The 71,559-nt window shown below is 44.2% G+C and overlaps 2 protein-coding genes across 2 annotated transcripts in view; one reads left to right on the forward strand and one right to left on the reverse strand.

Moving 5' to 3' along the window:
* C7 (complement C7) overlaps window positions 1-1,692 on the forward strand; it is a gene marked incomplete at both ends in the record, with an annotated part of 22,866 nt that extends 21,174 nt beyond the window's left edge. Inside the window, one exon of the mRNA XM_082013759.1 lies at window positions 1,505-1,692. Within this exon, the coding sequence (XP_081869885.1) occupies window positions 1,505-1,692 (188 nt within the window). The remainder of the gene's footprint in view (window positions 1-1,504) is intronic.
* A 14,680-nt stretch (window positions 1,693-16,372) lies between these two features.
* C6 (complement C6) lies at window positions 16,373-53,516 on the reverse strand (the record flags this gene model as incomplete). Its single annotated transcript, XM_082013529.1, has 17 exons — window positions 16,373-16,651; window positions 18,580-18,821; window positions 27,032-27,122; window positions 27,646-27,837; window positions 28,821-28,953; window positions 29,363-29,474; window positions 30,566-30,737; window positions 33,152-33,377; window positions 34,315-34,481; window positions 35,430-35,552; window positions 36,258-36,498; window positions 45,789-45,989; window positions 47,970-48,108; window positions 48,837-48,978; window positions 49,906-50,050; window positions 52,418-52,574; window positions 53,359-53,516. 17 exons carry the CDS (start codon window positions 53,514-53,516, stop codon window positions 16,470-16,472), a joined length of 2,823 nt encoding a protein of 940 aa, XP_081869655.1. The 3' UTR covers window positions 16,373-16,469.
* Window positions 53,517-71,559: the final 18,043 nt, after the last annotated feature.

Consider the following 71,559-nt stretch of genomic DNA (forward strand, 5'->3'; position numbering starts at 1 on the left):
GAAATTTGCTGAGCAATCTCCCCAGTAGTATCTTGTGGCAAGGAATTGAACGTCTTTTTCTATACTGTCTAGGAAAGCCACTTACTTTTATTTGTACTTCACTGCCTATCCCCAGTTTCTCATATTATGATCAAAGGTAACTGTCTCTTCCCTCAGATGAAATAGTCCCAGTCTTTTGTGATCTGTCTGCGGTGGAAGTTTTCAAATCCCCTGATCTAATTTCCCTGAGTGTCCTACACTACATTGCATTTAATGGGGGGTTGCCAGAAATGGGAAGATAAAGAAGTAAATTAGGTTTTTGGAAGTGCAACAGATAGAGGCACAGTTATTGTCATATTTGGAAAATAAAAAAGATTACTTGATAGGATTTAATCTGTTTCATATAACAGGATTGAACAGACAAAAATAATAACAAAAAAGATAATAAAAACTGTCTGGAGCTTCAGCAGGCACAAACACAGGCAAAAAAAATAAACATGTAACACCAAAACAAGGACACATTTACGAAAAATAAATCTCAGATGGGACCTTCTTATCTGATTATTAGCTGTTGTCACTGACAGAATTGTGTACATTTGTTTTTAGTAGATCCTTGGATCTTGGGGAAACTGCCTGTATGTAAATAAAGACACCAGCTTTAAGTGTCTGCATGACCACTTTGTTACTGTCCAAGGACAGATCTCTCATATGTTATCTGTACAGTGGAGCAGTAGATACACGAACCAGTTCAAGCAGCAACATCAGAGAAGTCTTTGAAAACAGTCTCTCAGGCACCTTGAGCAAGCTTTTCCCACAAGCACAACCAACATGTCTGAGCAGGGAAAGCCCTAGCAGTATACTGAATCCAGTATTTTCCACTGATATCTGCTAATGTTACTTCTGGTTAGGAAAAGAATCATAGAATTGTAGAATCATAGAATAGTTTAGGTTGGAAGGGACCTTTAAAGGTCATCTAGCCCAACTCCCCTGCAATCAGCAGGGACATCTTCCACTAGATCAGGTTGCTCAGAGCCCTAACCAACCTGACCTGGAATGCTTTCAGGAATGGGGCATCTACCACCTCTCTGGGCAACCTGTGCCAGTGCTTCACCATCCTCAGTGAAAAATATTTCTTCCTTAGATCTCATCTGAATCTGCCCTCTTTTAGTTTAAAACCATTCCCTCTTTTCCTATCACAACAGGCCCTGCTAAAAAGTCTGTCCCCATCTTTCTTCTAAGCCCCCTTTAAGTACTAGAAGGCTGCAATAAGGTCTCCCCGGAGCCTTCTCTTCTCCAGGATCAACAACCCCAACTCTCTCAGCCTGTCCTCACAGGAGAGGTGTTCCATCCCTCTGATCATTGTTGTGGCCTCCTCTGGACCCACTCCAACAGATCCATGTCTTTCCTATGCTGAGCACCCTCCAGAAAATTGCTGTCAATCCTATGGTTTTGCTGGAAACCTTTTAATCTGGTTCTCATTGAGTTGGATGCCATCCTGACTGTTTTTCCTCTGTGCTTTTCTTAGCGCAATCCAACAGCTGTGTTTGTGACGAAGACAGGCCGTGTGAGGAGGGAGGCATCCAGATCTGTGCTGAAGTGAGTGGCTCTGCTGCCCGTCGGACCATGACCGAGTGTGAGGCTGGGCGGCTCAGATGCCGGGGGGAGACTGTCACCCTTCTCAGCATAAGGCCCTGCGATGTACAAAGCAAATAAGATACGTTACGGTTCATTTTGCTTATTGCCATGGGGTATGTCAAAATGCGTCAACTCTTGGGCAGGACATACTTCGAACCTTGCTCTACCAAGTATGAGCTCTGCTGCGAAGCCATCCACAGCTGATGAGACTGTGCCTCGGCTCTGGTCGGCTCTGAATCAGGGCCCAAGGCTCTTCATTAGGCAGAGCTGCGCTCGCCACTACTGCTTATGACAGGGCTCTTGCTTAGGCCCCAGACTTAGCACTGGCAACTTTACTTCACATTTCCATCAGAATTAAAAAATATTGCTGAAGTGCAATTGCAAAAGTAGCATTTATAGTGATGGATTACAGTGTCTGACATTGTAAATACATTTTTCTTAAAGCCACACAAACGTATGCATGCACTGAGTAGGTTTAGATTGAAAAAAAAATAGTATTTACAGAGTAAGAGGTATGATTCTTCTCTTTTAATAAAGTAGCTTCTTCCTACTGTGCCTTATTCATTTGAGCAAACAGTATGCACAGCTTTGAACCTGTTGTTGGGCCTGAAGCTCTTAAAGGTCAAAACAATGTGCATTAATAGTAAAGCCAGCTTAAAGTAATGAGACAACTTTTATGCTTGCAGCTTCTCATACACAGAACCTCTTCATGAGAAATCCCCATTTTACATTGTCATAACTATCATTATGGGCTACGTTTGTAAACACAGGTAACTCAGTTACATTTGTCACATGCTTTTATGTTTGTACCGAGACCAGTTTGCTTACAGACCATCGCACAATGGAGGCCCTCCACCACAGCAAAACTTTCTCAAAGGGAAAGTGTATCTTCCCAGAAATGGAGACACTCCACCTGCAGTCCCCCTGGAGATGCCTTTGGGCAATCTCCTAAGACTGTTCCTGAATAAAAGAAGGCACTCTTTTCTTACACAGATAAGCATGCTGTCTAGTGTGGTCAGACAGTGACATTTTTGCTCACATGTGGTATACCTGGCAAGTCCATTCAGGTACCCATCCTGGCAGCCTGATCCCTTCTGACTATTCTCAGATGCAAACAAGGACAAAGGACTGGATATCAAGTAATATCAGCAGGAAGCCTGTATGCTTTTTGTGCAACAGATTTTATTTCTTACTATCAATAAATACCTACCCAATAAAACATGTCTTTATTGTCATGTTTGTATCTGTAGCTTTCTCATAAAAACCCTACCCTCAGCTGGAAAAACTTTGCTTTCCATGGTGCTGTCAATGAGGATTAAGACAGAACAGGACTGGCTTTCCCTTGGGGGCTCCCTCTCCTGGGGGCAGCTATGTTGGAGTGGAAGGTTGCCACCACACCAACCTTTTGAACCGACCTTCTAACCTTTATGTTTTCTGGAACTTAATGGCACTTTTTTGAGGAATCATCAAAAAATTTTTTGAATAGCTTATAGATGAAAACAAGTAGAATAAAAACCAAATGAATTTAATCAGTTATTTGCTCTATATTATTTGCTCAGGAGTAGCATGTTTCCAGAGCAGATGGATGTTTGCCCATTGGTTACTCCCAACTCTCTTGTCCACAATTTCTAGCCTTTTTCTTGGTGCAGCTGGCACAATACCATGAGCACACTGGGTAGCAATAGCTTCCATAGCTGCTGGAGACAAGAGAAAATCTGGAAATTTCCTGATAGATAGCACAGAAATAATAGTGACTTGGTGATTCATGTCTTCAGACATAGGGAAATGTAGAAAACCAGCACAGTGCCTCAAGAAGTGTTGAGAATACATGCTTAAGGAGCAGTTCAAAAAACCAATAAGGTTGCCTGATAATCATCTCGATACATCAGCAGGAACAGACTTCCACATCCGTAAAATAAATTAGTCTGAGATAAGACAGACAAAATATTAATTAAGGCTGCATTTCAAATGCTTCATCCAGCCCCTGACATCTCACTGTTTATCTGACCCATCTAAATCTTCTCAGGGATAATTTTTCTCTCCTTTTTCTTTCTAATTACCCACTCCATCTTTTTCCCTCCTACTTCTCAGCCCAGCCAGCTCCTTCCTTGTAGACACCTCATAGACCCTTTTCCTCCTGCCTGCAGGTGTCCAGCAAGGGTCTGCTCCCCTTCATGCTGTGACATGGCAGTCCTTTCCCTGCCTGATTTGTGCCACATGCTGTTTTCAGTCCTGTATTTTCCCAGGTCAGAAAGCACTTCAGTTCCATCATCTCTCCTGAAAATCTGAGGGTGTCTTACAGCATTTTAGAACAGAAATTATGCTTTTTTTTTTTTTTTTAAACAACCAACTGACTGTCTAATGCTGCTTGGGAGAGAGGAAGAAGTAAGGTGAGTAGGTAGAAGTTTTCTTCAGAACAATGCAACTATTTAATGAAGGAAAACCAGGTTCATGTATGACCAGTGGCTGGGACAACAATCTGTCAAATCATACATTCATGTCTATGGTGCACACATCTGCTGGCCACACTTTGTCCCTTTCAGTACAGAAGCATCCCCAGTCACCGTGGTCCACCGCTTCTCCATACTGTTGTTAAACTAAGAAGGAACTGCAGGACATTTTTTCTTAGTGAGAAAGCAAAGTCAAGTGAATTAGCATCAGATAAGAACAAGGAGGGGACCATGGTTCCGTGGAATCAATCACCTTAGCAAAATTATATGGCAGAGAGTGGTAAACCCCTTTGTTTTACCTGAATTAAATGTCCATGTGCTTCTTTTGGGTGAGTGTTTGCTCCATCACCATGTGTCAGGATACTTGGGAGGAATTTGATATTAGGTGACCTGAGCTTTGGGCAGCTGAACTGTGAAGAGCAGAAATAGAGAGCTGCAGCACATTTCTGTAGCAGACAACAGGTTTTTATGGGAACCGGGCTTTTTAGGCTACTGAGAGCATCACTCAGATCCAATGAGACCTGCAATGCATACATGTCACAGGGAAGAGTACCTTAACATTAATGTTCATGCAGTATCATAAATATCTGCCCCTATTATCAATGAAATGAGATCCTCCCAGGAATGTTAGAGGGACCAACAGTTTCATATATTGTATGAAGAAAGAAGGAGAAAGAATGAAAGAGAAAACTGACAGCAAGCTGGTAAATTTTTGCAAATGACATTCAACCAAAAAAAAAAAACCCTATAAGAAGCTGCTGAGAGACAGAAACCAAGTCAGAAATTGAGCAATGCTGTGGCAGATGAAATTTAACTCAGATTGAGGTAAGGTAATCTTGTTATCCATACTGGTGTGCCAGACTCATGGGATCATCTGAGGCCAGTGTCTTAGAAGATATCATCAGAAACTGCGCGGTAAAAAGGCTTACCTGGTGCAGAGCAGCAGGTACAAGGACAGAGTGAAGGGACCTTTATGAAACAACAACAATGAAAAAAATTCCTACTATTTGGTAAACAATACCAGCATGTGGTGTGAAATTCAGCCTTGTTTTCTTCCTTGCAAAAAAGTGGTCCCCTGAGCAGCAACACTATCAAGACCTTTTTTCCTAGGATTTTTTTTTTTTTATAGATTCTCTGATGTGATGAATAAGAATAAGTGGCATGGAACACCTGTCCTATGAAGAACGTCTGAGAGAGTTGGGGTTGTTGACCCTGGAGAAGAGAAGGCTCCAGGAAGACCTTATTGCAGCCTTCCAGTCCTTAAAGAGGGCCTATAGGAAAGACAGGGACAGATTTTTTAGCAAGGCCTGTTGCGATAGGACAAGGCATAATGGTTTTAAGCTAAAAGAGGGTAGATTCAGACTAGATATCAGGAAGAGATTTTTCACACTGAGGGTGGTGAAGCACTGGAACAAGTTGCCCAGAGAGGTGGTAGATGCCCCATCCCTGGAAGCATTCCAGGTCAGGTTGCACGGGGCTCTGAGCAACCTGCTCTAGTGGAAGATGTCCCTGCTGATTGCAGGGGGGTTGGGCTAGATGACCTTTAAAGGTCCCTTCCAACCCAAAGATTCTATGGTTCTATGATTCCAAGTCTGCACTGTTTCCTTTCCCTTGGGGAAGACACAGGAGAGATCTTTCTATACTCAGCTGCCTATTTTCATGATGCAAATGTGGGAAGAATACAGTGGGACTGGCACAGAACAGAAGTGTCCCCAGGTTAAGTATAAGACATGGAGTATTTCCAAGCAGAACAAACAAGTAGTTACCAGAAATTTAGGAAAGAATAAAACTCTTCTGATGCACTTTTCCTACTTAGGGAGTAAGAAATTAACACCAGAAGAATAACAGACACTTTGTCTTCCTAAATAGTGACATGGGAGAAGCTTCCTAACTCCCAGGAGGGAGCCTGCCTGCATGGAAAAGATTTGGGACCAATGCGCATCTGGAGACTAACTGAAGGAGAGCAAGTAATGTCCACCAACCTGCCGTTAAACTAATAACAGTAGCACTAATCATGTGAGCTACCATTTGCAAATCTCTTTTTCACTGGAGACTGTACACTGGAGACTGTGCTTCTCATGTGTCCTTGAGCTCAGCCCCTCATACTGTTAGTTCTTCTCCACCTTTCAGTCCCGAAGCACTCCCTGATCTGCAGCACTGGCTAGGAACCTCTGAGGTGATCAGCAGTTTAGTGCCCTGCCTGAGACAAAACATCACTAACCAAAACAAAAGTTTCGAAGAAAAACATAACTTGAAAACATGGTGTAAATAACATTTACAAGGTATATTATTCCCCGCCACTGAGCAGTCCCTTTTCTCTCCTGTTCTGTTAATGTCTTCCTTAGACAGCGTTGGTCAAGTGCACTTCCACTATTCCACCCCTTTTCTCACAGGGCTTAACTTGCCGTTCTCTTGCTTGCCAGTTCATAACCTGATGAAACATGCTTGCAATTTCTTTGGGGACAGATCTTTATACCTGATGATTTTGCCCACTGCTTTCCAACCTGGGATCTGTTGCACCACTTCTTCGCTCATTCTCTCTCCAGCCCCAATAGAAGCTTAACCAATAACCTCCTGCCCTGTTCTGGTCACCACCTCAGGCCATTGCATCACCATAATCAGCTCCATTTCCACCACACTGTGGCTCTGATGCACTGCTTACTGTGATGAGCCACCACTGTAACCGCAGAGCCATTACTGCGTGTGACAGGAGGCACAGGAATATAAACGGCTATTGATTTCTTTCTCTCTCTTCTGCAAAACACAGAAGAGTTGTCTCAGACCAGCAGAAGGTCAGTGCTGGCACCCTGGCCCTTCCAGCCAAACAGGAGACATGTTAACTGCTCAGGGCTCAGCCTCCAGGTCCCGCTCTCCTGTGCATGTTCCTCAGGCAGTTGTTTTAATTTCTTGTGGTCAGGGGCCAGTGGGGAGAGTCCTGCCCCACAGCAGACAAGAGAAAAAACTATCAATTCACTTTAGCACTCCTGTAGGTGGCTTTTTATTATATTCAAGCCTCTAAGAACTGTATTAAATGTGAATATACAGAGTAAAATTTAGCAAGAGGGAAGGTGTGACAAACAGCTGCAAATAATGCTTTTGAGCAGAGTGATAGTTTAAACAGACTAGACCACTAGCTTCTGGTAAAGCAAAGTCATGGTTTTATATTTTACTGTTGACAGTAATTACACTGAGAGTTTTACAGTGATTGTAGTATTCATTTCCTGAATAATTACACAATGTATGATAATAACTGAACTTGCTTGTACTACAGGTCTTATTGATCTGAAGACAACCAACAAACACAAACAATATTCTCGTATTTTGAGAACTGTTACTCAGATGATCAAATCTTATGATGAGGAGAGGTATACCAGTGCTGTCACATGCATAAAGCAGGTTATAGCATTCAACTTGTGCAATTAGTAGCAGCAAAGGCTGCTGCAAATCCTCTCCAAATAGAAAAAGATGCCAACGCTGGCATTTCTCAAGTGAGAATGAATTTATTTGCATCATCTGCCAAGACATGTACATGCTGATATCTCCCTGAAAGCAGGATCGCATGCTTTGTTTCAGTACATACCATTGCTCCAAGCACACGAATACTGGATATTGCCTTTCTGTATGAAGCTCTCACCAAGATGCAGCCAGACTGCTTCTAATCCTTGGAACACTGGCTGAAGCAAGAGGAAAAGGTATTGTGACTCTCAGTGGGAAAATTTGGGAGCACTATCTAAAGAATAGTTGGGGTTTTATTCTTTTTTTCTATCTACATTGCTTCCTCTGCCAGATTTTATGGAAGCTCAACAATAAAATCCCTTTTGAAGAAAGCCAAATCCCCGTAAGTCCCAAAGATGGCTATGCATATCTACTCTCCCTGCTCTTTAAGCTGTCTAGACACAAGATAGCCTGATCTGGGGACCATGTAGCTATGGTAATACAGTGGCTGAGCTAACAAGCCCTGAGGAGGTCAGGATGGATTAATTTGAGCATAGGGCAGTGCTTTGAGACTTCAGCCAGCTTTGAGGCCCAGAAGAGGTAGCATAAATACAGAGCCAGGGCCAGCAGCACCAGTCACAATTACATCCAGCAAGGATTGACTGCTCATGCTGTTTTGCTGCAGCACTCAAGATGTTTCTCACTATTTACAAGTCTTGTTGAGTTTAGAAAAAGCAGACATATATCATAGGGCTAAAAAATAAGCCAAAGTCCGGACACCGAGTTTGTACCTACAGGGACAAGAGTGATTAACTCTTTGGTGAAGTCTCTGTGTCATGCGCGCTCATATACGCAAACTAGCAGCAGCCTAAACGTGATCAGTGATGGGAGCCTGTGGTGGTGTTGGCCAGTGCTAAAGCATTTTCAGACACATACCTACACACATACCCAAGCACACTCATCAAGCCAGTAAGGAATGCAGCCACTACCCAGCTTTTTCTTGGCACGGCTCTGCACACTGTGTCAGTGCAGAAAAATTCCACATTTACAGGAAAACCCATTGCTCTTCTCACCCTGTTACACAGTAAATAAAAGTGTTGCACAACAAATGCTGACACAGTAACCCTTAGAGGAATTTCACAGACAAAACAACCATGTATTCACAGATGCTAACAAAATAAGCTAGGATTTCACATGTACTTTTTCAGAAATTAGTCCCCAGTGAACGAAGCCAAGGATATGGGATGATTATCATAAATCACCTGATACCATCGTGTATTGTACTGTGCAGGCTTAACGTAAAAGAGTTTGAAGGAAAATACAGAGTATTGCTTGAGGTTTCAGCCAATACTGAAAAAATACCTTCGTTTCTTAAAATTTCCCAGCTGCATTTAGAGATCACGGATGCCTGAAACACTACTGTCAAGTTTCATTTGTACTTCAAAAAGTGGAACATTTTTCTGGCCCTGAACATTGACCCTTTGGACTGTTGTCTGTCCCTAGTGCATGCTAGAGAGTTTCAAAACAGATACGGGCATGCAAATAAAGTAAATCAAGTCTAGGAATTCCTGGGAAAGTGCAAATAACCAGCGCTTATAACAGTAAATTAAACCAGACAGGCCTCATTTTACAGTCCCAGAGGCAAAGGGGTATAGGTCAGTTCTCATCCAGCCAGCTAACCCCTTGCCACAAAAACAGTTGTCTTGCTGGAAACAGTCCTTGGCCCATGTGAGTGGTCAAACTGGGCCCAAACACTCTTTGGGGGAGGACTAGCTAACACAGAACAAACTCCCACTAAATAATTAAACAGGAAGGGTAATCATTGCCCTTTCCTCAAGCCCATGACCTGGTCATCTTTTGTTTAAGCAGCACAGACACAACCAGGCTGCTCAACAGAGGACAGAAGTGGCTGCATTGTTACAGTGACCCCACTCTGCTGCTTCTGGGGACACGGGGCTAAAAATGCTCCACTCACAAAATATCCTGAACTTACACAAGCAACAAAATTTTAAGCACAACTGCTTTATAAAGTAATAGTTCTGAAATGCTTCCAAAAAATTAGCCCATTGCTAAGGTCCAACTCTGAAGTGGAGTTTTAGAGTTAAGGTAGCATTTATTTGCTAGATCATTTTTATTTCCTGGATGATCAGTGTTAATAAAAGTAGCTCCCAAACTGGTTTCATAAGAGAAGTACTTACTTGCATGACTCATATCTACGTTTCAAACCGCTGCAAATGAAATCAGACAGTCATTACATGCAGTACAAAGCTTTGTAACCAGCAGTCACAGAACTTCTGTGAATCCAAGGACTGACCATCAAATTTAACTCTGGAAATATACGACCTAAATCAAGGCGTTTGAAAGTTATACTTAATGCATTTCCCACTGGTAGCAGGTGTCATATCTGCAGGGCTGTTTCCTTCCAATCCTCACTGAAGACTTTATCTTTTCAATAGCCCAATTCATGTCAATGTCACAATTACAGGGACCAGGACACAGAAAGAAAGAAGGATTACTGGTCGTCTAGACAATTTCAACCAAGTACTGGCAACGTGGCTTCATTCTCTTCTATTCTGTAACTTTGACAAGGACATAGATGTCTCCAGAGCTGTCACTATCGAAAGAGAAGAACTTAAAATGAAGTGGAAAAAATCCTTAACCCCCAAACTTGATAAAAAGACAGTTCACTTCTGCCTCCGGAAATCTAAAGCATGCTCGTTGAATCCGGCAGTCTGACTTGTGTGTGTCATGGTTCTGTGTCCCTGCTCCCATTCAAGTCCTTGGATACATTTATTTTGCCTGGATATTTTTCCTGGTGCGTGGCCCTGGTGAACTAAGACCACCATTTTTCTGTAATGCAATCCAGCACTACCTGGCACATGTTCAGGTTTGAAATCATATCACCCTGGCTGTAAGTATGGTTCACTTTTAATGGGTTATTTTAGAACGGCAGTTTCAGGGTGTCTGGATTTAGCTCATGCCCTAATAATCTCAGGGAGTGGAAACACCAAACTTCCCTACATATTCCTACACACCATCTTCAGCTGTAGTCATACAGATGTGTTGCGATCCAATCTGTCTTGTCCAAAATTACAATTATCCCTCGGGGTCCCCTGAAAGGCAGCAGGAGGTGGCAGGCAGCAAACACTGCAGCTCCTGGGGGAGCATCGAAGGGCTTCAATGCAGTCAGGGCCTTCCTCAGCCTTGCACCCCCAGGAGTGGCTGGCACTATATTCAGTGATTTATTTCTGGAGAGATACTGTGGCAATGGCACCTATGCCACCTGCTTACTGTAATCTGCATTACATGTGCTTTGTAAACAATAATTGTGAAAATTAGGAAGAAAATAATCAAGTATTTTCAGCCAGTCATGGTTTATTCTGCTGTAATTTTCAATTGTCTTTAGCCAAGCTGATTCCTGGAAGAGATCTTCTAATTTCTGCTCTGTTGTTAATTGCAGCTCTCTCTCCGGATTGGTAATCTGAAGCTACAGGTCGGCTGCTTTGCAGCGCCATGTCAGAAGGCCTTCCTGGGAGACAAGTAAACAGCTGGAGAGCTGAGGAAATAGCAGATAATCAGCTTTATTTTCTCCCTGAGTGGGTTTTAACACACAGGTCACATTGACCTGGGCCTGAAGTCTCTCAGACACCACTTGACAAGACCTACTTGTTCATCAGGGGCCTGACATTCCCAGTTGGTGCCCAGTTACCCGCAGTCACTCGATGTGATAGCTTTTGGAGTTGATTTGTCTGAAAAGTAAGATATCGCCATGGGAAAACTAAGTCTCTCCTTCCAGCTGCTCTATTTACACTATGCTCACAGAAAGTTCTAATAAAAGGAGAAGACTGTTATTACTATTTTGGCAAGGTCTCAGCAGCAGAGAGTGTTACAGGAAGAAAGTACACAGTAACCAGGTTTTATGCCCGATAAAGAAAGTACCATTAGAAGTTTGCACTTGCTGACAGGTTTATGTCTTCCAGCTCAACGTGCACTTCTTTACCTTCCTGTCGGGGTGCCGCAGGGGCCGGGGCTCCCTGGGCCCCCCAGGGCAGCAGGCAGTGCCTGCAGCCCAGGCCTGTCCCACCCCACATCCAGGGATCTGGGCAGCCCCAGCCCTCAGCACATCCCTGGGGACGGGGACAGGCCAAGGCCAGGACGGGACATGGGCCCATGGGCAGGGATCCCAACCACCGAGGTCCATGGCCAGGCAGGACCTGATGGCCTTGGGGGGCTGAAATGGGGTCCTGGGCCATGGGCCTGGTCGGGGAGGCCCATGGGAAGCTGGTCTGGGCCATAAGCGTGGCTGGTGCCCCCAGGCCCTAATGCTTGAGGTACCTTATGTGCTCTAGGTGAACGATGTAGTCACCTAACGATGATGCTGGGTGAAGGGCTTTGCTGCTCTGCAAGTTATGGGAGCTACAGCTTCCAGAAAGCTTGCTTGTGTCAGGCTGAAGACCCCTGACTCTTGACGTAACACATAACAGCGCATAACAGCAAGGGGTGGGGGTGAAGGCAATCAGGCTTCATCTAAAATGCGACATGTTAGAATCAAGTCCCTTCTGCTTTGGGTTTGGTTATTGCAGGTCCTGGAACAACTGGGCCCCAAACCCCATCAGGTAATGAGTGGGCACAACGCACTAAAATCATCCCATCCCCATTTTGCTGGTGGCCGGCTGTGCCTCATACAGACATGCTGTATGAGACATGTCTCTTCCACCAGTTTCTGGTTCACAGAGCATGCGATAGGAAGGAGCATGCACCTTCTTTGGTGCTCAGTACCGTTTTAGGAGCCAGTTCCTTACCTTGAGCTATCACAGTGCCCAGCCCCACAACAGCTTTGGTCCATTGTGGATGGAGCCAGTTATTCCTGAAAAGTGTCAATATAAATGGTTCTGATCTAGAAGACAAACAATCCAGTGCTGGAAATTAAATGTTAGGAGTATATATATATATTCATATCTTTTAATTATACACACACACACACAATTTTAAAAATAGAAAAGTTAGGATTCATTTCATCCAGTTTTAGACATCTATAGCTTAAATAATTGTATCTGACCTAGTCACTGCTCAGGTCCCAGTCAACAGAGGAAGGCAGGCACCTCCAGGGCATGACTCATCTGGCCTGTTTTCAGATGTCTACCTAAGATGACAGAGATCCTGTCCTCTGAAGGACTGTTTCTCTCCCACACTGACTAGAAGGACAGCCAAAGATGATGAGCTTGGATGCAGACATAGACTCTTAGGGGCATCTCACTCCCAGTAACCAAGGAAGGAAGATCAACTTACCCAAATCCCTCTGCATCAGAAATATTCACACCTACCCACACATGAACACACAGAGCCCTGGGAGCCAGTTGAAAGACCTGTTATAGTAAAATTGACACCTGTGAGCAGAGAGTTTATTAAATCAACTTAAGTTGTCACTTATAAACAATGTTATTTTTAACATCTTTATCCCATAACATTCCACCAGCACAGTTGAGTCAGTTCTGTTACAGATATAGCTGAAGCCTTTGTTTTCTGAAGCATCTAGCCAAAGTCTACTGCTCAGGGATCTCTGGGTGAGGAGAAACATGACGGACCTCCTCTCCTAAATACATAAACTGAATACATTGAGCTGGAGATGTCATGAATACCACAAATTATGCTGCTGCTGGAGTTGCATCCCTGTACTCCCTGGAGTACAAGCCCAGGAGTGTGTTGCACAGCAGGGAGCGCTGCAGGAACCCAGTGGGAAAAACTGGCCAAGATTGCCTCTGGTCTGTCGCTCACTGGGAAAGTGGCACTAGCAAAGGCTCTGGTACCCATCTTCTGCTGTGCCCATTGCATCTAGCAACTTTGCATTTAACTGTCACAGTGATATTTTGCGCCAAATTCTTAAATTAGGAGATGTTTACCTCTGAGGTAGCAGCTGAAATAAAGACATCAGGACTCAAACATTTAATACATGATGTTTTTGCTCACAGCTGTAACAGGAAACAGTAATTGCTATGGCCCGTTGGCAAAAGTTTGGTGGTTGCTGTTTAAACCTACGTACCTGCCTTATCTTCAAACCCTTGAAGCAAACTCTGGATTACCCCTTTCTGCGGTTACGTAAGGATAAACGTTATAACAAGTACTTTATATATATTCAGTTCTCTTTTATATTTGGTCAAATGTTATATTCTGTGTTACAATTGCAATAACTATTTATACAGATGCTGCAACAGCAGCTGCTAATTGTCCAGCCATTGACTCATGCCTCAGCTGTCTCACTGTGGTAAGTATATTCTGCATACACTTCACATACATACTCTTGTGCTAGTGAAAAATTGGGTATGCTGGGATGTTATATGGAACTTTGCATCAGTGGAAAGGCTCATTATATTCATTTTGGATAATACCTCGTCTCTGACGTTAAGAACAAATAGATGGGATTTTTCTGTGCAGTAGAGAAGCTGCATTACCGAGAAAGCTGTCCTTTGAGAATCAGTAAGGTCTCTGTGACCCTGGTTACCCTGACAGATTTGGCTCAGGTTTGCTTCATCTTCCCCAATTGTAATTCATGACCCAAGGCAATGATCCATCAAGCCAGATAACATTACTTGGAGCTTACAATGGCAAAGGAGGGACAGCATTTCCTGTCACCAGTGAACAAGAAAACTCTATCATTACTTAATATAAGTTATCACAGTAGAAGAGGAGAGCTTACACAAGAAAAAGATAGATGTTGCAGGAAATATTAAAGAGCTGCAGTCTTTGATGTCTCACAGGGTTTGGGGACCCCTGTGACAGAGCATAGCAACAAATCTGAAATCCTTGTGAGTGCAGTCCTGACCCTACTGAAGCCATAAGCAAAGCTCTGGATTCAGTTTATGGTTGAATCACCACCTTATTAGTGAGTGGCAGATGATGTTGTCACTCTATGCCGTAATGGTCAATTGTAAAACAGACACTATGGGAGTTATCTCCATCAGCAAGAGAGAACAACGCAAGTCTTTACACGAGCGCTCGTATAGCACACTACTTTGAGACCAGTGGTGCTGGAGAAATGGGGGCAGCCACGGAGGCCTCAGCTGCCTTCTGTTTACCAGGAAATAAATTCATCTGGCAATTTATCATGTTGAGAAGTGTCAGGGGGAAAAAATTCCTCCTATCAGAAACATTGCTAGACAGTCACACCGGAATCAGAGTCCTGTAATGAAAAGCTAGTATTGAAGTTAGAGGGTCAGGAGGAAGAAATCTTCATTGCTTGTTGAGGGCAGAGGGCATACATAGCCATTCTGAGTGATTATTCCCCCCCAGAATGCAACCAGCGAGAAGAAATAAGGGCACTAAAAACAGTCTGGGGACAATCAAATTTGCAACCTTCTCCCAGACCATCACCAGTATATTAGTATGTATCTTCAGTTGGAGGAAAGAGCTATAGAATTATGAAGGCAAACCTATCTCATTTTTTTACAATAATTCATACTACATATTTTAAGCAAGAAAACATAATGCTTTATTGTATTTAGTAGAAGGATTAATTGCTTCTTTTCCTTGAGCTCCATCCATTTGAGACTAACTGCTGATTTAGGGAGCTTGGCAACATTCCAAATAAAGGGATCTGATACCTCCTTGGAAGAAAAATAACCATTTCATCTCCAGCTCACTCCCAGCTCCCAAGTGACTCTGCTCAGTCCCTGGTGAGGTGTGACACTTACATACAGGGCAGGTTATTCATCAATGGGCACTTCCCATGCTTTTTTCCTAATTGTCATTGTTCTGCTGACTACTGGTGAAAGAGACTTTCAGCTTTCCCACTCTTGGAAGGCAGGTTTCTAATCCTCAGTTTTGCAGAATTCCGAGTGTTGAAGGGGAAATTCTAACTGTAACTGCTCAGCAGTGGTAATTTGTGACCAAGGAGTGATCTGGCATGGAGGACAAGAAGGCCCAGCTACAAGAAGGGGTTAAATTGTCTGGAAGTAGAAATTCCAGAGAAAGAACAGCTCCTTGCAAGGGAGTGAAGTTTCGCTTAGTGATAAGAAACAGCTTCAACATTGTCTTGTAGCCATCTTGGAATGGGAGTGCACAGAGCCCAAGGGCTATCTTTGGGCAGCAGAGCTGGGCTGAGGGATGGACCCACAGCTGCGCTGAGGTGCCCCATGCAATTGCTCTCAGGATAGGGGCTGGTGCAAGTGTATTTAAGGAATCTGCTTGTTACGAATCTTTGCAGACTCCACAAAGAACCACATAATGGGGGTAGGACTCTCCCCCGTGCATTGTTCATTCATTTTTTTCTTTTATATTTAAGAACAAATGTGTTTAACTCACCTCAAAAGGTACCATAAAAATTCCCCAACGGTGTCTAAGGCTCAAAACCAGCAAACCAACACAGAAAGCAAATATTTACTCCCTTCAATTACTCTGATTTAAAACCTCATGGTTTTGAAGACTTCACTCAACCGTTGCATATTTGTACTTTTCAGTATTTTTATTTCTCCCTGAATTTATACCCTGAGGACTTAGACAGGTAGCCTCCTTCATGACCCCAGTAGGTGTCAGAGGGAACGTGCAATGCTGTTGAAGTCTGCCTGCCTGGATGATACAGCCGGTACTCAGCCAGCAAGGCACCCAGGGTGCACAGCAGGCACAAGTGCAGAAACAGAGCAACAAGTGTCTGGGGACAGAAGTCTCATCCAGCACCAGGGGAGACCAGAGGCAATGCTCCCCTTTCTCCCTTCCCACCCACTCCGCTCCTCCCTCTGTACATCCACAGAGTTACCAGCAGTGAAAGCAGTCCCTATACCCCACGCCCCAGTTCATTTTCAGACCAAAAAAAGCACAGTGCCACCCTTCTCTGAAAAATCTGTTAAGTGAGCTCTATTTTTTTTTATCCTTTGTTTTTGATCTACTTGTCCGTTCATAACCAGCCGAGTTTTCCCCAGGATGGCTCAGCCTGTGCAAGGTGGGATGGTCGTGGTGGCTGCCAGGAGATCTGACTGGTTACACCCGGCAGCTCCCTGGCTCCAGCACCTCCAGTTTGATGCCAGCGCACTTCATTGCTGCCAGAGTGCAATGACTGACTGTCCTCCTCCTCCCTGTTGACTCCATATGGATGCAGTGAAGGTGGCTGTCTCCTTTGGGGCACTGGTAAGGCATCAGACAGGAGCACTGGGTCTGTGTTTCTGTGAATGAACATGTTGAAGTTTTAGCTGCAAATGTCATGACTACAAACATCTGTTATAGTTTGAGAACATTTCAAAGTCCAACAGGGAAAAACACTATTGGAGGTTCGTGATACGTTGGTTACAAAAAGCCTATAGCACATATGCTAGATAGTACAGTATTAAGAATAGAGATAAAACCAGCTTTAAATATCTTTTTTTTTGCAGCAGTGGCCCATGCAGAAGCAAAATGAAGTATCATCTAACTATTTTTATCCACTGGCTTTCCCTGACCTTTCTTCTAAACAAAAAGATATTAAGTTGACTTTCTGTTCCCAATTATCCTTGCACACAGTGATGCTGTGAAATGGAGGCTTAAGGTCCATATTGTGTCAGCTCCTATTTCATTAAAGCTCCCTTTATGAATGCTAAGCTACCTGCTGCTGGCCTGTGGTAAAGCTCAGTCCTGCCAGTTATTTCATTACCTATTTCTGATCTAATCAGATTCTGAGTCTCTGTATCCTTTCCCAGCAATTCCCTAGGTAGAAAACTAAGTTTCTGCCTTCACTTTCTTAAAACATATGAAAAAATTGTCTTTTCCTCCATTTAGCTGCTTTCACCTGGTACTGCAGTATCTTCTGCCTCTGTGTTGATACCAACTACTAATTCTCAGGAAAACCAAAACTTTCATTTCCTAAATGTTTGTGCATACTCATGAGAAAGAGGACTTTTGTGGAGATAGAGAGGAGGAAAGTCCGATTCAAACCTCTTGAGCACAAAATGAAAACTTATTTAATGTATTTTTCTCCTCTTTCTCTCATTTTTCCTCACTGAACAGGGCTGCTCTGTAGGCTTTTGAGAGGAAAACACCGAAATGCTGGCACAGGATCCAGCTTTAAGACAATACCACAGTGGGAGCAGATGTAGGTTTCTTAGAGACTCTGGAATAAATAAATCAAATTTATTTGGGGTTTTTTTTAGTTATAACCACCTGCCCAGCAGCCCAAGGTGTCTAGAGGCTCCAACACAGCATGTCCCTCAAAGGGCACACCTGGTCGTGCCCTCTGCTTCAGCCCCACAAGGAACAACATCTCAGGTGGTAATTTTACAGCCACCTGCTTGAAATCCTGTGCTGCAGAAATCTTGCATCTTCAAAACAGGGTTTTAGGACTGCTGCACTCTGCTGTTGCTTTATTTATCATAAGTAGACAAGGTGTGATAAGGATCATATTTGTCTCTGGAAGCAAGTGGAGGAATGAGCGTGGCTGCCACTCAGCCTTTTCCTGGCAAGCACTTGATGTGCGCAGAGCCAGCCAGGACCTCAGACATTTACAGGAAAACCGACTGCTCTTATCACCAAGTTACACAGTAAGTAGCCAAGTTGCACAAGTGTTCATAAAATAATCCTTTTAGGGATTTCACCAGTTTAGTTTAGCTAATTCATTAAAACTCTTAATAAACACAGTTTTCACATGTGAGTGTTTACAGATTTTACCATTAAAATCCCATTAAACGTGATGACCCCAGTCTTGCTTTTTAAGTACTATCATGATTTAATAATTTAATTATATGCTATAGAGGGTGTGGCTCAAATTATCTTCTGAAGTACAAACTAGTGGTTATAGTAACCTCACAGGGAGTGGGCGATAACATTGCAAACTACGTTTCTGTGATTAAAGATTCAAATGCTAATTCTCCTGGAAAAGTTCCCTTAATCTCCAAGTTTCATTTGTGGGAAGTGGCAATGATACACCACTTGTGCCTGAAGGAAAAGACACATATCTAAGTGTAACACTTGGTAGCAGGGACACAGGACCGACCACACTTCCACACTCTCTCACCAAGTTGCTCAGATGGACCACAATGCCCATGCTCAGAGCAGTGAAGGAGTCAGCACATTTTATTTTTATATCCAATGGTGGATAAATCACACCATTCAGAAGTCATACCTGGACACTCCTCCCAGTCATAGCAAGTGTCATAGCCACAAGGCACTTTCTTCAAGCTATTTGTAGAGAGCTTTGCCCTTTCAATAGCCCAGTCTAGGTTGGAATCACCATGGCAAGGGCCAGCATGCAAGAAATGAAATGACTGCTCTCCAAGGCACATTTCAGCTGAGTACTGACAGCTGGCCTTGGTCACATTCTTTTCAGAAACAGCATGTAGCACACAGATGTCTTCTGAGTAGTGGCTGCCCCAAGGAAAAAAGAAAAATTATTTTAGCAGGCTGTGGAATAAGAAGTCCATGCTTCTAAATGCTCCACCGGCATTGGATGAAACACAACAAAACAATGGCCAGGCTGGATATCTATTTAAAGACCTAAGGCTGTCCCAGCTACTGCAGGACCTGGGCCTGATACAGCATAGTGCTACAAGATGAGGAAGCTTGTGTCCTGTCCAACAGATGGGAGGTGAAGGACGTGTGCCTGCACAAGAAAACAGGAGGTGCTGTTACCTCCTCAAGGCATGGGAAATTTCCACAGGCCCTGAGCTGGCTTGACAGAGTTAATGCAGCCCTGCGGCTCTGTGTGTGCAAGACTGCCTCTGGTGCACGATTAGCGTGGGACCAATGGCAGGCAAACCCAGCCATGCTGCCTGTAGTTTCTTTCTGTATTGCTTTTCGTTCCTGAGTGAATTTGTTCTCAGCAAGTGTAGGCATTTCCAAGCAGCATAATTTTGTGGAGCTTAGTTATTTCCCAAAGAGACATAGCAATACAGCTCACTTTGTCTAGCCTCCTGAGTTAAGCTTATAGCTTTAGTCAACAAAACCTCTCTAGTTTTCAGAGGATTTGTCCTGTTGTCCTGGTTTCAGCCAGGATAGAGCTGGTTTTCCTCACAGAAGCTAGTGTGAGACTGTGTTTTGGATTTGGGATGAGGAACTGTTGATAATGTGCTGATGTTTTGGGTTGTTGCTGAGCCGTCAAGGACAGTCCAGCTTCTTGTGCTGGCCTGCCAGCGAGCAGGCTGGGGGTGCACGGGGAGCTGGGAGGGGACACAGCCGGGACAGCTGACCCAGACTGGCCAAAGAGATATTCCCTACCATACGACGTCATGCCCAGTACATAAACTGGAGTTGGCCAGGGGGGCGGAAATCGCTGCTCGGGGACGGGCTGTCGATCACGGGGTGGTGAGCAATTTCTGTATTGGGCATCACTTGTTCTTATACATTCCTTTGTTGGTATTATCATTATTGTTCCCTTCTTTCTTTCTGTCCTATTAAACCGTGTTTATCTCAACCCACGAGGTTTTTCCTAATTCTCTCCCCCGTCCCGCTGTGGGAGGGAGAGTGAGCGAGCGGCTGCGTGGTGCTTAGTTGCCGGCTGGGGCTAAACCACGACAGTCCTTTTTGGCGCCCAACGTGGGGCCCGAGGCTTGAGATAATAACGGTTGCAGGTCACAATATCAGTTTGATTTGCATCATGCTCTCGTCTTTGCTGTACATGTTAAGGATCGGTGTTGGTTTCTGCGGGCTGCTGTACTCTGCAGTGATTAGTAATGTCTCGCCTGTGAATTTTGTTTTTAGAGCACTGACCTTGAGCTTAATGTGGTATCATCTGAGCTCTGTACTAAAGCCGTTACTGTATTTTGGCTACAGTCTTGTGGAGACGATTAGCAATTATACTTCTGCCTCTGAAAGGTTTTTTATGGAGGAAATGCAGAATGGTACCTTTGATACCCTCTATCATAACATTTCCTCGTTCATCACAATAATTTTTCAGTATTTTGAACACCCTTGGCTGGTTAAAATACCTCTATTGCTACTTCTGGGGAACATGGTTTCAGTTTTGTCTAAGGTTGGCAAGCAATTTAAGAATATCACCCGGAGATCTGCCCCAAGGCTGGATAGTTATGAATGGCAGGGTGTGTGGAACAGCATGGGCAAATGCCTGGGGCGGTGGGCACCTCCGGTGTTTTGGAGCTTCACTCCCGAACAAGTGCAGAATCCTGATAAACTAGCAGAATATCTGGAAGAAGTATGTTGTCAGCCTGGCAGCTCCAAGGAGACACAAATCATTGCCATGTGCTGGGGCCTGGCCCATGCCTACCGAACCCTATTTAACACTATGCAAAGGGGAGAGGGGCTCTCTGGGTCTGATGGCAATGTGGCAGGCACTGTGACTACTCCAACGTCTGTAGCAGGCACTGTCACTACTCCAACCCCCACGGTGGGCACTGCCACTACTCCAACCCCCACGGCGGGCACTGTAGCTACTCAGACTGTTGCAGCTGAACCAGAGGACCAGCCCATCCCGGTATCAGTTGCCCCTGTACAAAAGAAGAAATCTTGGAAGCGGAAGTCAGCTTGTTTAGTAAGGGAGGAGGAAGATCCTGCTAAGAAGGAGCCAGAGGAAGAGAGTGAGGAGGCAGAGTGCTCTGAAGCAGGGCCATCACAAGCACGGAAGAGGGAAGAGAGCGAGTCATCGCTTGAAGAGGAGGAAGAGGAAGAACTTATAAAAGAGACGGTAACTACCCGATCTCTATCCCTGAGTGAATTGCGAGATATGCGAAAGGATTTCAGCCGTCGTCCAGGTGAGCACATTGTCACCTGGCTGCTCCGATGCTGGGATAATGGGGCCAGTAGCCTGGAATTAGAGGGTAGGGAAGCCAAGCAGCTGGGATCCCTTTCTAGGGAAGGGGGCATTGACAAAGCAATTGGAAAAGGTGCACAAGTCCTCAGCCTCTGGAGACGACTCCTGTCGGGTGTGAAGGAAAGGTATCCCTTCAAGGAAGATGTTCTATGTCACCCAGGCAAGTGGACCACCATGGAGAAAGGTATCCAGTACCTGAGGGAGCTAGCGGTGCTGGAAGTGATTTATGGTGACTTGGACAATGGACAATCATCCAAAGATCCAGATGAAGTCAATTGCACGCAACCTATGTGGCGGAAGTTTGTACGGAGTGCACCATCATCATATGCCAACTCATTAGCAGTAATGGCCTGGAAGGACGGAGAGAGACCAACGGTGGATGAATTGGCTGGCCAACTCCGGCAATACGAAGAAAGTCTCTCTTCCTCCCTACGGGCCTGCGTCTCTGCTATAGAGAAACTGTCCCGAGAGTTCCGGCAATTCAAAGAGGATATGCCCTACCCTCCACCCATACGGACCAGTGTCTCAGCCATTAGGAGTAAGCGCTCTTCTGTTCAAGAGAGAAGATATAGAGGATACACACCACGAGCCACCCTGTGGTTTCAATTGCGTGACTACGGAGAGGACATGAGGAGGTGGGATGGAAAACCTACCTCGACCCTAGAGGCACGAATAAGCGAGCTGCAAGGAAAAACAATTACAAAAGGGGGTTCAGGTTCCTCGAGGAAAATCGTCGCTCCACTTTCCAGTGGGCAGCTTCCCAGAAAGAATAGAAGAGCTGATCTCACCTCTGATCCTCTTGAAGGGACTTCTGATTCCTATTTACAAGAAGTGGGTAACGAGTACTATGAGCAGGATTAGAGGGGCCCTGCCTCCAGCCAGGCGGAGGAGAGGGACAACCGAGTTTATTGGACTGTGTGGATTAGATGGCCTGGCACGTCAGACCCACAGGAATATAAGGCTTTAGTGGACACCGGTGCACAATGTACCCTGATGCCATCAAGCCATATAGGGGCAGAACCCATCTGTATTTCTGGAGTGACAGGGGGATCCCAACAGCTGACTGTACTGGAGGCTGAAGTGAGCCTAACTGGGAATGAGTGGCAGAAGCACCCCATTGTGACTGGCCCGGAGGCTCCGTGCATCCTGGGCATAGACTACCTCAGCAGAGGGTATTTCAAGGATCCAAAAGGGTACCGGTGGGCTTTTGGTATAGCTGCCTTGGAGACGGAAGAAATTAAACAGCTGTCCACCTTGCCTGGTCTCTCAGAGGACCCTTCTGTGGTGGGGTTGCTCAGGGTCAAAGAACAACAGGTGCCGATCGCTACCACAACAGTGCACCGGCGGCAATATCGCACCAACAGAGACTCCCTGATCCCCATCCATGAGCTGATTCGTCGGCTGGAGAGCCAAGGAGTGATCAGCAAGACTCACTCACCCTTCAACAGCCCCATATGGCCAGTGCGAAAGTCTAATGGAGAGTGGAGACTGACAGTAGACTATCGTGGCCTGAATGAAGTCACGCCGCCACTGAGCGCTGCTGTGCCGGACATGCTAGAACTTCAATATGAACTGGAGTCAAAGGCAGCCAAGTGGTACGCCACCATTGATATTGCTAACGCGTTTTTCTCGATCCCTTTGGCAGCAGAGTGCAGGCCACAGTTTGCTTTCACTTGGAGAGGTGTCCAATACACCTGGAATCGACTTCCCCAGGGGTGGAAACACAGCCCTACCATTTGCCATGGGCTGATACAAACTGCACTGGAACAGGGTGAAGCTCCAGAGCATCTGCAATACATTGATGACATCATCGTATGGGGCAACACAGCAGAAGACGTTTTCGAGAAAGGGAAGAAAATAATTCAAGTCCTTCTGAAAGCTGGTTTTGCTATAAAGCAAAGTAAAGTCAAGGGACCTGCACAAGAGATCCAGTTTTTAGGAATAAAATGGCAAGATGGACGTCGACAGATCCCAACGGATGTGATCAACAAAATAACAGCTATGTCTCCACCAACTAGCAAAAAAGAAACACAAGCATTTCTGGGTGTTGTGGGTTTCTGGAGAATGCATATTCCAAATTACAGTCTGATTGTAAGCCCTCTTTATCAAGTGACCCGGAAGAAGAACGATTTTAAATGGGGCCCTGAGCAACGACAAGCCTTCGAACAAATCAAACAGGAGATAGTTCATGCCGTAGCCCTCGGGCCAGTACGGGCAGGACAAGATGTTAAAAATGTGCTCTACACGGCAGCCGGGGAGAATGGCCCTACCTGGAGTCTCTGGCAGAAGGCACCAGGAGAGACTCGAGGTCGACCTCTAGGGTTTTGGAGTCGAGGATATAGGGGATCTGAGTCCCGCTATACTCCAACTGAAAAGGAGATATTGGCGGCATATGAAGGAGTTCGAGCTGCCTCAGAAGTGGTTGGTACTGAAGCACAGCTCCTCCTGGCACCCCGACTGCCGGTGCTGGGCTGGATGTTCAAAGGGAGGGTCCCCTCTACACATCATGCGACTGATGCTACGTGGAGTAAGTGGGTCGCGCTTATTACACAGCGGGCTCGAATAGGAAATCTTAATCGCCCGGGAATCTTGGAAGTGATCATGGACTGGCCAGAAGGCAAAGATTTTGGAATATCACCGGAAGAGGAGGTGGCGCGTGCTGAAGAGGCTCCACCATATAATGAACTGCCAGAGAACGAAAGGCAATATGCCCTGTTTACTGATGGGTCCTGTCGTATTGTAGGCAAACATCGAAGGTGGAAAGCTGCTGTATGGAGCCCTATACGACGAGTTGCAGAAGTGGCTGAAGGACAAGGTGAATCAAGTCAGTTTGCGGAGGTGAAAGCCATCCAGCTGGCTTTAGATATTGCTGAACGAGAAAAATGGCCAGTACTCTATCTTTATACTGACTCATGGATGGTAGCAAATGCTCTATGGGGGTGGCTGCAGCAATGGAAGCAGAGCAACTGGCAACGCAGAGGCAAGCCCATCTGGGCTGCTGAATTGTGGCAAGATATTGCTGCCCGACTAGAGAATCTCGTCATAAAAGTACGTCACGTAGATGCTCACGTACCCAAGAGTCGGGCCACCGAAGAACATCAAAACAACCATCAGGTGGATCAGGCTGCTAAGATTGAAGTGGCTCAGGTGGATCTGGACTGGCAACATAAGGGTGAATTATTTATAGCTCGGTGGGCCCATGACACCTCAGGCCATCAGGGAAGAGATGCAACATATAGATGGGCTCGGGATCGAGGGGTGGACCTGACCATGGATGCTATTGCACAGGTTATCCATGAATGTGAAACGTGTGCTGCGATCAAACAAGCCAAGCGGTTAAAGCCTCTCTGGTATGAAGGACGATGGTTGAAATATAAATATGGGGAGGCCTGGCAGATTGACTATATCACACTTCCACAAACTCGCCAAGGCAAGCGCTATGTGCTTACCATGGTGGAAGCAACCACCGGATGGCTGGAAATATACCCTGTGCCCCATGCCACCGCCTGGAACACTATCCTGGGCCTTGAAAAGCAAGTCTTATGGCGACATGGCACCCCCGAAAGAATTGAGTCAGACAATGGGACTCATTTCCGAAACAACCTCATAGACACCTGGGCCAAAGAGCACGGCATTGAGTGGGTGTATCATATCCCCTATCATGCACCAGCTTCCGGAAAAATTGAACGATACAACGGACTGTTAAAGACTACACTGAGAGCAATGGGTGATGGGACATTCAAAAATTGGGATAAACATTTAGCCAAAGCCACCTGGTTAGTCAACACTAGGGGATCTACTAATAGAGCCGGCCCTGCCCAATCAAAACTTCTACGTACTGTAGAAGGGGATAAAGTCCCTGTGGTGCATGTGAGAAACATGCTGGGGAAGACAGTCTGGGTTACTCCTGCATTAGGAAAAGGCAAACCCATTCGTGGGATTGCCTTTGCCCAGGGACCTGGGTGCACTTGGTGGGTAATGCGGAAGGATGGGGAAGTCCGACGTGTACCTCAAGGAGACTTGATTTTGGGTGAAAACAGTCAATGATTTGAATTGTATTATGTTAATTGTTCAGAATGACATTACTACTATGGCTGCTATCTACCATATCAATGGTATTATAGTAAGAATCACCCAGACTGATGAAGAATGAGCTTCACTGAAACCAAGCAACGTGCAGCAGTGATGAAACCAGAACTGGCTTCAGCAGCTTGCGCCCAACAAATCCTTCGAGATCGACATCTTCGACCTGCAGATCATGGACATGGACCGTGCCAGATGACAATCCAACACCACATACCATCTCCCCTGCCCTGAGAGACTGCTATGATGGATGAAGCCCAGAGTCATGGACTGACTGAACTCCATAGACATTTTAAGTGATGGCCCATGGACTAAGAGAGTGATATCTGTGTGTATATATTAAAGGACAGGAAGAGTAATAATGAATAATTGGAATGTATTGAAAAGTATAGGACCTGGGCATGACGTAAATGGTATGGAATAAGGGGTGGATACTGTCCTGGTTTCAGCCAGGATAGAGCTGGTTTTCCTCACAGAAGCTAGTGTGAGACTGTGTTTTGGATTTGGGATGAGGAACTGTTGATAATGTGCTGATGTTTTGGGTTGTTGCTGAGCCGTCAAGGACAGTCCAGCTTCTTGTGCTGGCCTGCCAGCGAGCAGGCTGGGGGTGCACGGGGAGCTGGGAGGGGACACAGCCGGGACAGCTGACCCAGACTGGCCAAAGAGATATTCCCTACCATACGACGTCATGCCCAGTACATAAACTGGAGTTGGCCGCGGGGCGGAAATCGCTGCTCGGGGACGGGCTGTCGATCACGGGGTGGTGAGCAATTTCTGTATTGGGCATCACTTGTTCTTATACATTCCTTTGTTGGTATTATCATTATTGTTCCCTTCTTTCTTTCTGTCCTATTAAACCGTGTTTATCTCAACCCACGAGGTTTTTCCTAATTCTCTCCCCCGTCCCGCTGTGGGAGGGAGAGTGAGCGAGCGGCTGCGTGGTGCTTAGCTGCCGGCTGGGGCTAAACCACGACACCTGTATACTTTTGACAATGTCTATCACCCTCTGCGCAAGCTCTCTTTCTACCCAAGGACTCTTGAGGGAGAGAAGATACCTAGTTATTTGGGCACTGACATGAATGAGATGAAGCCCATGCCACGGGACCTGCCTGTGGTCACACAGGAGCCCTGTGGTGGAATGTGCATTGATCTCAGCCCTACAACAGCCCAACTCATATTCAGTCTGTGGTCATCTTCCCTGTCTCCAGCCCCACACCACACCTCCACCCTGGCCAGTCATTTACTAAAAGTCCTCTAGGATAACCCTCTATTCACTTGAAGGCTCAATGGCCTGTGCAGGTCATGTTGTGTAAAGAGACAGTAAACCCAAGTCTTATGTACTTTTATACACTCTGGAGACTGAAACATACAGTGTATTTTGCAGCATGTTCATCTGAAAAACGTGAATCTCAAACACAAGGAGCATGACCTATTATAGCAAAGTGATGACAATGAAAAGACAGATATTGGAGGAATAAAGAGAAGAATAGTTAGGATCTCTAGTAGCAGATGGTAATGTAGATTAGAAGGATGCACCCTGATGTGCCATTTGGTTAATGTCATTGTTCATTTATTTCATACAGGGGCATAGCTGGCTAATATCTGAACAGAGAGTATCCCTGAATTGCTGTTGTGATTTGTTACTCTGCCTGGTATGTGTCACAGTGGTCTTGGTCTATCAATGGAGAAACTTCAACTTTTCTTTTTCTAATGAAAGTACTTAACTTACCCACAATCTTCTTCTGGAGCCATACAAACACACTGAGATCCAACCTGCTTTTGTCCTGGATTGCAAACACCTCTAATTTTAGTTTGCACATCTGAAACAAGAGTGTGAGAGTTATTGTAACTAGTAACAAAGTGAACAGAAATATCTTAGACTTATGCCATAAAATCTAAAATGGATTTATTTCAGTTTATCCCATATTTCTCTCTTCAAAAGCTGCTGTCGTTATGTTTCCACAAGTATGCATCAGTCTTTGGAAAAAACACTGGAAAATCCTGTACAAGAAGAGAAACTGAAGTGTCAGTAGAATGCAATCTCCTACTTTACCTTCATAAAGCCTTGTTAAGACAGCAGGGGTTTGTTTTGTTTTTAAAAAACAGCTTCAGTATCTCAATTTCATAATTTAATTGTACAGTACATTGCACCCAAAAATTCTGAATGCAGAAGTTTGGGACTGAAATTATGTGGCACTGTGGTAAGGACAAAGTAAAACCAAACTTAATGAACAGTGGCAATATGCTTTAACACCAGTCATCTGCCTCCTAGTTCTGGCTAAACTAAGCTGTGCTGTTAATACCGGCAGTATAGAACAGTAAAGTACCTGCAGGCATACTAACCTTTTTCACATGTAATAGATCTCAAAATAGGAGGTATCCAGGACAGGTCTTTCCCACAGGTATACTGTGTTTGACCAGTGACTATAAATCCAGCTTGGCAGCTCAGCTTCATGGTTTCACCAATGGTGTACTGTTGCTTAAATGGGGAAATTGTGACACTGTCAGATGTAGGTGGCCTGAGGCATACTGAGGCTGTAATAAATGAGAAAAAAGTATAATTCTTGCTCATTTTATGGTGTGTGGATATTTCCAACAAGTCATAATGCTTCATCTGAAGAGCCATAAAGACACTCAATAACACTGAACATTTGACTGACGTTCAAAACTAATAAATATTTAAAATAATTAAGTCTAGAAACTTTAAGTGCCCTGTCATAGTCTTTAAAAATACTTTTCAATCAATAACTAAATAATTGCAATGTGTTTCTAATACATGCTAATATGAGTAATTTAATTTTACAGTTTAAAAATAATAAGAAAGGCATTAGCAGCATTTTTTAATTTTTCTTCCATAAATGAAGCTATTAATAAAAAATTAAAATGAATGTCAATAGAAAGCTGGTAAGTATATTCAGGTAAATTTTTTGATAAAATGAACACTAAGTCAATGGAATCACACCGAGTTCTAGAAAACTACTGGAATCTCTCCTGTTAGCAAACCCAGGTCAGTTATGATCCTTAATTCTTAATTGGACTGTAAATACTTCAAGGCATTGGTTTATAGTGGGGATTTTCAAGGCAACCTGGGAGGTGGGGGTGGTTAGAGACACATCCATTTAATATAAAAAATGATAGACAAATTCCTCTGAGAATGCTTTCTTGACAACATTAACTGTCATCAACTTAAAGATGTAAGTCTGGAAGCACAAGATGAGTCCTTCTATTACAGATATTTAAAACTAGACAAGAGAAGGACCTCACAGAATCTATCTGAGGGTTTTCTAAAGCACTGAATATTACAGTATTCTTACAGAGCACATAATACTAACACTTGTGAATTGAAAGAGGAATGATTTAGGTTTTTGCCATGTCTACATGAAATACCTTCCTAAAATGCTATCTTTTCAGATATCGTTATAGTTCCCTTTGTTAAAACCTGTGCTTAAAATCTATTTTGTGTCCTTTTCTTCAACTTCTGTTTTGTTGTTGAGCTAAATTAGTTCTTTCTTTCTTACGTTGACATTCAACAAGTTGCTGCATCCAGGTTTGATCAGGCAAACACCGAAGGAATTGATAACCACTGAGGACATGACCACTCACACAGGCAATTTCAGCTTCTTCTCCCACAGCATACTGGTTCTTTTCATTCTACAACAAAGAAGCCAAAAAGTCCCTCAAAAGTCTATGGTAATGGGACTGGACATTGTCAAAAGAAACAATGATAAAAGCCTGGTGACATGATGTAATGAATGTGTGCTTTTCACACTCTGAATTATGAGTCACCCACTCACCTATGTAATGATGCTTGTCCAGCTGCACTAACTGATGTCATGGTTACAAAACAAGGATTCAAGGACCACTGAAATGGATTTTACCTTGCCTGTGCTTCAGTTGCTTGTGGACTTTGGTGGACTAGGATGCCACAGCATGCCACATACACAGCAACATGCTCACTAGCATAGCAGCTAGCTTGAGTATCAGGCACATGTAGCAAAGAAGCTGTAAAATTTCCCAGCTCTGCAACTACTACACTTTCTTTCTTATCACTCATGCTCACCCTGATAAAGCCATTTTCTGGTGGGTCTGGCCTGGAGCATCCAGACTCAGGTTCAGTGATCAAGATGTCCTCTTCCCTCCTGGCTTCATCGTCATTTACACAAGGAGCACCTCTGAAAAGTAAAAATTTGCTGGTAAGGATGTACCTTAAATATCGGTGTCACCAAATAACAATGGAAGAATGTCAGGAGCTTTGGACAGGAATGCTGTAGGTGTGTCTTGTCTCCCCCATTCCATGGTGAAAAAACTATTTTGTTAAATAAATGATGGTAGACATCAAAAGTTGCAGGTGTTGATAGGAGGTAGATTGTGAGAGTGCTAAAAAAGTGATAGAGACAGGACTACAATTTCCGTTGACATAACTCATGAAGTATTTTTACGGAGTAAGACAAAGAGGCGAAGAACAGCATACGGAGGAAGCCTCTGGGGAGTCCACATGATTTGGTTGGGTTTAAGATAGCATAGTCAAAACCCACCTCTTGCCATCAGGCAATGGTTAAAGGAGGCTGGTGTCTGTGAGCGTGGCACTGTACAGCCTGTGGTGTCTAACTGAGATCAGTAACGAGGAACTGTGGAGCCCATTGCTTTTAATTCTCCCCTATACGCTCCAGCATCTCCTCCATAGTCATTACAGCAGGGATGACGAAAATCCTGCTTCAGCTCTTAGTTCCAGCAGAAAAACTGAATCCGTACAAAGCCGTTCTCTTGAAGATGCAAGAAACTGAGACAGTTTGGGGTTGGAGTTATGATAAGAAACCATACAAAACTGGTACATCAGACATACTCAAAGTGGGAATACGAAAAGCTTGTTAGTTTCAGTGGATTCTCTGAGACTGAGTTCAGACCTAAACCTCTGAGAGAACAGAATGTGATATTAAAAAACTGGAAACTGTGAACTTCCATGAAGGGAAGCAGATGAGTTCTCCGTGGCTTTGGACAAGAAGCTGTGCAAAGCAGTGTAAGCAATCTACAGACATATTTTATTATGGAATTCATCAGCCATTTTCTAGGAATAAACAATTAATAAATCCAAACTTGAAGAAACTTGCAAAGATTTTCAGACATTTCCTTCTGTCAGCCCCCACCACAGAAGTTCAGACAGGAGACCTGTCTGCTATTTATCCTTGGTAGTCACAAAGCCACTCTGCAGGGCTCCTTAACTCTGCACCATGACTGGAGATCTTTTGATCTACCATCTTCTTACCTGTCCATGAACATAGAGACATAACAGTCCTCCTCTTCTTCCCGTTCACCTTCACAGGGCTTCCCGCCGTTCATCGGGGAGGGGTTATTACACTCGCGGGTCCTTCTTGTTTTGAAGGAAGCATCGCATGAACTCCATTCAGACCAGCAACCCCAGCGGCCATCGACAGCGACTGCAACAAATAAAAGAAATCCCATCTTCTGGTAGATCTGCACCATATGTAGTATTTGTCTTAAGGCCACATACGAGTGGGATGATGGTAAATTCACAATAACTGTTTTCAGGAAGCCGTTAAGGGAGTAGATTGTCTCTAGAATGTAAAGTTTTCCAAAGAGATGGTCAGCAAATTCCAGCTGCTTCATGAAAACCTAAAATACATCTTCCTTCCTAGTTTTGATTGCAAGTAACATACAAACCGAAAAGCAGCACACAGAGATGTTTCAGTTTTCATAGTGCTGACAACCTTTTTAGATAGCTCAGTATTTAATGAGTTATTAAATAAACCTGAGCTCTAACACCGTATCTAAACCCAAAATCTACATCTCATGCAAGCTAAATTAAAACACTACTGTCGTTTCTTCACCCCAGGTATTTTGTCTGAGTCATCATCAAGCATATATAAAAATTTTTATTTCCACACCATTTCTTTTCAGCATGCAATAAACTTTCTACATCTATTTCTATCTGCATATCTTCAATTGTTTATTTCTTTCAAAATATTTCTTTATCAGGGCCAGATAATGAGACGTGTAGCTGCCTAAGTGACTTCCCCTTCTGTCCACTTTTGGTCCTGGAATATAAATATATATAATAATAAATACAATATTGTAAGTCTCTTTTGTTTGGCACTAACGCCACACCTATGGCAATTTCATTCAAAAACCTGTTTGCATAGAATTACTCTTTAAATTCTTCAGAACAATTATTATGTTCCCTCTCCTTAAGACAACAGAGTTTTTCTTTCACGTTGTATTCAACAATTTTTATCTCCATTAGCCCATTTCGTCGTAAGCATAATAGGCTATAGAGAAAGCTAAAGCATGGGTTTCTTAATTTTTGCATCAGTTATCTTTGATCTCAACTTCACCCTTATTGTTGAACATCTCATTTCCTATTATCTTCATTATGTAGCTAAGGAATTTTTTACCATGTCTTACAATTTCTTTTGAGCCATGCCTATTCAGTTTGATTTTTTATTTTTAATCCTACCTTTATTCTTATACTTTCTGACCATCACCATATAGTAAGAAGTGTTAAGGATTTAGTAATGAGATGTTATGCCAGGTTCATCTTTGATGAATACATACCAGAAAGACCATATTTATCTATATTGGGTCTAGCTAAGATGGAGTTAATTTTCCCCATAGCAACCCTCATAGTGCTGTGCTGTGTATTGGTAGCTAGAAAGGTGTTGACAACACACCAGTGTTTTGGCTACTGCTGGGCAGTGCTGGCGCAGCATCAGGGCTGCCTCTCCAACATTCTGCACCCACCAATAGGCTGGGCGTGGGCAAGATCTTGGGAGCAGACATAGCCAGGGCAGCTGACCCAAATGGATACCATATCTGAATGAGCATGTGAACATGAGCCAGCAGTGTGCCCAGGTGGCCAAGAAAGCCAACAGCATCCTGGCTTGTATCAGAAATAGTGTGGCCAGCAGGAGTAGGGAAGTGATCGTGCCCCTGTACTCGGCACTGGTGAGGCTGCACCTCGAATGCTGTGTTCAGTTTTGGGCCCCTCACTACAAGAATGACGTTGAGGAGCTGGAGTGTGTCCAGAGAAAGGCAACAAAGCTGGTGAGGAGTCTGGAGAACAAGACTTATGAGGAATGGCTGAGGGAACTGGGGTTGTTTTATCTGGAGAAACAGAGCCTGAAGTGAGACCTCATTGCTCCCTACAACTACCTGAAAGGGGGTTGTGGCGACGAGGGTGTTGGTCTCTTCTCCCAAGTAACCAGTGATAGGACGAGAGGAAATAACCTCAAGTTGCGGCCTGGGAGGTTTAGATTGGATATTAGGAAAAATTTCTTTATCGAGAGAGTGGTCAAGCATTGAAACAGGCTGCCCAGGGAGGTGGTGAAGTCACCATCACTGGAAGTGTTCAAAAATTATGTGGATGTGGTGCTTCAGTACATGCTTTAGTGGGCATGACGGTATTGAGTTGATGGTTGGACTTGATGATCTTAAAGGTCCTTTCCAACCTTAATGATTCTGTGATTCATATGACGTCAGCTCAACAATAAAAGATAGGAGAAAGGAAGGCGGGGGGGGCTTTCTTTTTTTATGGCATTTATCTGCTGGAATTTGGAACAACCAGTGTGCATACTGAAGTCCTACTTCCTGGGAAGTGGCTGGGCATTGCCTGCTGATGGGAAGTAGAGAATAAATCTTTTGTTTTCCTTTGCTTCCACACACAGCCTTTGCTTTCTGCTTATTAAACTACCTTTATCTTGACCCGTGTGTTTTTTTCCATCTTATTTCTCCCCCCCATCCTACTCAGGAAGGAAGTGGTAGAGCAGCTTGGTGGCACCTGGCATCCAACCAAGGTCAACCCACCATAACACCATGACACTATCACCCCAAATACCTGATTTGTAACCCGGAGCTCGCGTCTCGCAGTTTTTGCCGTAGGTGCCAGCCTGGCAGAGGCAGAGGCACTCCGTCCCAGAAAGCACAGGTCTGCCATTGTTAGGGCATGGGGCACACTGGCAAGGGTCAAACCTGCCCGAGTACTCTCTCAGGGCTCTCCTCAGGTTGCGACGTTTTGTCACGGCACATGGCACATTCTTCACCAGATCCACAATGGGCGACACCTGGTAGACAGCCGTTCAGTAAGCAGTTACCTAGACACAGCCGGGTCCTGCTGGGGGAGATGCAGGATTGCAAGGGCACTAGAGCCTACATATGAAGCTATCCCACACAGGAGTTGAGCGTGTTGAAAGTTACGGTGGCTTTAAAGGAGCATGACAGTGCTCTATACTTACATTACCCTGTTTATGTTGCTTTTATTTCCTCAGTTTAGGACTCAGTGAGCCAGTGGAAAACCAACCAAGTGGGATAACATGTCTAAAAATTCAGGACACCGTAGATGACGTGGGGTTTGCTTACACCTGGTCCCTGCCGTGTGAGACATCCCTGTACTGCCTTCAGCAGCGCAGCAGCTGCAGTAGGAGAAAGATCGCTGCATGCTGCGCTCAGGCAGGTTTTGCTGTTTGCCCCAAGAGCTTTGCTGCTGCTGCTGAGCGGCTGCTGTGCCAGCGGGGGAGCCAGGCAGCTCCGAGCACTCATGACAGTGCCGGCACACTGCGTTAAGCGAGCAGGACAGAGATACCGGGGGACCGCTCTTTTCTTTCAGTTTAGCTATGTGCCATACCTTGCGACATAGGCCTGACAAGGGAAACAGCATAGGGAAAAAAGCATTGCCAGCACCATGCACTGCTTTCCGGCACAGTAACTAACGCTTGCCCATGCCTGAGCTCCTGCTGGTGCCAGAGTAATTCACTCATATTCATCCATCTTGCTCCTACTGTCCATGGACGATGCAAACCTGGTGTGGCTTATAAACCGACACGCAGAAGAAGTAGTTCTAATAAATGTTTTGCATGTTTATGTTATGCCCGTATGCATGTGCATTCATATCACACACAGCATCATTCCCATTTGAAAGACAAAACACCTGCAGAGCCCTCTGAAGAGGTGCTAAGTGGAGACCGCTCTCCTATCTCAGTGTTTCTCTTGTTCTCCTCTTACCTCGAAGTCAATTACCACGGGATTGTCCTTCGTTGATTCCAGCCAGTTTGTGAAGACTGTGTGTCCTGGAAAAGCCCCCTTTTTCTCCCAGGCCAGAGCTGCAGCATATTCTGACCTGCCACCTTTTACCAGGGAGAGTGACCGTTCGGCTGACTCCAAAATGGAACCTGAAAGGGAATTTCATCACAGTATTGTCAGGCAAAGGCCTCCAAAGACAGTGGGTGTAACAGAGTTCTAAGAAGTGTAAGAGGGTATAAAAGATTCATTTTTTGCTGCTACTCTTGGAGGAATGATGCCTAAGCTCAGAAAAACAATCCCCACTGTAACAGCAGCCTGTCATAGTCTTCCAGATGAAAGTGTCTGAGACCTCAGTCATGCAGATATTCAGAACTACACGAGACACTTGTGGAAAATGCAGAGGATACATCAGGCTCCTACAGAAGAATACATTGCAAGGGAGGATCTTTAATCCCAGCTGTGAACACCTCAGTAATGGGAACTGATGATAAAATGAGGACAAGCAGGATGAAATCTCTGTTTATAGTGATGCAGAAACATTACTCTTTCCATGCTTGCAGAAAATGCACCAAGTTTCTGCAGTTTTCTGAGACACATTTCTGTCATTGCCAGAGACTCCTGCACCTAGATGTCTGCTTGGTACGAGGAAGACGGGAGTGGAAGGCAGGGACCATGTTCTGCACAACTCTCTCAATGAGCCCCGAGCAAACCTTAAAGAACATCAGGGACTCAGTCGTGATCATACGTTTCTAGTTGTGCCCATTTCCCAGTTCAGCATGCCTGGCCCTGGACCCAGGGCCATGGGGAATGTTTGTAAGATCCCTGACTGTCTGGAAGAGCCAGTACCACTGGATCCCCAATGATGGTGCTCCAGAGCAGAGGAAGAACACTCCTACATCATAATTTATTTTGCAAGTAAGACAATGTTTCCAGTGCTTGCTTCAGAGATGAACAGTGAAACACTGGCTCCTCTGACAGTAGTGGAAGAGCATCTGTAGTTCAACAAAGCTGGGTGGCCACCTGGGGCACCTATCTGAGGGGAATGGTATCCCTCAGGGTAAGTAACAGGACGTGGGCCCTGTTCTTATCATGGTCACCTTCATGTTTCACAGTCATCCTGTTCGTGGTGCACCTGGTACTGACTTTCTTTTTCTTCCGGAAGAACACACGCCTTGTTGTTTCTGTTCGGACACACTCCATTGATTCATCCACTGCCAGGCCTAGAAATACCACAGAGCAGCATGTTCATCACCATAACCAAGTTACGTGACTGGCACCATGCCCCCAGGCTCCCGCACCAAGGTGAGCCATTACAGGTCTGCTTGCTCCTCACCCTGTAGAGGCTTCATTACTGCAGGCACCTGATTCCTCAGGTACAAACAACATTGGACTGTGTCATGCTTACCATCCCTTTTAGGTACCCTCCCATACCCATGCAAATCACAACAGCGACATTAAGGATCCCAGCTTTTAACCTGAAATTTCCACTTTTGTGGTATTGTTTTTTCATTTTGACAGTTTGGCAGTCATGGGATTATTTTTAGAATAATTTCTAATCAATACCAACAGCTTTAATGACCTTTAATCACAAAAGGTACAACTTACACCTCTCAGACCTCAGTCCCACACTGAAGCATACTGAAACACCTTTTCCTGGTGGCACCCGGTCTCTGAAGGTCTTAAGAGCTTTTGCTGAACACAATGACATTTACTGAATAAGGAACCTCTTGAACTTTTCAAATTAAGACAGTGTAAAGCAGAAATTTCTTCTTGCTCTATATTTAGTCGGTGTAGGTAATTCCTGGGTCTATGCAAGTCTAAAGCATTTTTTGCTGTTGAAATTACTCTGTGGCGTAAGGACTAAAAACAAAGATACAAAAACCTGGTAAACAAATCATGATATTTTCTTGTTAAAGATTACGTACCTGAGTTCTTCAATTCCTCAGAGCTGTACTGGTAAAGAATGTCATAGGAACCACCCATCTTCCCAGCGGTGTAGTAATGAGTGCCAAAGTCATCAAATACTCTGCTGTATAAAGCGTAGTTGTACTCCAGGGGCAGGTGGTTAAGTGCTTTTAGAAAGACATCAGAGAGCTGCAGATCTGACTGTTTCATTGTGAAGTTTGCAACAGAAATTACTTTATGGACTCTAATAAAGTTGGAATTCTAGAAATAAGAAAAAGGGTGTCTTAGCACCTTCATAGGTGGTTAGTTGCACGATGTAGAGGAGCCAGGATTATGTCCTAAGATACATAGCAAGAACCAATTAATCCTGTGTATCATGCTGCTTTAATGATGAACAAACTAACATTGGCGTTTCCAAAAGCCCTGTGAGGTTCTTGAGGACAATGCTCATTACTCCTTATACATTGTGGGAGTGTATAGAATTCCAACAAAAATTAGGACTTCCTGGCTACCTACCAAACAGAAAGCAAAAGGATTCCTCCCATAACAAATACACCAGCAATTGATAAGACAACCAAAAGTTGCAGAGGAAAGGCTTCAGGTGTTTTGCAAATAAACTGGTGAATGGATATTTTGGAATATATAGTAGTAACAGTAAATAACTCACTGTTACGAAGTTTCACAATTTATCAGTCTGCTAAAATTAAAACTAAACTGCAGAGATAAAGATCTCATTGAGATCAGCTGTCAGGCTGTTAATGTGAGAGGCAAAAAAACCCGTTCAAAACCTGGAAACATCTCTTACATTTAGAAAAAAGAATGATGGTTTTGAAACATCTAATTCATATATTTTTGCAATGTTAGCGCCTGTTTATGTGGGAATTTAACTAAATGGAAAGGAGAGAAACAGAAAATACTGCAAGAAGGGATTTATAAAGTTACAAGGGGAACTGATGGCACAAGGCCAAAGCAAAGAGATCAAGAGCAAAAGGAGGGGCAGGAAAGTGAAGCAAATGACCAACCTGCAGATCGAAAAGATTCATTATGAAACAATTTGTTACTGATCTACACATGGGTTCTTCTGATGAATTTTGCTGCTGGCAGGTTGTCTCTACTCCATTTCTGTCTCCAAGGTCACTTGGCTTAGAAGAGACAAGGATGCATAGAGACAGGGAGTTCCCCCAGCTGGGACTGGCCAACGTAATGTGCAAGCTGGACATCACCTCTCAGTCCTGCACAGCCCTGCTTATTTCAGAGCTCTTATTTAGACATTGGGGAACAAAGCTAAGGACACTCAGCTTTCTGCTGCAGTAAGAATAAGAATGGAAGAAATAGGGTATGTAAAAATTCCCAATACTCAGCTCCTAAAATACCCTGTAGTAACATAATTTTTTAGGATTTTCGGGTGATTTACGTTCTGATCCTCAGTTTTCAGCTGTGCCAGCTAACATTTCAGTTACGACACATAAAATTACAGGCCACTTCTGCAAATACTGATTCTAAAACTTTAGTTGGATAGGAGGCACTTGCATGCTAAAAATTACTTCCTGCTTGACATGCATTTCACTTTTCCATTTTCTGCTAGTAAAAGTATCCTAAGTGCTTTTATTACTAGCAGTTAAGTGCTTTTATTACTAGCAATTTACATTATAGTTGTCAAACCCAGTGATTTCTATGTTAAACCCCTGAGATACACACGATGTTGGAAACCCTCACTTGTAGAGCAATCCCAGGAAATTGGATTCCGAAGTCTCCAGTCGTTTCTGGGCACTTGTTTAATCATAGTGGTAAGCCCTGGTGCCTGTGGCAAACTTGACCCTTGAGTAAGTATTACTACAAAATATTAACAGATCAGGGATGATTATTCCCAGAGAAAGCCTGATCTAAATCAAGCATGAATACTCAAGTTCAGTTTTGTTATACAAACTACTTCATTGACAAAAAGTGACCAAACACAAGCTGAGCTGGACTAATGTTGAAACCAGTAGTTTTAATTAGAAATTTTCTAACAAAGCAGGTTTTCACCTGCACATGGTGATTAAGTAGTCTTTCATCCCAAATATCATAAGCAGAGTTGCCACAGAATCATGTCTGTCCCTGCCTGACATTCCAGGGATGGAGATGTCTTCCTGTTTTAGAGCTTTCAGTTTTTCAATTGTAGTTCAAGCAGTCCAGTTAACTGCTGCCAGAAATACTAGGAACAAGGGCTAAGGGAATGGGCACAAATTCTGATACAAAGCCTTCAGAAGTCCTTTGTCATCACAGCATGGGAATTCAGTGACAAAAAAGTGAAGAAAACAGTACATAAAAAAAACAACATAGAGCAGGATGGGCAAGATTAGTGGACATGCTGTTGCCTACGGATATGTAAGCTGAATCCCATCCTAGATGGTTACCATGATGCAGAAGATATAAGGGAAGTCATGAGGATGATCTTTAAGGACACCTTTCATGGAGTGCAAGAGCTCTTGATCTTCAGGTGTAAGAAATCAGGAAAGGAAGGGAAGAGAGCTGCATGGCTGAGTGGAGACCTGATGGGCAAACTCAAGGCCAAGAAGGAAACGCACAGGCAGTGGAAGCAGGGACAGGTATCCTGGGATGAGTACAGGGACGCTGCCTGGTTGTGTAGGGATGAGGTCAGTAGGGCCAAGGCACAGCTGGAGCTGAACATGGCAAGTAACACAAAGAATAATAAGAAGGGCTTCTACAGGTATGTCAGTCAGAAAAGGAAAGTCAAAGAAAACGTAACCCATTTGATGGACAAGACTGGCAAACTGGCAACAATGGATGAGGAGAAGGCTGAGGTACTCAGTGACTTCTTTGTCTCAGTCTTCACTGGCAGTCCCTCTCCCAAAACCTCTCGAGTGGATGGACGGCAAGTTGGGGACAGGATGAACAAAGTCCCTCCCACTGTAAAAGAAGATCAGGTTTGAAACCACATGAGGAACTTGAACATACACGAGTCTATGGGACCTGATGAGATGTATCCCAGAGAGGGAACTGGCCGATGTAATTGCCAAGCCACTCTGCATGATATTTGAAAAGTTGTGGCAGTCAGGTGAAGACCCTGGAGACTGGAAAAAGGGAAACATTACACCCATCTTTAAAAAGGTAGCAAGGAGGACCCTGGGAACTACCAACCTGTCAGCCTCCCCTCTGTGCCTGGGAAGATCATGGAACAGATCCTTTCAGAAGCTATGCCAAGGCACATGGAAGACAGGGAGGTGATTCAAGACAACCAGCATGGCTTCATGAAGCCAAGTCCTGCCTGACCAACCTAGTGGCTTTCTCTGATGAAGTAACCACATCAGTGAAGAAGGGAAGAGCTATGGATATCATCTACCTGGACTTCTGTAAGGCCTTTTACACAGTCCGCCACAACATCCTTCTCTCTACATTGGAAAGATATGGATTTGTTGGGTGGACTGTTGGGTGGATGAGGAATTGGTTGGATAGTCATATCCAGAGGGTAGTGGTCAATGGCTCAATGTCCAGATGGAGATCGGTGACAAGTGGTGTCCATCAGGGACCTGTACTGGGACAAGTATGCTTTAATATCTTCATCAGTGACATAGAGAGTGGGACTGAGAGCACCCTCAGCAGATTTGCAGATGATACCAAGCTGACTGGTGCAGCTGACACACCTGAAGAATACAGAGGGACCTGGAGAAGACTTGAGGAATGGGTCCATGTGAACCTCATGAGGTTCAACAAGGCCAAGTGCAGGGCCCTGCACCTGGGTCAGGGCAACCCCCACTATCAATATAGGCTGGGGGATGAAGGGATTGAGAGCAACCTTGCCAAAAAGGACTTGGGGAACTCGTGGATGAAAAGTTGGACATGGGCCAGCAATGTTCCAATCTAGAAGGCCAACCATAACCTGGGCTGCATCCAAAGCAGTGTAGCCAGCAATTCGAGGGAGGTGATTCTGCCCCTCTATTCCACTCTGGTGAAACTCCATCTGGAGTCCTGCATCCAGCTCTGGAGCCCTCTGCACAGGAAAGACATGAACCTCCTGGAGCAGGTCCAGAGGAGGCCACAACTAGATCAGAGGGATGGAACACCTCTCCTGTGAGGACAGGCTGAGGCAGTGGGGATTGTTAAGCCTGGAGAAGAGAAGGCTCCAGGGACACCTTCTTGCAGCCTTCCAGTTCTTAAAGGGGACTTGTGAGAAAGACAGGGACAGATTTTTTAGCAGGGCCTGTAACGATAGGACAAGGGGTAATGGTTTTAAACTAAAATAGGGTAAATTTAGACTAGACGTAAGGAAAAAAATATTAAGGGGTTTTTAAGGATTTTTGGCACATATGCTATTAGGATTTTTATGCCTCACTGAGAAAAATTAAACTGCAACAAGTCAAAACATTGCTTCCACCTTTACTAAAGAAAGTCAGTAAGTCTTCACACAGCTGTTGTAGTGAGAACTCAGAGCACCTTTCCAAATAATTCATCAATGAATAAGCCCTTCAGAGAGATTTGAGTATAATCAAACCCAAAATATGGCAAAACGAGGCAGAAAAACCATCAATCTTGCCAATGAACCAAGGGGAGAAGAGGCAGTATATCTTTTTTCCTTACCTGAGCTCCTGGCTCCTTGCACCAACGGTGCCAGCTTAGAAAAGAGATGAAGCCCTACAGGACTCCCTCCATTACTTTGTTCACTCCCTCACTGTACCATACATAGACAAACGCTGTTTATTCTTACCTGTGAGCAAAACTCCAACCAATCAATACACCAGAAGCTTATCAACAGCCACATAGATGTAAGTACAAGACACATTAATTCAGCCCTTTAAAGACACTCCCCCCACCCCACCCCCCCAGACACTTCCCCACATGTCTTGGAACCCGTGTGCATTGAAACCAACAAAAAAGTTTCCTTATTAACTTACTGTAAGACCGTCAGCTGCAAAGTCAGTCAACTTTGCAGACTGGGGTGACCTTAGCATGGCTTGCTGCCGTCTCTTAAATGAGAGGTTGGAGGTTTTGTTTGATTTGGTTATCGGTTAATGAAGGCAGATCTGGCCCGGTGGCAGAAACGGTCAGAACAAAACAGCCTCTCTACCAGCACCCCCCAGAGAGACATGTTCTAGAGAACTGTGGAGAAAGAACAGCTCTTTGTACGAATGTAGCCGCCCAACAAGAGCAGAGAGGAATAAAAATACCTTTGCATTAGGCCTTAATGGCTCAGTGCACTGCAGGTCTGCTTGTGCTGCCCGATGGAGCTGCACAACCTCTCTGCTCTCAGTTTAAAGGAAAGAGAGGGAGAATCTGGTAAGTCGGCACACGGTCATTATTGCTTTCACTAGGAAACAGGAGACGGAGTCCAAGCCAGGGCAAAATACCCATCTGGTGCTGCAGCCCCTTCTTGGGAGCAAAAGTGGGGGTCCCAGAGAAAGGAAACACCCAAATTCATTTGAGGTTATTTACAGCTCTTTACCTTTTGCCCTCCATGGTGAGCTCTGGGCACACAGTGACCCTGGAGAAGTGCAGCCAGCAGACAAGGGCTGCTGAGAGCCTCTGCCCTGCACCACAGGCACCACCCCAAGACTGAGGTGCCAGGGCAGGAATTAAAACGGAAAGCAAGAGCATACACCTTTGCAGAACAGACACAGCAATCAGAAGCACAAACCAATGAAGCTGTTTGCTCTAGAAAAATAATAAAAATCTGGAACAGAACCCCAAACCTCCCAAACACCCAACATGCACCCCTCCCAGAGGGCAATGCTCCATTGAATCCCCCTTCACTTCAGCAGACTGACAGAAACATTTCAAGACATCAGAGTCCTCAAAACATATTTCCCAATTTGTTGGGACCCAAGGATCATACATATTCTTGAAAAAGAAAAACAAATCAGAGCTTACTGCATAACTTCACTTTCCAGTTGCTTTTGCAGGTTTTTTTCTTAATTTTGAGTTTGTCCAAAGAAATGTTTGTACACAATTTGGAGACACAATTAGCAAACTGATAATCAGCATGGCCAGTAGATCAAGGGAGGGGATTCTGTCCCTCTACTCTGCTCTGGTGAGACTCCACCTGGAGTCCTGCATCCAGCTCTGGAGCCCTCAGCACAGGAAAGACATGGACCTGTTGGAGCGCATCCAGAGGAGGCCACAACAATGATCAGAGGGATGGAACACCTTTGCTGTGAGGACAGGCTGAGAGTGGGGGTTGTTGAGCTTGGAGAAGAGAAGTCTCTGAGGAGACCTTATTGCAGCTCTCCAGTACTTAAAGGGGGCTTATGAGAAAGACGGGGGCAGACTTTTTAGGAGAGCCTGTTGTGATAGGACAAGGAATAATGGTTTGAAACTAAAAAAGCAGATAAATTAAGAGACTAGATATAATGAAGAAATTTCTCCACACTGACAGTGGTGAAACACTGGCACAGGTTGCCCAGAGAGGTGGTAGATGCTCCATTCCTGGAAACATTCAAGGTTGAGTTAGACAGGGCTCTGAGCAACCTGATCTAGTTGAAGATGTCCCTGCTGATTGCAGTGGGGGGTTGCACTAGATGACTTGTAAATGTCCCTTCCAGCACAAACTATTCTATGGTTCTATGATTCTATGATTAAAAGACACCCATCTACAAGAAAGGCTGGAAGGAGGATCCTGGGAACTACAGGCCTGTCAGCGTGACCTCCATACCGGGGAAGATCATGGAGCAGTTTGTCTTGAGAGTGCTCACAGGACATGTACAGGACAACCAAGGGACCAGGCCCAGCCAGCATGAAAGGCAGGTCCTGCTAGACCAACCTGATTTCCTTCTATAACCAGGTGACCCGACTAGTGGATGAGGGAAAGACTGTGGATGTTGTCTACCTGGACTTTAGTAAAGCCTTTGACAGTGTCTCCCACAGCATTCTCCTAGAGAAACTGGTGGCTCATGGCTTAAACAGGTTTACTCTTCGCTGGGTAAAGAACTGTCTGGATGGCCGAGCCCAGAGAGTTGTGGTGAACGGTGTTAAACCCATTTGGCAGCTGATCACAAGCGGTGTTCCCCAGGGCTCGGTTCTGGGGCCAGTCTTGTTCAATATCTTTACCAATGATCTGGATGAGGGGATGGAGTGCTCCCTCACTAAGTTTGCAGATGACACCAAGTTGGGTGGGAGTGTTGATCTGCTGGAGGGCAGGAAGTCTCTGCAGAAGGGTCTGGACAGGCTGGATAAATGTGGCCAGTCACACGTGGTGTTCCCCAGGGCTCGGTTCCGGGTCCAGTTTTGTTCAATATCTTTATAGATGATCTGGATGAGGGGTTCAAGTGCTCCCTCAGTAAGTTTGCAGATGACACCAAGTTGGGTGGGAGTGTTGATCTGCTGGAAGGTAGGAGGGCTCTGCAGAGGGATCTGCACAGGCTGGATCGATGGGCAGAGGTCAACTATATGAGGTTTAATAAGGCCAAGTGCCGGGTCCTGCACTTCCGTCACAACAACCCCATGCAATGCTTGGGGAGGAGTGGCTGGAGAGCTGCCTGGCGGAAAAGGACCTGGGGATGCTGGTTGACAGCCGGCTGAACATGAGCCAACAGTGTGCCCAGGTGGCCAAGAAGGCATCCTGGCCTGTATCAGAAATAGTGTGGCCAGCAGGAGTAGGGAAGTGATCATGCCCCTGTACTCAGCACTGGTGAGGCCGCATCTCAAATCCTGTGTTCAGTTTTGGGCCCCTCACTACAAGAAGGACATGGAGGTGCTGGAGCGTGTCCAGAGAAGGGCAACGAAGCTGGTGAGGGGTCTGGAGCACAAGCCTTATGAAGAGTGGCTGAGGGAACTTGGGTTGTTCAGTGTGGAGTTCCCCCCAAGGGGTGACCTTATCGCTCTCTACAACTACCTGAAAGGGGGTTGTGGTGAGGTGGGTGTTGGTCTCTTCTCCCAACTAACTAGTGATAGGATGAGAAGAAATGGCCTCAAATTGTGCCAGGGGAGGTTTAGACTGGATAGTAGGAAAAATTTCTTTACGGAAAGAGTGGTCAGGAATTGGAACAGGCAGCCCAGGGAGGTGGTGGAGTCACCACCACTGGAAGTGTTCAAAAAACGTATGGATGTGGCGCTTCAGGACATGGTTTAGGGGACATGGTGGCACTGGATTAATGCTTGGACCTGATGATCTTGAAGGTCCTTTCCAACCTTGGTGATTCTGTGATTCTGTGAAACTGACCTCCCAAGTTCCCTCCTCTTTTAAGTGATCTACATAAACTTCTATTGTCACTTTTTAAGAAAGTATTGCAAATTCACTTTTAGGTCTCTCAAACATATGTAAGTATACATCAGTCTACAAACATACATTAAAAATATTTATATGGATAGGTATAAAAATAGAGACCTCCTGTATGATGCAGTAGATAACATGAGGAAGACCCAAGTTAAAACTCCCGCTATGGATCCACTAAGAAGGGATTTTAACCTCTGTCATCTTTAGCCAACACCAGACTAAGTTATTGGCTATTGCAGGTGGGTTTCTAGGTTTTCATGACAGCAACGCTGAAAACCAAAAAACCTTCTTGATGTACGTTTCATTTAAATGAACATTTCCATAAGTAGCTTTGGTCTGAGTTTAAGTCAATAAGAAGCTACCATGTCACCAAAATAAACTTAGCAATTGTACAAAAGAACAGCCTGATCTGTATACAGATATCTACACTGGAATGGAAGTCAACAGGTTTCCAGTAGCTGGAACATCAATACAGTTGAAGTCAAACTAGAAGTAATGGAATATTTAAGCATTCAAGTTACTTGACCATTAGGACAAATTAGCAAGGCCTGCAATAAACTTCCATCATAAGAAATCTTAATATTAAGGCTGCTATTTTTGTAAAAGATTCATTCTAATTGTATTTGAAATCTTGGGTTTCAATAGTCCTTAGTTTCATTCAGTCCTATGGACTCTTCCATGCAGAAATGCAAAGAATAGCCCATCCTCTTACTTCCATTAAACTGTAAAAGTACATGATCTTATATCCGACAGTATTCATTTGCATTAAAGGTACAGAATTTTATGGGAAAAAGTTTTTCTGTTCTCAGAAACTTTTCTGTGGATGTGCTATTTATGAGATTATCTTTATGATCAAGTGCATCTTGTCAGCCAGGAGACTCCAATACACAAGTTAGTTACCAAATAAAAAACTAATGTAGATTAATTCCCAGTACAGGCACATGTATAACAGGCACATATATATTCCAGAGTGCACTTCATTTCTTTTTAGAGTTGTCTGCTACTGTTACTACATGGCATTCTGCCTTCTTAATCTATAACTAGGACAGGGAAAGGAGTCATTTACCCGATCTGATAATCTCAAATCTATGTTTTTTTAAGTGGAATAAGCCTATGATTTCTGTACTAAAAAAAGAAAAGCATGTTGCATTACAGAAGGTATGTTACAACCACAAACATCCTGTAGTATAAGAAGAGGAACCTTTTAATGCATAATTCTAGTGGTGGGATTTTTTTAACGTAATGCCAATGCCTTGATAAGGGAAGTAGCCTTTGGTAGCTCAGTTCTGAAATGAGCAGTCAGAAATTGAATGAAAGGAAGAAATTGGAGGCAATATTCAATTACCTTTTCATATGAGGCTTCGATGGCTTTCTTGAAGGAAGTAGATGATGTGACTTTAACCCGTGTCTTTCTTGAGAATAAAAATGGGACACCAGAAGATCTTCGAGCACCGTGAGTGGATGAACTACTTCCATGTCCACTATCACTCAGGGGAGTTAAATCGTTGTAGAAATCTGATGTTACATCATCCTCTTCATCTATTAGCTGGAGATTCAGTAAAGAAAAATGCATTTGCCCAAATAATAATCTGAAACAGAAACCTATTAAGCAATGAATTCTTGATTTTTTTATGGAAGAAACACATCTGATTATTTGAGACATGGTCGTAGGCTAAAAAACTGTTCTTAACACAAAAGATGAGGCTGAGAGAAGTTAATAGGTGAGATTAATACAAGATAAGAAGTAAACTTACTAATAGGCATTTACACAAGAAAAAGAAAGAAAGCATGTAACACTTTATTCCAAAATTCTCCAATCCTATGCCCCAAAGCTTAGGAATAGTTTTTAGCAAGTGTTTCAACACACTTTTCAAAGACTCTCAGACCTTCATGCTATATCCACACTATGACTAAGTCCAGTCCCATGGCTTCTATATTGTACAAAGCAAAGAACTTTATGTTTTCTGTTCTTTCTTCTTAATTCTCAGCTAGAGGATTGAACAGGTTTCTAGAGGACAGTCTTAGAGTGTACTTGCAGTGTTAGCGCCCATACTGCATAATGTACTAAGGGTAGATGGAGAGGAACCAAGAGCAAACCTGCCTGATCCAAGTTGGTAAACCTCAGTGGTGCTGTTGTGCAAAGCACCAAGACAATTTTAGCATCAGTTCAGAAATTATGCATTTCCCAAAATTCAGGCAAATCCCTCTTTGATGGGATTTGATGGGATTTGGTGTTTGAAAGATTCAATTTTTTACCTCCTCTAGACTTTTTTAATTAATAGGGCTGCTAAGGACCTTGGGAGATGAGGTGGTCCATTCCCCCAACCCACTTGGGCTCTCCAAGACATCATATGCTCTTACATGAAAGCACACTGGAGTTCCAAGAAGAAAGCCTGATCCAGTGACCCTTCTGCACCAAAGACTACACTACATGTCAAAGGATATAGATGCAATCTCAAAGGCGAGAGTCACAAACACTTAACAGTTCTGCAAATGGACGTTAGTGACTTAGTAAATCACACAGCTTTAAAGACACCTGGGCAAACCAAGGCTTGTTTTTCCCCATTGAATATTTCTGAACACAGTGATTTTTCACCATTATTGACAAAACCTACATATCATAACCAATTGAGTTGCAGTTTCCATGGAACACATTAGAGCGTCCTTTCTTCAGTTGTTTTTGCTAAAGTAATACTAAAAACTCGTAGCACTCATGATAAAAATCAGCAGTTCTAATTTCATCCATTAGCTGAGGTTTTTTTTTTTCCACATCCTGCATTCCTTTCTTCCTTCTCAAGTGCAGTATCTTTTGCTTCAGACAGGGCCTGTTGATACGTGCACAGGCAGATGTTGTGCCCTAGCCATGGTACTCAAAGTATTTTCTTAACATCAGTTCCTAAAAGTCTAAAATATCAGGTCTAAAAAAATCAGTGATTCCAGATTTTTTATAAGATACAAGCTAGGTTCATTCTTCCCTTGGTCTGTCCTGGAAGACTCCTTCCCAGACTGTCTTGTCCTCCTTGCCTCCCAGACGCAGTGTCTGCCTCCTCTCCTTTTTGCTCTTCAGAGGGGCTGAAATGGCTCAGAGAGGAACTGTGTCCTAAGGCTGCAGGTGACTAGAAGGAAGCTGGAGTTAGGACAGGCACTGGTACTGGGAGGATACAGCGGTGATGCTGAAATGAGCTGTGGACTTGAATGAGCCTCTGGCCAGATTATGTGAGGAGCAAGGCCCTTGGCACCAAGTCAGAACAAAGACATGGCCAGAGCCATGAGGAATCAGGAGAGAAGCCCAAATCACTCATTGTCTCTGATCTATGGTGCAGTGAGTAAACACAGTTCTGAAAGGCACGAGTAGAGCGCCCTGACTGCTCAATTTATCCCATTTCCACACATTACCTGAAGCATGTTCAGACCTCACCAGGTTGAGAAATCTTGTCCTAAAATACACATTACTGCCTAAGACTTGAGTGCATAACTTGTGATTACGGCAATGGATTTTCAGCTAGAAGTTGCTGCTTGAGAGTACCTGAAAGCTGACAGCCTCCAGGTTCACAGGAACACGATACGATTTCCTCGTCTCATTGCGCTTCACTGTTGTGCACTGTCCTCCATTGAAAGAGTTGCCGAGAACTTCCCCTCGGCTCTCTCCTGCCAGAATGTGAAACCTAACAAGAAATTATTTCCAGAGATTAAACAATCCCAGAAAGACATATACCACTAAAAGTTTCAAGTCTCTAGCTGCATTGAAGATTTTGTAGGTTTGAATGAAACAATATGAGCATCTGGATTGTGTTACTGTTTTGAAAGCAGCTCCTCAATAAGAACTTCTCATTCTCACTGAATTCACATGCTGTAGTAGCAACCCTGTTTCCTACCTTCTAGCAGTGCCTAACCGTCTAGGTAATCCCAATGTCAGCATGAGACAGTCACTCTTAAGCAGAGAAACACCTAAAAATGGCCACACTGCTTAAAGTAATATCCTGGAAGAGGCAATGGTTGATATCATGTGAGAAGTATCATAGGCAAACAAACATCTGTAGAGGAACATCCTCAAAATTTCTGAAGCACTTGGCATAAACAAGCTGGAAGTTGCCAATATATGATGCTCTGGTTGCTGTGAGGCAGGAAGGGTCACTCAGACAGCAATGCTCCCTGACAGCTCTTTTTCTAGTGCACCAGCAGTGCACGATGGTATCGGCAGGACGGGGAGAGGCAGTGGGCAAGTCCTAGCCTGATGATTTGGTTGCATTTTTACAATTTCTTGTTAATTTTAACTTCAGAGATTATGTGTTTTAATGGGATACTCTCACATGCTAATTGGGGATTATCTTGTTTGTGTAAATTAGTGAGATAACAATCTCAAGTTTACCAGAAATAAGCAAAGCTGTCTTACCCACTGCCCATTAACTGCACACCTGGGATGCTCTCATACTTTCTGTTACACACAGTCTTTTTCCTTCCACAATTTCTTTCATCAGAATTGTCCCCACAGTCATTTTCTCCATTGCATTCCAATTTTTTTGCAATACAGCGTCCTGCACCAGAGAAACAGCAACAGCAAGAAACTTTATGCAAAGATTCATCATGTCTGAATGCAGAAAAGGGCAATCAGGTTTTTTCCCTAGTAAAGGTGTGAGCTTGCCACAGGAATTAAGAGCGAGGCAGTAAAATGCCTGGATTGTTCCCATAAGAAATGGTTGTTCCAGTTCTACCTGTTTTGCCTTGCTTTGAAGGTGCAATGACTTAAATTAAGGTTTAGCACAAGGTTATGTGGATAAAGTTATTTTGAGTCTAGTCAGGTATATTTAAATTGAAGCAAACAGTTTAGGGAAGTGATTGTGCCCCTGTACTCGGCACTGGTGAAGCCACACCTCAAATCCTGTGTTCAGTTTTGGGCCCCTCACTCCAAGAAGGATGTTGAGGTGCTGGAGCGTGTCCAGAGAAGGTCAATGAAGCTGATGAGGACGTGGCACTTTGGGACATGCTTTAGTGGGCATGATGGTGTTGGGTTGATGGTTGGACCTGATGATCTTGAAGGTCTTTTCCAACCTTAATGATTCTGTGATTCTGTGAAATACTCACAAAATGGTTTACAATTTAATAAAAATAATGTATGTAAGTTTATGTTCAGACAAACTCTATGTATATGTTTGTACATGAAAAATTTCTGCAAATGAATATTATTGGAACAGCACTACTGTCTAGCTATCATGGTCATGCTGACGTCCCAGGCTAGAGATTGCACTTGAATTACTTTTAGTTACAGAAGAAACTGCAGACATAAACTATTGAATCCTTATTGAATATTGAATCCTTAAGTAGACTTTTCTCCCTTCTCCTTTTCCCTGGAATTTGTGCATGGAATATACAACAACTGGGTTGTCTGGACCTTTTTTTGTCTTAGTGTCTAATCTTTTGACTATCTAATAATGTTGCATTTATGCAATGAAGTTTATCATTACCACTTTCACACTGAAATTTATTCTTGCAATCAACGTCCACTATGTTGCAGATCTTCGTTGGGAAGCATGGGCGGGAATCCACCAACGGCTCAGTACAAGCCTGACCCCCAAACTGGGATGGTCGCAGGAGTGTCCGGACACGAAACTGAAAGGCAGAAGAAGTAAAAACAGGACTGTTTGTGTGAGATGTTTTTGTAGCTAAGTGCCTACCCAGGCAGAGCCACATGGCTTGGTGCTGCTGAAGCTTTATCAAAACCAGAACCCTGAAGGAGCTAATCAGTTATTTTTGTCCCTGCATCCTACCATGCCACCATCCCACATAAAGCAGGCAGGGAACTGAAATCCAAGAGCCTCAATAGCCCTGGTGGAGCATACATGATTAAACTCTTGACAGCTTGGGCTACAGCACAGGAGGAAGCAAAAGTTCAGTCCCTGTATCTTCAGTTTTAAAGGTACAGTAGGAGATGGTGTGTGAACAGGCTTACAGAGATTTTTCCTGTTCTTTATCATCTTTGTTGAAATGTAAATACTCTGACAGTGGCATGTATCACCATTCCCAAACCAGCTGGGTTGGATGGATTATTTATAATTATATAATTATCCAAATTCTTAACACAAGGGGGCCTTTCATTTGAGGAGCACTGAATGACTTGGGAGGACAAAAATGTTTTTCCTGAAAGTTTCTGTTACTAAATAAGATCTGGGAGCAAAATCTAGAGCTCACTGGGTTTCCTTTCCCAAATCAGTACTCTCCATGTAAAATAACAAAGCTGAAGGCTGTTAGACAATTTGCTTCAGATAGAAATGTTTTCCACTCTGCTTCAAGGGACTGCTAGTGAGATCTGTCTGCACGTGACTGAATTGTTCCTCCTCTAAGAATTTTACCCACCGGATAAGCACAGTTCCTTGCAGACTTCTCTTTCTTCCCTCCCTGTAGACAAACCCTGGGGTCAAACAATGCAGGGAGATGTCTAGTAAAAATCACTAAGTGACTCTGAAGGATGTTGCAAGGAGCAATGCCAGACCATCCAAGAGCTTTTGAGCTCACCATGTACTCCATTTCGGATCCGTAACACTTACTGTATTATTTGTGTAAGCTTCCATCTCTTCATCCCTCATCCTCACCAGGAACTTGATTACACTACTCTTCACACTTACCTTGGAAGTCACCTACTCCATTCTGATGGTTATTTATATTTATAAAGGTCACAAGCAGTGATCTTTATAGGTTGGGGGGAAAATGTACCGCAGTCCACAAAAGCACATTTTCACTTAAAGCAGCAAATATGTTGCATAAACATTTTATAAAATATATAAAGTTATATACAAATTAACAACACTTTCATCTATGGATGTTTAGGTACGAAACTCAAGAGGATATTGATTAAAAAAAAAAAAAACAGTTCAGCTGAGAGTAATGCCCCCTTTCAGTTCTTGCAGTTTGTTTGCTATCTCCCATTGTCCCTGCTCTGCTCTCACACTCTCTCACACACACTTGCAGGATGGGAACCCCACAGGGTGGTTCACATCTCACACCTAGAACAGCTTCTTCATGTCTTCATCATCCTGCGTGGGTATCAGAAAATTATATATGTGTATTAAGGCATACTTCTGATACCAAACATGTTTTCCAAGATTGCTTTTCACGTATGGGTTTCTGAAGCTAAGCAGAACATTCAGAAGAGACCCGTAGGCTGTGTCTGCACAGAAACTCAGAGCTGTTATCATGGTAAGCCTCAAAGCTCAGACCCACCAGCCATGTAACTACCTCAAACAATTTGCACTCTGCTTCCCTCCACGGCCTACAACCTTACATTTGCCAAGGTTTGGTTTCTTTAAGTCAAATCCACCTAACCTGAATTTTACCTCTTCCCTCTCTGACATCTCACCCCTAAGTCTACCAGTCAACAGATATAAGCACAAGAGGAAAAAACACCATCCTGGGTCTTTGTTCCACAGATATTAAGTATATTCACCTGTTTTTGTGTAGGCTATAAAGGTTGGGTGAATAGTGCTCTAGATTTCTTAACATCAATCTCAAAATTATCCTGACTATCAATATAAGATATAACCTGAGCATTTCTAGCCACTGCTGGTTAGGATTTACCAGTTAATTCTTTTCAACAGATGATCGGAGCCTATTATTTTTCTTGTCTTTAGAACATATAGAATGCTATGGATAAGTGAAAGATTCCATGACTTTGACCTGCTTAAACAGACATATAAACTCTATAACTTAATTTATACTCTATGCGGAAAATTAATCTTCAATAATGACAATGGAACTTTAGAAGCAAGTTCTCATAAATGGATTTACACCCCTTTCTGTTTTGATATGCTTATTTTAATTTATGCGCTCCATCTTCTACTGTTGTAATTCATAACCAATTTCCCGTGTTAATTTAAACTGTCATTTTGCAGATCAATTGCCGTAAGGTTGAATGTCTGCAACAAAGAGGTTTCTTAAGTATAATTTCTTGCATTTAACCCATATAATACATTTTCTACCTACTTGTTTTTTAATGCATGGGTCACATTCTGACCAAGGGCCAAAGTCTCCAAGCTGACAGTTGATAGGACAAGTTTGCTGGTTACATGCACGAGATTCCTGCTTTGTGCACAGCTGGTCACAGAAGTTTTGGTGATAATATTCATCCATTATTATTTGCCTAAAAAAATAAAACAAGTTATGCTAGGAAGGAATCATAGACAGATTGTAGATGTTCTCTAACTGTGGGTGAAGATCGATAAAGAAAATTATTCAAGCCCAATGAAAAAGTCTTGAGAGATAATAGGTAGTTGCAGAATGTTGATCAAAAGAAAAATCAAAATATATCTTAAGTTTACAGAGCAATTCTTTTTGATTCATGTCACTTCAAATGTCCCAGAGAATAGCTACGGAAAGAGCCAGGAGCAAAAGGGGAGCTTTCTCACAAGTTTAGAACATATCACCGAATTACATCTATTTTGGTGCTGCTGAATCTTTATTTGACTTTAACTGTTGTCATAAAATTAATCATACAGAGAGGAACTTCCTGTAGGCTTGCCAAGCTGGAGCTCACCGCTCCCATGGCATCACTCTGGACTGGGCAGAGTTCCCTGAGCAAGGCATTGAGCATCGGCCCCGTGTGCTCACGGGGGTTGGTGCTCCATGCATGCTGCTGCGAAGACCATCATAGGACCTGGCTGTTCTCTCCTCACTGCATGTGTTGGCAGATAGAGGTTTGTTTGGAGGCACCGTAATGCTCTGTATGCATAACCCTGTGATTAATAAATCTTGCGATTAGAATATAATCTATTAATCTGGTAAACACTTAGATATGGCAATTTTTCTCACTATATTATGGAAGCTGGAGCTTAGACACAGGATCCCCTCCCCAGAAGTGGTATTTTCTCAGGGGACATAAAATAGAAAAGTAGAAACATAAAAGTGGTGCGATAGTTCGGCCCTACCTGTGCCTCGTCTGTGTTCCATAATTGCAGGTGTGCGAACAGGCAGACCATGGTCCCCATGGGTAATGTTCACAGTAGCATCCCTGGCTGCTCCCAGCTGCCAGGCTCAGCAGGATCAGGTGCATTAACATGGTCTTGTCCATAGTGAAGGTGTCCATCTACAGCACATGGACAGGTAACAACAGCTCAAACTCCAGCTCAAAGAGATATCTCTTCTGATTTGCAGAGTCTATAAATCTCTTCACAATACAAACTTACTAAGCAGTGTACCTAGAAAGGGTCAATAATGCATGATACACGTCTACCAATAATTTAGTTAATACTTTAACGACCCGAAATCACAATGGTTTTTTTGCCACTTATTTATCAGGAGTATTAATCATGACTGTGCATTATTTCTATTTAAAGGTTGCTTATAAATAATTTTGAATGTGACAAATATACACTTGCTATTGGCCTTCATTGCTTAGAAGTATTCTCAAAAATATTTTCCAGGAATAAGAATAAAAGCATGAGATAGTTCTTCCTATAAAATATGTAAAACACCAAACAGGACCTTAAGATTAAACAGCACCATCTATTACCCTGTAACCAACTCATTTTCACATGCCTATAACACGCTTTGCATAAGCATTTTGCTATTGAATCCTTCCTTCAGCTTTTTGTTGTTCTTAGTTTTAACTAGCCTGTCTAAACCGCAACCGTCAGTATTCAAAGCTCATCCAAATTTTCTATCAACAGCAGAAAACAGAACAGCTAGTCTGTTTCTCACTCCAGTGGTCAATCAAACTTTATTTGATGAGGCAGAAGGTTATAGGCAGGCTTTAGGAAGTAAAAATACTTAGAAAACTTGAAAAACATTTTCCAGACAAACTATTTATCCACTGAAAAATGCAAAAGACTTTTCCCCCTCACCATGATATTGAATCAACAGTAAATTTGATAGGCTGTTACAGTAGAACATTATCATTTTGCTCTGCCTCAAAAAAACCCCAAACACAATAGGAAGTTTTTAAAGCAAATTATTTTAAAACAATACTCCAAAAGATTTAATTTTGAAATTTTTGAAGTGAAATGTGCAGTTGTTTTCCATTTTACGTTTTTAGCTACATATGCTATTAGGATTTTTATGCCTCACTGAGAAAAATTAAACTGCAACAAGTCAAAACATTGCTTCCACCTTTACTAAAGAAAGTCAGTAAGTCTTCACACAGCTGTTGTAGTGAGAACTCAGAGCACCTTTCCAAATAATTCATCAATGAATAAGCCCTTCAGAGAGATTTGAGTATAATCAAACCCAAAATATGGCAAAACGAGGCAGAAAAACCATCAATCTTGCCAATGAACCAAGGGGAGAAGAGGCAGTATATCTTTTTTCCTTACCCGAGTTCCTGGCTCCTTGCACCAACGGTGCCAGCTTAGAAAAGAGATGAAGCCCTACAGGACTCCCTCCATTACTTTGTTCACTCCCTCACTGTACCATACATAGACAAACGCTGTTTATTCTTACCTGTGAGCAAAACTCCAACCAATCAATACACCAGAAGCTTATCAACAGCCACATAGATGTAAGTACAAGACAGATTAATTCAGCCCTTTAAAGACACTCCCCCCACCCCCACCCCCCAGACACTTCCCCACATGTCTTGGAACCCGTGTGCATTGAAACCAACAAAAAAGTTTCCTTATTAACTTACTGTAAGACCGTCAGCTGCAAAGTCAGTCAACTTTGCAGACTGGGGTGACCTTAGCATGGCTTGCTGCCGTCTCTTAAATGAGAGGTTGGAGGTTTTGTTTGATTTGGTTATCGGTTAATGAAGGCAGATCTGGCCCGGTGGCAGAAACGGTCAGAACAAAACAGCCTCTCTACCAGCACCCCCCAGAGAGACATGTTCTAGAGAATTGTGGAGAAAGAACAGCTCTTTGTACAAATGTAGCCGCCCAACAAGAGCAGAGAGGAATAAAAATACCTTTGCATTAGGCCTTAATGGCTCAGTGCTGAGGACAGGCTGAGAGAGTTGGAGTTGCTAAGCCTGGAGAAGAGAAGGCTCCGGGGAGACCTTATTGCAGCCTTCCAGTCCTTAAAGGGAGCCTATGAGAAAGACGGGGACAGACTTTTTAGGAGGGCCTGCTGCAATAGGACCAGGGGTAATGGTTTCAAACTAAAAGAGGGCAGATTTAGACTAGTTATAAGGGAGAAATTTTTCCACACCGAGGGTGGTGAAACACTGGCCCAGGTTGCCCAGAGAGGTGGTGGTTGCCTCATCCCTGGAAACATTCCAAGTCAGGTTGGACAGGGCTTGGAGCAACCTGATCTAGTTGAAGATGTCCCTGCTGATTGCAGGGGGTGGGACTAGATGACCTTTAAAGGTTCCTTCCAACCCAAACTATGTTCAAACTGCTGCAGTGGAGCAGTCTCCTAAGGTGATGTATTTCAAAAGAAGTGAAGTTATTCCTAACACTAAGCACTTCCACCTCACAGAGGGCAGCCCCTCCAGTCACTGTGGAATCCCAAACAGGGGATGCCTGGCCTTGCCCAGGCTTGTAGAAACAAACCACAGCTGTGAGCTGCAAGTCAATGTTTACAGTAGTATAATGCAGATGACTAAAAGTTGCTGAGAAACTACTTTTACACTTTTTCTTTTCTCAGGAAAAAAAAGGAGTTACTAAAAAAGTTAATAAATTTTAAAATGTTTACAAGGAAACTGCTTCACACAGTCTACTAGGAGTCTGTGACATTCATAATCATAGAACAAGCTAGCAGACAAGAACACACTTAGCATTAACAGAAATGTTAGGTGGAGACAGCATTGGAACAGGCTGCACAGGGAGGTGGTGGAGTTACCATCACTGGAGGTGTTCAAAAAATGTGTGGATGTGACACTTCAGGTTATGGTCTAGTTGGGTTGATGGTTGGACTTGATGATCTTAAAGGTCTTTTCCAACGTTAATGATTCTGTGACTCTGTGAGACTGGCATTGGTAAGACTTCACACCAAAGTCAGGGCTTAAGGACAGCATGAGTACATCCACACTGAATTCTTACATGGGACTTCATATGAACTTAACTCAGTTGCCTGAAGCTGATGGGCCACAGCAGTGAAGAGCACTGTTTGGTCTCACTCACATTTTGGCAAAGTTGCATGCAGCTGCTGAGGCTGCCAGCACATCTGCAAGCAGGCGAGCTGATGCGAGGAATGGAGAGTCTGGACCAGGACAACAAAGCTGGCACTCCTGTAATCAATGTGACTAGAGAAAGGAGCTTTTCCCCAGTGTGGCAGCCCACCTTGTGACACTGCAGGACTGCTCTCCATATATATTCCTCAGTTCCTCACAGGCTTTGTCTATAGCATATAGTCAGCGCAGTCTCACTCCCTTCTGCCCTGGCTGGAGATCAGCACTTGCATATATGTGCATCCTTTCCTTGTATTAAAGAATGTGTTATGGCATCTGAACAGCAGGCTGTTCACTCAATTTCGTGTTCACTTTCTGTCTTCACCATAAGCTACTTGCAAGGTTTCCTCTTGACCTTTTAAAAGTATGAGAAATCAAACAAGATATCTTAGAGAAACAAGCACGCACTTAGAAATTTAGTCAGCAATACGGCAAGTAATGACTCATGCAAACAAGGGTGCCTTCTAGGATTCATTTTCACATGGAAAAGCATCAGCACCAAAATATACTCTTCCTCTGGACTGCAGTTCTGTAGGTGAATTAGAAGTTAGTATCAGGCTGGACTGGGTGGAAAATACACTTTGCACTTAATTCAATAATTCAATGAGGTATTTTTTCTCTTTTTTAAACTTTTATCACCCTATAGGCCACCCACGAGAAGATATAGTGAAATAAAAAAATGAAGTCACCTTTAAGCGTGAAAGACCTTCTTGAATGGCTTCAATGCTGAGCTGTTTTGACATATCCTATGGCAATAAGAAACATGAACCATAAAATATTGTATTTACTCTGTCCATCACCAGGCCATCTGATGACAGGGGTGGCACTGCCCCTGGCATGGCACAGTGGCGATGGGCAGCCTCGCCTGCAGACGGGTGCCCATGGCTTGTGCCCTGCTTCACCTGGAAGCCCGCACCACTGCCTCCTCCCTGGGTGACACTGCCGATCTGGAGGAGGTGTGGGACCGAAGAGCAAAGGCAAAGGCTTGGAGAAGAGGGGTTGTATCAGCACAGAGGATGCTGTGAAACAGCAGCACCTGTGGAGAAAAACAACTTCTATCCAAGGGTTGTGTTAGCAGATTCAGATTTTATGCTGCAGGATTTGAAAGCATTGAGTTGCAGCTGCCATCTCTGGCTGGTTTGTCAAATGAACAGTCAGGCATCCCCTCTCTTACACGGAATTTGCTGCTCATTGATTTTAAGTAACGATCTGGAAGTATTTGGTGCATCAGTAGTAGCCCAAGACTCAAGACTTCACTGTGGCAGGGGTTGGCACCAAGGTCACTCTGAGGAACAGCAAAGCAAAGCCAGACACAGCTTTTGTCGACATGTGTTCAGGTGGCTTTGCTCTGTATCAGGTGCAGTTCAGGGTGTTTAGCTCAGAAAAGCACATCCACTGCTTGCACAACCAGGAAGACCCAGCAGAAGCCTTGTTTGCTGAGCCCCAGCCCTGTTGCTTGCACATTATGGTAACAGGTGTCTGGAGCCAAGGAAGGAAACCCCAGTTCAGCGCCCTTCTTCGTTTCTGTGCATTCAGGCTATTGTTTTGTCACTTCTTCATCCCACAGATCACCTGGAAATTAAACTAAGACTTTTGACTTTTAGTGGCCACTTTGGATTTTACCCCCATTAACACCCCGCGACCGATCTGACAGGCTGAAGCGTGACCACAGGATTACCCCAGCACAGCTACAGCATAGGTCATTGCCCCAGAGTGGCAAAAGCACTCCTCTGCCAGGGGCTGAAACACTTAAAAATGGGTTTTATCTACCCCACAGTGGAAAAGCAAAAGCCTGAGGAAACTAAAATCCCAGTTTCCATGCTTGTAAGGCACCTTACCAGCAGAGGAGAGGGCAGGGAACCAAGTAGAAACATGGTACACAGGCATTCACTCAGCACCCAGCCACCTCATCTCCTCGTGAGGGATGGATGGAGAGTCAGCCACCCTTTACACAACACGGAGCTTGCCAACCAGCTACCAAGGAAGGAGGAAGCAGCACCTGAGTGAAGAGGAGTCTGAGCTGGTCTATCCCAGAAGAGAGTCACGCGTCCTCCATTGCGTGAGCTGCAAGGCAGAGCACCAGGATCCCTCCTGCACCACAGCAAGGAGCCGTCAGGAGTCTCCACTGCAAGATTTGTGGGGCAAGAAGGAGGTTAGAAAGCACCTCGTGCTAGTTAGAAATTCGGGTACACAGCTGGAAGGAGGATACATGAGCTGGGCTGCTTGACCCACATCTTGTATTAGCCCAAGTGAACAGGACCTTACCTTATAACATTTTTGAGAATAAAAAAAAAAGCTATCATTAAGTAGCTACTATTCAAGTTGCTTGTATGTTGAGGAATTTGCAGTTAAAGCATGCCTACTGTATGAAACAAGTCATTTATTTAACTGTGTTGTTTCCTGGTTAACACTTCACAAGTACTAATGAGGTGGCATCATTAATGACCAGTAAGACATACACTGAATATTATTTTTAAAAGAGACCTGTTGAAATGTTTGTCAAAAATTTAATGGAAATTGCCTTTTTTAACATTTTTCATAGAAAATATCTACATTCCCATATTTTTTTTAAATTTGAAAACTTACATTTATGATGACTGACATTTTTAAAAGGGGAGGGTTCCTTTTTTTCCCCTTAAGAAAAAGTGGAAAATTTCACTTGAAAAATGCTTGAAATCAATTTGAAAAATAAGACATATTTTCTATTACTTTGCTATTTTTTTCCCACAGTTGTCTCTGCTAAATAGACCTAATCTGTGGTGTGCCCAGAAAAAAATGAATCACACATGTACACAGCCCCCTTCCTACAACTCTGCGAGTGCTTAAATCAAGGTTATTAAGCTGGATGAGAACAAACCCCAGAGCAGGATTTCCTCAGTACAGTTATCTCTCAGTTCTTCATGCGTCTAAATCAAACACAACTTAAAACAAACCTGCAAGAACCTTGAGAAAAAATTACTTCCTAAAAGATGCACCAGGAGAGGCCCTTTCCACCACCCTTCCACAGGCTGTCTGGACCAATCTGTAATTTAAATAATTTATAATTTCATTTATAATTTCATTTATAACTACATTAAATTATATTAAATGTATAATTTATAATACATATTTTATATAATTTCTGGTTTCTATAAGCACACCACTTACTGGGGTGGGTTCCTCTGTAGAGGACAAGTCCAAGAGGGGCTCGTGCCTCAGCAAATAACACGTTCCAAAACATGGCTGTCTGACCTTTTTCAGAGAAGAGGAGTTGCAAATTTTGCCCATGCGATTCAAAGGATACATATGACTCCCACCTTCGCAGAAGTGAGTGTGTTTTGCTCCATCGAGGCTTTTCAGGACCACCCAGGTTACCACAGGAGGTAAGTCACTGAGAAAACTAACCCTCCCTCAGTACCCATAGGCACCTGGAGGCCACCGGTACACTGGGGCCAGAGGTGGATGCTGAGGTCTGAGGGGATTCGGGACACCTGAAACACTGACCAGCAAGGCATGCTGGAAGCACGAGAACTGGTGGTACCTCCGGAGTGCTCATGAACAGGAAGGACAACAGAGCTGTGGGGCATTCGTACCCCATACCCGAGCAGGTATTCCAGGCAAGAGAGGAGAAAAGACCTCTCATTTCATGTAACAAATAACTCAGCAGTTACACCAGTGCTTGGTGCAGATGCTGGTGCCGTGAGTTCCTGCGAGCATGCCCAGATTTCGGGGGACAGAGGCTTGTCTCACAGCTGATTTCCTCAATATTCGCCGGGGTAACCTCTCCCCGCCGCAGCGGGGGAGCCGGGGTGCACACCGCGGGCTCTGGAAGCTCCCGGGATCCAGCTCTGAAAGCTGGCCTAAGTCATGGGAAGCACGTGGGGGGAAGGCTCTATTCCAGGCCGCTGGCAATAAGCTTTGCAGTTGCGGGAGCCATCTGCTGTGCTGGGCGTTCTCGTGCCGGAGAGGAGGTCTAGCGACGTGCATATATAAGGCGAACACTGGAAATCAAAATCTTCATTTCCAGGCTCCACAGACTGATTTCAATTTGCTTCCAGCCAGTTTGCCGGTAGATCTCAACTTCCTGAAAGTGATAACATAGTGCTGAAAATGCTGAAAGTAGAAAGATAAGATCCTGCCTGATAGAAAAAAGGATAGAAAAAGCTTCAAAAGGAACAGTGTGAAGCAATAAGGATCCCTGATAAACAACTGTCAAAAAAGTTTGATAATCATCAATCAAAGCATAATCACCTTGTTTGATTAAACCAGCACCCGAAAGCCACCCCACAGGGGAGAGGTGAAGAGAACTGGACTCATCCCTAATCACTGCTCCTGTCCCAGTGCTTGCAGACACTCACCACCTCTGTGCAAAAAGAGGTGATCCTCTGAGTCTGCTTTTTGCTCCGGGGCCTTTCACACCCCTGGGACAATTTCAATTTCTCAACAGCACCTAAACCATCACAGTCAGCCGTGTCCTTTACTGGACAGGGATTAGTGGCAGCTTCCCTGGGGGAGAAGCAACCCACTGCCTCTGCGTGTGTGATACTCCCTTTCCTGCAATACAACCTTAGCAACCTTCCACCTAACTTAACCTCAGCCAACACTATTGTGCTGGGCTAGAGTGTTTGATAGTGGTGTAATTTAAAAGGTATATACGTAGTTTATATGCTTCTCTCTATATTATGTACATGTGTTGAAAAGATTGGATCTGGATATATAGATTGCACCAACTTCTTCATTTGCCTGTGTAGACATAAATCGCAGCATGTGCTGGGGAAACGCAAAGGCTTTCAGGGTTCATGCTGGTGGAGGCTGACACAACGAGGAATTGCCAGTGCAAATCCAGTCTGCAAGGCTTCGTCCATCAGCTCAGGCTTAGAGTGATTTCTGCACCACGGCTGGCAACGGATGAGGGCAGGAGACACTTTTTTTCCTTTAACTGCTGTTGCTCGGGTGCAGCATCATTATGCTTGGCTCCTGTTGCACATGTCCACCTGCACTAGGGAGCTGTGGCACTTGGCTACGTACAGCAATATTGCAGGCAGGGGTAGACTGATGGCTGTGAGGTTTCCTCCTCTCCCAGGTCTTTCTCAAGTCAGTAAAGTTCAGCCCAAGAGAGAGGCATGGGTTAATGCCAGTTTGGCCTTCATCAAAGTCCTTTTGGCCAATGTTTTGTCCCCAGCCTGGAACATTTATGGGGAGGGAGCCGTGGAGCCCACCATGGGAGTGACCACCCTACTGGGAACTGCACCGCTTGCTGCTGGAAACTGACCCCAGATGGATTTGAGAGCAGAAATATTCTCCATGCCTCTGTATGTGTGTGAGTGTCTTCCTGACTGCGTTGGTGCCTGGCTTTCTGTCTGATACAGAATGAGAAAAGAAGCTAGAGTGGCGTATCTCATCTTATTTAGGAAAGTTTATGTATCACATTAATGTTAAGGGCAGAAATGAACAAAGCCTAGGAAGGAAAAGGATTTTCTTCGCTGCTGTGTACATTTTTCACATCATTAAAGGCCGTGTGCTGCATGAAAGCACAGTCCTGCAAGCACTGATGTGTGTGATTGACTTTATACCCCCAAACAGGCTTTTTGAGGGACTTAAATTTAAAGCAATTAAGATATGGAATTGCACAATCATTAGAAAAATTCCTGCAGCTTTACTGCAGGAAAACTTCACCACTAGGGAGCACCAACAGACAAAGTTTTTTAGAGATTTTCAGTATTGAAATCAAACTACAACTATAAAATACAGAATGCATTTAACACGGACATAATAAATATTTTAAATTGCCATTTTTTAAAAGTGCCCACTGAGAAACTAGATGAATCAGGAGTAATGGGGCAAGAGATGTTAATTTATTTGATCACTAGGCAGGGGCTGTAAATTGATACCAATCAAGAGATCTGCTGATTCATCTCTGCAACTCATGCATATTTTTTTCCGACTTTCTGTATGATTGATAACTTTAGCATGATAAAAAAAAACAAAGACCAGGCACCAAAGGAGTCTTTCTCCACCAGATATGAACCTTCTAGGTCAAATCCAAAGCACATTACAGAGCCAACAGAATAAACAGCTTGTTTTTTTCCATGGCAAATAAGGACCAGAGGTTCCTGACAGTGTTTGGCAGTGACTCAGAGACAGACAGAGAAAATTCAGACGTGTAGCTCAAATCCCAGTCTACATGGCAGAAATGACTGACCAGAGATGGTTCTTAACAGCTCACCCTGTACATCTTCAATTCTTCTTCCTCTTGCTAGAAGCAGAACTATATGTCCTCCTTCCCCTCTCTTTCTCTCTCAGTTGGACACAAAACATCATCATTGTTGTCATGTCTGTGTGGAGTGGGGTGACATTAAAAGCAGTATCAGACTCTGCTGTGAAACTCTGGCGGTTCTGGTCTTAGCTGTACGCCCTATCAGCCAGGTTCCACAGGGATGTTCAGGAGCCTCAGGACATTGAAATGAAGGCAAGTCTCAAGGTAACACAACCTCAACTCTTAAATGGCGTTGTGGATACAGACCAATGTGTATAATAAACTGATCATTAATGTAAGATTTCACATCTCATCTTCTGCTTCTAACACTAGAAGATGGGATTAGCCTTGGTTATTCAGTGACTCAGGAGCCACCCAAGTTGCATATCTTCCCAGTCTTTATTTTCCCCAACAACCAGGACATGCACTTATGACAGTGCCAGTTTGGAAAGTAGCCCGCTCATACCTGACACCAATTCCCACAAAACAGAGGAAGTTTGACTGGAAACCAGTCTACAGCTACTGCTCACAGGGCTCTCCTCTGTGGCTGGAGCCATGACTGCAAGGAAATTCTCCAAACATGCGTGTGCCATAGCTATCAAAAGACAAGATGAAAAGCTCTACACACAGCTCTGATGCAGTGGATGATGGCACACTGAGCACTCTTACAAAACCCCTTTGGTTATTATATGGAAACTAAATGGCATTCATCTAGCCTGCCGTGGTAGCCCAGTTCCAGTTGGATTAAGGCTCCTGCCTTCCCCAGTGACATGTTATTTCTATCTTGTTCTTCTCATATCACTGTAGTGAATGTGCTCTAAGTATTAAGAGGAGGTGTAATTGAATTCAGTAGGAAAGCTCCTGTTCACTAGTGCATTGCAATGACATTTAAGGTGACATTCCTGACCACACGCAGAAGGACGGCTTCTGCGTCGCGGTGCTGCTGGGCCAGCCAGGGACACTCATCCCCAGCTGGGACTCCTTAGTTCACCCAGGCACCGTGTGTTTGAGGGCAATGGGGATGGGAGCCAAAGCAGGGCAGCTGATATGAAATTGAACTGAGAACATCAAGTACATACTCGAGTTATGCTTAATATGCTCTGCAAAGATGGATGGGAGAAACCATACAGACAGCGAAAGCCTTGAGCGCTGCTGGGCATCATACGGGCTGTACAGTACGGCACAGAAACAATGCCCTGTGCAGGTAGGAGCTGCTCCCCCTTTAGTATCAGAACAACTCTCTTAAATACCCCATCTTAGTTCTGACCTCCCTTTGTGTAGTCATACCTCCCATCTAAAGGTTGGGTCTCCAAAATGCCCTGCAGGCCAGACACTCAGTGGAACAGCTGAAGTTTGGTGAGGGAAGGGGTGCTTGAACAGGGCCCCAAGCAATGAGGAGTCCCAGGGTCTCTGCTGCAACTCTATCAATGTTTGACCTGTGGTATTTCTGTGCAGACCTAAAAATCAAACCACAGCTTTTGTCACCTGAGGTGCAAATGCTCAACATCAGTGCTCATGAAAACTGGTGACCTAGAAAGCTTTTCCTCTGGCTGGCAGGGACATACGCTACGCAGCCCTTTGCCCCTTTTGTGCAGGGCAATGCTGGTTACCAAAGAGCTGAAGATCAGCCTCAGCGTTGCACAGAGCCCTGCGGTATCTGACAGGACCGCTTGCCCTGCAAGGTCCCAGAGCCAACAAACCCCGCTTCAGCAAACCGGGGAGTGAACCACAAGGTGCATGTGCAGGCTAGCTTACCTCTGCTTATTTGGACTCATGTCCGGAAATACTCATGGGTGCTCTAACACACCTGCTCGCAGTGAAGCTGAGCATCAGCTACCAGCATCTGCTAACAGTCAGCCTTCTCCGAAGGAAGTGTTGGATGAACCCTACTGCATCTTTCCGAGGACACGGACTCCCCTTGCATGCAACCACCCCAGTGGGAGCGGGGAGATGGACTCAGCTGCCCCTGCTGAAGCCTTTGGTTTGCCTCGGCCACCCTGTGCCCCCGTCCCAGCAGCAGCAGGGGCTGGCCCTGGGACCAGGCCGTGCTCGGAGACATCAGCTGCAGCAGGACAGTGCTGTTTGCCTGGGCTCCAGCACTACCGAACCTGCATTTTGGGAAAGGTGTAGGAGAACGTGAGGCAGCCTTGACCTGGTGCTACTGAACTTGGTCATGACTGCATCGCCATAAAACGGTTTCAACACCATTCAGCTCAGCTGAGATATTTTTGTTTCATGCTAGTGCAAGTGGGAATTGTTGAACTTTAATGTGCGTGCAAATGATTGACAGGGCGCACGAGGTGATCTGAAGATATCCCACTATCTATTTAAGACCGCTTTTAAAACCAAGCTTACAGCAGTCAGTCCTTCTTTAGAGACTTAATGAGTTTAACAATCATCCCAGTAGGCCAATGCTAACTTTAGAAAATAAACCCCGGGGAGAGAGAGTGAATTCAGGTAGGTTTCAGCCCCTTAAGCCAGCCCCACTGAAGATGACAGATGATTTACGGTGTACCTGTTATTCAGATAAACAGGACACCTGAGGCAACTCTATAATTACACATGTGCCCTCCTCTTCAAGCAGTGGCTGTTTTGATACCACAGCCCAACACAGGAAACCGAGAGGCATCTGTGCTTTGTTTATAGCTCCATTAGCCTTTCTTGAACTGTAAATTACTTGGCAGTGGCTGAGACAAAAGGGAAAGACAGGGCTGGATGCCAAAGGAAAAGTTTGAAGTTCACAGCTAATTCAAGTCTTTCAGATTTTACTGCCTAAAGTTATAGTCTCTTTGAAAAGTTACTGCATAGTTATAAAACTCGTTAGTGGAAATAGACACATTTAGTACATGTTTAATTGTAGAACAGACTACTGTAAAATGTATTTTTTATATGTAAGTGCTTTAGAACATTTCAGCTATGACCATTTTCCATGGCAGTCTTCACCCTCGTTGCCTTCTTATTCTTCATCAGTCAGTGAACAGAAAAAAAAGAGTAGACAAATGGGTTTGGGGTCTGCCTCGCACACTTGAAATTTTCAGAGTGAGGGGAGTTAGGAACAATAAATTGTACTTTTCTCCCATTTCCAGCTCCCGGGTTTAACCACAATGACAACACTAGGAGAGCATAAAGGCGCAGCCTGCGAGGGTCAGCAGCAGGAAGCGTAGTGCCGTAATGGTGTGTGGAGCATTATCAGTAGCACAGTTGTGCGTAATTGCATTAATTGCCTTTAATTACACTCTGTGACCTGAAACAGGCTGCTTCCAAGAAACATGACAAACTACCAATCACGATGTATTTAGAAAGTGACTGGAACAAGTATATGGTTAGTTCTTTCTAAGCAGAGCCACAGCTGGAATGACAGACATGTGCATGCATATTTGTGTGCTTGTTTTACAGGTCACCCACAAGGGAAGTAGGAGCAAGCAGCAGATCCTTCTTCACACAGGAAAACCTATACAAAGTATTCCCAGAAAGAGGAAAAATCTGGAAAGGGTGCTTTGCTTTCCTTTCCTTTCCCTGGGACTAAACACCACCTCTATCTTCTGCCATTAGTGTCCCTACCCCTGTAGAAAGGCTTCAGAGGCGGTAGGTTACACCAGTTCCTGCTGGGTGGTAACACCTTTGCCATGGGTGCAATGAGAGTTGTAAGTTAACCACAGCTTTCCACTTTTGGGCGGGAGTGTTGATCTGCTGGAGAGTAGGAGGGCTCTGCAGAGGGATCTGGACAGGCTGGATCGATGGGCAGAGGTCAACTGTATGAGGTTTAATAAGCCAAGTACCAGGTCCTGCACTTCAGTCACAACAACCTCATGCTTGGGGAGGAGTGGCTGGAGAGCTGCCCAGTGGAAAGGGACCCGGGGGTGCTGGTTGACAGCCGGCTGAACATGAGCCAGCAGTGTGCCCAGGTGGCCAAGAAGGCCAACAGTGTCCTGGCCTGCATCAGAAATGGTGTGGTCAGCAGGAGTAGGGAAGTGATCGTGCCCCTGTACTCAGCACTGGTGAGGCCGCACCTCGAATACTGTGTTCAGTTTTGGGCCCCTCACTACAAGAAGGACATGGAGGTGCTGGAGCGTGTCCAGAGAAGGGCAACGAAGCTGGTGAGGGGTCTGGAGAACAAGTCTTATGAGGAGTGGCTGAGGGAACTGGGCTTTGTTCAGTGTGGAGAAGAGGAGCCTGAGGGGAGACCTTATCGCTCTCTACAACTACCTGAAAGGGGGTTGTGGCGACGAGGGTGTTGGTCTCTTCTCCCAAGAAACCAGAGATAGAATGAGAGGAAATGGCCTAAAGTTGTGCCCTGGGAGGTTTAGACTAGATATTAGGAAAAATGTCTTTATTGAGAGAGTGGTCAGGAATTGGAACAGGCTGCCCAGGGAGGTGGTGGAGTCACCATCACGGGAAGTGTTCAAAAAATGTGTAGACGTGGCACTTTGGGACATGGTTTAGTGGGCATGATGGTGTTGGGCTAAGTTTTGGACTTGATGATCTTGAAGGTCTTTTCCAACCTTAATGATTCTGTGATGCTGTGAAATCCTGAAAGGAATTTTGTTGCAAGTGCAGCTCTGTGCCCTTTTTAGTTGCAGTTCTGCAAACATGAATAAACATTTACATGTAGGCATTTTTGTGGTAAGGCAATTCTGTTCAGTGCTGGACATCATTTACTGATGAAATCCAAAAGTCAATGGAGGAGTTGCATTACCTGTGTGCTCTCAGGTCTCCACCCAAGCCTTGGGATGGACCTAAATTCCCGGTTCACGATCCCAGCAGCACAGCCAGGAGCTGTGGTTGTAGATTTATCTAATGATGATTTTACAGGTGCACACGTGCCTCTGTGGCAGGCAGGCAGGCTCCTGAGATGGCTCTGCTGACAGCGCTGAGATGACTGTTCCTCTGTCACTCCCCATGTCCTACAGTGGGATGGAGTTGGTGGTGTTGCCATGCATCTTTACATCACTCACCTGCAATTATGGGAGCTGTGCTCTTCGCCATGACTCACAATGTTTTATTCATGATCCATTTCTGGTAAGACAAAGCACAGGGGACTCTGACTGTACTGAAACTCCTTTGCATGCTAATGGCTAGGTTTTCAGCTGTGGGTCTCTAATTCTCATGCCTTATGGTGACATTTGTGTGTCTGAAGGAGAGCTGCAGGCCAGACTTGCTGCATGTGCATTTACCTACGTATGACCTGCACGCAGAGCAGCTGGCTGTGCACTTTTAATGTGCGTGCCTCTGTATCCAAGGATAATTGTGCGTGCATGACTAGAAAAATTATATGCTATGTCATCTGGCCCAGGCAGTCATTCTGCCGCACACCCTCCTTCCCAGCCTTCCCACTGAGCTCTTTCAGAGGGTGTGGTGAGACCCTCAGGCTGGCAAAACTTCCAGCTCAGCTGTGTCTGGCCGCCTTAATCTCCTGAGCTGTGCTATAAATTTTTGCATATCCAGGAAAACAAAGGGGGATCTCCATTATGCCCATATGATCAACTGCCAAGTCCTCTATGGCAGACATTGGTGGAAACCCGCACTGTTAGACTTATGAAGAGGAAAAACTGACTCCTTCCTTGCTTCCGCTGTGGATGTCCATACAGTCACAGGCTGTCCCTTCCCCAAGGTGTCAGTAGGTCCTCAGTGACTCATTTTTGAGTTTATAATCTTCAGCCTTACCTGTATTTACACTTTTTGAGGCACTCAAGAGGTGGATCCAGTAGGTCATATGTGATTTTGTTGTTGTAAGTCTACTTGTCACACAACTCTTAGTTTTAAATTTTTTTTTAATTGTCTTTAAAATGTACTGTAGAAAGCGTATGTGCATACTTACCTGTCAAGGAACATGATTCGCTACGTGCAATGGTCAACAAATACAACGATCAACTGACAGCTCTATTGTGGTCCACATAATTCTTCTGACATCCTGCTTTGTAAGTGGGAGGCAAATAAAAGAACTTCAAATTCCCTAAGCCACCATTTACAAGTAACTGAGATCATGGCTTTCCGATAGGTTTTAAAAACAACAAAATCACTCTGGAAACAAGCAGCGAGTCTCCAACTCCCTCAACTGCCCTTGCAAATCCCAGCCTAAGGCGCTGCTCCTGTTCCCACTGAAGTAATTAAATTAATGAAATTCAAGATAGGGCAGCAAAGGGAAGTGTGGTCCAGACAACCAAATGCAAGGTTACGAACTAGAAATTACAACACCCAGTCCCATGCCTTCTTTTCTATGGGTTATGCAGAGTCACTTACTCTTCTTGGCCTTTTCCTTATCTATTTTTAGACTCAGGGGTTTATTCACCTATTTAAAAAAAAGATTTGCTTGCATCTAAATCCACTACACGAGCTTCAGGTCATTAGTTTTCTTGGATAAAGACATCGCTGACAACCAGCTCTGATTCTCATCACATGTTGCAAGGCAGCGGGGCGCAGCCTGGGGTCCCCTCTCTGCTCCCGGCCAGCAGCAAGAGCTCCGTCATGGAGGGAGAAGACAGTGCTACGCGGAAGAGAGGAATGTACCAGAAGGGTTCTTGTTCTGCGCTTGTGAGCCACAAGGATGCAGGATGCAAGGAGGCTGCTGTTGGAGGAAGCTGGTGAAGATGCAAGCCCACACTGCCCTCCGGGATTTAACTCCACAGGAAGGAGGTCTCATGACTAACGAACCACACTTGGACCCCTGGTGCGTCAACATTGCTAACTGCAGGCATTTTGAGGCTTGCTTTCCCACCCACGCTTATTCCACTAAATTCGTCTATTAGTGCTTGGGCACAAACAGCCCTGGCTCCCAGTCTCTGCTTGTGTTTCCAGTATGTAACCACCCCAGTTCTGACACTCATTGTTGCTTGTCCAGTTTGCAGTCCAGCAACGACTTGCTGCTACTCTCCTCCACTGGTCCCGTTCTCTCCATCCATCCATCCATCCATCCATCCATCCATCCATCCATCCATCCATCCATCCACCCACCTACCCATCCCTCCCTCCCTCCCTCCCTCCACTCACCCACCCTGTTTGCACAGAGGATGGACAGCACTGTAGGCTGCCCTGGGTATGGTTTCTCCTCCGCAGGCTGCTCCAGACTGCCATTGTATCCTCTGCTGAGGCACCACAAGCTGCTTCACAGCCAACTGGAGGGGCACGTAGGCCTTCCAGAAACTTTGAAAGCAATATTCCAAGGTCACGATTTTGGCTATATAATTTCCCATTTTGATGCTTGAAGTCAGTCTTGGTGAAAGAACCTGGAACGAGTTGAACACTTAGTGCAGCATCAGCATATTGCCATCACCAGACCCACTGTACACTACATGAACACTTGCTTAACACCACCTTTGCCCTGCAAAGATACTCATAATGAGAGCTTTTTCAGCACTGTTAACGATGGTGGGCCTTGTGAAGAAAGCTGACTGTACCACTGCCGTAGTTTAGCCCAAGGGAACCTGTAAAAACAAATTAAGCAACATATATCAGAGATCTGCCTTCTTTTTTCTCCTATTCACCCCAAGAAGTTCATGCAAAATACCTTACATTTCATTAACTGCAATTTAAGTCATTAATGTCCATCTGACACTGTAGTGTTAATTCTGCTCTGCAGAGGTGAGAAAATGGCCAGTGACCTGAATTTTTCAAGCTGCATAGAAACAGCACAGTGCAATTACAATGCTATAGTCATGGTTAGCTCCATCTCTAGGTATAAACAGGCAATTCCTTCAAGACAAAAATTAGAGAAGGTAAAACTTAAAAGCCAGGTCATAAGCAGAGCTTTGGGAAGAACAGTAAGGGACTCTTCAATTTGAAATTCTTTTGGTATTTAGTGGCTTGAGTTTTTATTTAATTTAAAACAAAATTAAGAGCAAGGTAGGTGAGAAGCTTCTTTCAGATTAAATATCAGAGAGACTCAATGAGTGTAACAGAAGGTGATATGCAGAGGAGGGATTAGTACAGTGACTAGAGTTGGAAATTTGGAAAAGAAGATGACAGCAAAGAGGACCATGTGCTGTATGACCAAGCCCGTGAAGGAATTTTAATTGTTTTTTAACAAGATACCTAAATAAAAAAATTAGAGTTTTGGTCTAACCGCATTAACTCAGCTGCTTTTTTCTTATGAATGAGTGAGGTGAGATTCAGCTTCACTGGCAGCAGTTTGGTTTTACTGTTTTGATGATCATAAAGGTCTTGTGGAAGAATTAGAACAGTTGAAGAAAAGAAGGAACCATGGCCAAAAAGAAATTAATTACACGGAGCATGTGCTATCTAATTAGACATGATCCAGCTGATATCTCATGGCAGCTGTGCATAAAGACTTCCCCTTTCTAGAACCCCCACGATCTGACTAAAAAGAAAGATGATGTGACCCAGAGGGAGTTTTTAGGGTTCCTACATTAAATAAAGCAAAATAGTACCAAAACTATACATGGTGGACATGTAGGACTCAATTTGCTACAGCAGAAGTGAAAGAACAGTGCTGTACAACGGGCAGGTTGTGCTGAATGCTCTCCCAAGAGAAATCACAACTTATTTTATACAAATATTGCCTAGTGTATATGTGCATGCATGTGTGTTTATTATAGCCAGGCTTACTGTTTTCTGCCTAACACAAGAAAAGAACGCTGAAGAGGTGCTACTAAAATATTGATTTAATTTCTTTTTTTATATCACTTGAAGCCTAATTGCTCTATTCACTTGAGAATTTACAAACGTCAGGAATAATTGATCTTTTTCAAGTCCTCAGGGATAACCATGAAAACTGGATCTGTATTAAGTCGCAGCAGAACCTTGTTATCTGCGTTCAGGCGAGTGATTTGCAGCTAT

This window comes from Phaethon aethereus (assembly GCF_964289735.1).
Source record: "Phaethon aethereus genome assembly, chromosome: Z".
NCBI lineage: Eukaryota > Metazoa > Chordata > Aves > Phaethontiformes > Phaethontidae > Phaethon > Phaethon aethereus.